The sequence below is a fragment of the Primulina tabacum genome, chromosome 2 (genome assembly GCF_025594145.1).
Source record: "Primulina tabacum isolate GXHZ01 chromosome 2, ASM2559414v2, whole genome shotgun sequence".
Classification (NCBI taxonomy): Eukaryota; Viridiplantae; Streptophyta; class Magnoliopsida; order Lamiales; family Gesneriaceae; genus Primulina; species Primulina tabacum.
This window is the reverse complement of record NC_134551.1, coordinates 2764168-2815771: the sequence shown is the minus strand read 5'-3', so window position 1 is coordinate 2815771 and position 51604 is coordinate 2764168. Positions and strand designations below refer to the sequence as shown.

Sequence of the window (51604 nt, the reverse complement as noted above, 5' to 3'; positions counted from 1 at the left end):
CGTTTACGTTTTCATTACACTTTACCATCCATCGTTCAAGTTAAGTACATAAATATTCTCAGTATTGAAGTATTCAAAAAAATGTAATTCAATGTATACAAAGAATTTATCACTTATTAGTTAATAAAATGGATATCCTCTATTTTAGTAAATTACACGAAGTAAATCCTTGCTTAAAGTGGAATGGACGTTAAGAAAGCAAGTTTCTTAATTTATTTTATAATGCAATTTGATCCCTAAAGTTCGCAAAATCATTATTTTGGGTTAATTTTTCATTGTCTTTCACGGGCTTATGTGAAAATAACAAAATACCTTTTTCTAATAGCAAGTAAAATTTGTAAAAGAGGTTATCCATGAGAGAATAAATAGCAGAAATCTGATGTTTATCGAAACTGCACAGTATACATTGCATAAATTTCCGAGTTTTTGAAGAAAAATATCCAATCTGATCCTCGTCAAAATGTACCATCGAATAAATCTAAGTCGAAAATCGTGGACATGGTTCTTCATTTAAAAAGGAAGCACCAGCATCAGAGCGACTCCGAGCCATCATAGGATGTCTCCTTCTAGGGGCTCAGCTTCCCACTTCCACCGCACTTGCTACAGGATCGACGCGAGGAGCACTTCGTGCAATAGCTCCACTTTTTTGGAAGCCTGCCAACACACTAGGACATATTACCAAAACATTGACGATAGCTTAATGAAGGGTGTGAGTAACCTGTGTTTGCCAACATGGCACAGTTTAATGCTATGCAATTCGATAAATTTGAGTTGCACCATTATCATCAGTCTATAATCTTTCTCATACAACAGCAACTCATTCCTACAGAAACCTCAGAAATCTGAACAAAAGAACTTGTACCCTGCTGTGTATCTACTTCCCATATTATTTGCCATAAACCTTGCTTTCTCAGCACTCTCATCAGACATTTTCTTAAGCATGAATCCTTCACCATTGCATTCTGAGCAAATTCGCGAACCTTCACAGTCCTCGCATGTTTTTGTGGGAGCCTGTTGGTTTAAAGATTTTACGTCTAAGGAACATTTCAGGGACAAAAAGAAAAAAGAAACAACGGGCAAGAAAATTTGTGTTCACGTACCTCCACTACATCCGAAGTTTAGTTTTTTGCCCAAGAAATGTAGCAGCAGCAAAGACAATTGTGGCAGCAACTGTAACAGAGTCTGCTGTTTCTGGCAGTGCACGCAATGTGCTTACTGATGCTCTTCCTCGTGTTTTTGCATTAGTACCATGTCGAGAACCAGCATTTAGCTGGATTTGAACGCAGGATTTCCTGCTGATAAACAGAGATGATCTGGATTTTCAATGAAGGGTGCGAGCAAACAAATTATATTATTAAATAAATCTTAAGAATTAATGTAAATAAAATTTTAAAAAAATATTGCGAGAATATTCGTTTTAGAGTAAGATTTGAAGCAGATCGAATGAAGATTAAGTTATATTTGGAGTAGATGGATTGGAGATTAAATTGTATTTGGTGCAAAATCTGGCTAACTTAGTGCAGAACTTGTGCTTAAATAGAGTTATGGGTCGGAATGGTCTAAGAATATTCATCTACCATTTTCAAAATCCATCCCCATACATGCACGGATAAGCAGTTCAATTGGTCTAGATCTTTTTTCGAGATAATAAGAAACAAAATTGTATGAGAATTTCTCAAGGTCCAGCAGATAGAAAATATTAGCATTTTTTTTTGCCACAACTACGCAAATGATACAAATGTTACTCAAACCGAAATTGCTGCATATAAATTTAATCTAATGGGTATGGGAAAAAATATCGTGACACAGAAGTTGATATATACTCGCATGCCAACCATACATGTCCTTTATCCAATTCTATATTCTTCCCTTATGGCCTTATCAATGACAATGAAATATAAATAGATAGAAGAACTTTTACTTCATGGTGAAATAACTTTCAAGGCCCTTCACGAAATATAGAAGAGTTGGCACATGTTTATGAAGGCGTGGATTTTCAAATTTGTCTAAATGCTTATAATATAGTTGGATCAAGCCCTCTTCTAATCAGTAACTAATTCTTTTGCAAATGATTTCAATGAAAATCCATCAAATTAGTACACCAAAAACTAAATCATAATGAATGCTTATAATATAGTTGGATCAAGCCCTCTTCTAATCAGTAACTAATTCTTTTGCAAATGATTTCAATGAAAATCCATCAAATTAGTACACCAAAAACTAAATCATAATGTTCTCACACAGCCAACAAATCCTGTCATTCATTTTTAACTGGTCTTTACTCCTCTAGCTCTGTCCATTATAATAAGATCATAGAGCTAAATCCTTGCAACAAAATTCTAATAATTAAATATATTTGACCCGTAACCATCCAAATTTCTCCTTACAATATCCTCCTTATTGATGTTATAGCCACCGAATACCCAAAGTCTCCATCCTCCAATTCACATTAAAACTTCATCCCCCATGTCTGGATCTCTTGCTTAATGCACTTATTTAACAATCATAAATCCATGTCTCAACTTCACACCAGTAAACCTATAAAAGTAGATGAAACTCATTCCTAATAAATTTGCATCACTTTGCCAACTCACATATATGAATTGTATAAATAGCAAACATGTATCAAATCAAGAACTTAATGCATAATACCAACCCCATAAATTGTTCTTCACAACCAATTCGGTGCTCCCTTAATTCACCATTAACCTCCAATTTAAGACACTGTCCCACAATAAACAAAATGAGATGTTTGAGCTAACTAAACGATTACAAATATTTGTGCTGAGTAAATTAACTCGTTTGAACCAAACCATAAAACAAAGTTCAGTGCACACTTATGATTCAACCTAAAAAAGAAAAAAACGAAATACCCATCAAGAAACCATAGCCGTGTGCACTTGAATGTACATAAATGATGCACAACAGTCGTAAATATTACCTTTCCTCTCATTAACTGCAATCCGGTCGAAATTTTTACTGAACAAACAAAGGGTTCCTCTTATCATTGAACACAGGTGTAAAAAGATTTAATCTTTGAGAAATTTTGCAACCACTAAACCCACCTCCATCATTCACCAGCTTTATGGATAACAGTACGCTTCGCAGATGTCAGAAGCCAAAGGGCCCCTTGAGAATTAATTATGAATTTAAAAAAAATTTGTGATTCTCAAACTTACTGTAATGGAAGGAGACGACGGGTAGAGGAAGAGTCTGCATTGCAACCTCAGGTCCATTAGAGTTAAAAGTAAAGAAACGGCAAACAACTCAATTAACTGATCTTTGGGTAAATGATACAAAAATTTAACAAAATATCAATAAACGTTCGCTAACCCAAATATTTTATCATCCATTCAAATTGGTATACTGTTGTATTTCAACTCTTCATCTTAAAATGCATTATTTGTTGCAAGATTCACTAACTCGAATCCCAAATTAGATCGTTTTTCATGTTGTGTGATATATCTTCTATTAGATTCGAACTATGAAAAATATCATTTTTTATGTTAAAACTATTACTTTTTATTATAGATATGAACTGAATCGATATGCTAATAAATAATAATTCATGAGAATGTTTCACGGAAACCTATTCCATGAATAAGTAATTGTAAATGCATTTATGGGATTTCAAAGTTGAAATTTGAAATTATATAATATATAAATGAGTTGACAGAAAACTCACGAGCATCCTCTCCCTCTTGCCAGCAACTCATGCTCACGTAACCATCTTGCAAAATCAACTTCTTGATGAGAATCTCATAATTAAATTAACTAAAATACAAATAAAAATTTTCTATGGATTAAATATTATTTTTCAGATTTTCTTACTACAAAATAAAACATTATACATATAAAATTAAATTGAAGTTACTTGACTCCCTATTTACAAAGGGTTATGCTTGAATTAATTGAGAATGATAGTTATTTTTTTTGGGAATATGGAAGGGTTCTAATCCGATCCATCATGTTATTGATAACTAGTGACTTTGAGATGTGTTGCGTGATCGTATAATTTTTTTTAATTAATATTGTTTATATTTAAATGAAAATCATATCATAATAATGAAAAATATTAAGATATTAAACTGATATTTTTTATATAATAAATTAAAACATAAACATAGAAGTAAAAAAAAAAATCCAATCAATCACAGAACATATACTCTATCCACCAAACTATATATGTCTTACGTTAATTATAAGAACATACAATGACCGAGAAAACTTAATAATAAATATATCTAATTTAAATAATTTTGCACGATAATCAGAGTATTTGAAGCTTAGGGAATTGTTCTCGTAAAAAACAAAAAAGCATTAATATTTATTTAGTTTCTAATGAAACTTTATTTTATAACCTAAATTTGTTGGGATTCATCAAAATTAGGTGTGCTGTTCAAAGCTGCCTCTCACGTGCCTATTTAAGTCTCCTATTCAACTCTTTTTGTTCCCCCCGTCAAATAACCAACCAACACTCACAAATTTTGAAGGCAAAAGATATAATATCATAAATAAAAATGCCTACAAATGTTCTTTACATGACAGTGATTTGTCTCATCTTTCTCCTACAAATCCATGTAGCAATGGCTAGGAACTTCCCAATACTGCCTAGTGCACCATCCAACGCTAGATACTACGTTGTTACGACATTATTTCCGAGGCGGCACAAGGGACGATCGATATTGCCTAGTGCACCCTCGACTGCCACCAAATACATCGCGAGGACACCGTTTTCAAGCCGGGGTCGACGATTTTTCCACCAGAGGGAAGTGAAAGATTGCATGCCTAAAGGGTCAAGGCGTTCGTCTGCGCCTAGTCGGTTCGTGAATTATCAAACACTTGGGTCATTCAGGTGTTTCGTAGGTAGGGGTTCTCCGAAACCTTAGCCAACCATGTTAAGGTAAAAATTTTGGTGATGTTTGTACATTTTGTCGTCGAGGGAGGGGAGGAGATACGAATCGAACGGATAAGAGAGGGATTTGCTAAGTTGGGATTGTTGTTTTGATAGTTGTTTCAATGATATCTTGAATGAAAACTATAGTTTCTTAATTGAAAGACATAATATGTATGTTTTTTTTAAAGATATTTCAACTGGTCTGCTTCGAGTCGAACTTTTTTATCGCAATTTATTTGAGTCGATAGTAACGAGAAGGAGAAGTCATTGATACAAAAACAAAAATAGCAAAAAGTTGATCATGACATTAATTAATAATGTACAGCAAACAGGTTGCCTCTTAAACAGAACAGCAGATCAAAGCAAATGAGAAAATAACGCATAGAATGTTTTAAAATGTAAGGTCGATACGAACCTCAGAAAAGATGTACGTTGTTTTCAAAATCAACTCGATGTTTTCCTAATTATGACAGGAGTTAAACCTTAATTTATATCGAGGCACGCTGGTAGTCGCTTTGCCTCTGCACGAATGCGGTACACCCTCTACGCCCTTTAATTTTCAGTTCATTTAATTTTCATCCATTTGAAAAGTAAATATGTTCTCATTAATGTGCACACACATATGAGAAACAGACAATAATAAAAGATTGATACATATATCAATAAAAGATCGAGCTATCCCAACTCTGGAATACATTTTTGAATACCAATAATTGCAGTGTAAAATATTCAAAAAAAAAGTAATAATAATAATAGCATTGTAAAAGACTGTCAATATAGAATCAGAAGCCAGTCACCAAAGGGAAGCCATAAATAAAGACCCTGGTGTTCTAACAAAAAGAAAATAGTTCAAAGAGACAGCGTGGAGTTCACATGTGTAAATGATTCAAGAAACTGTTAGTTTGGGTGGCACCGGTTTCAGATGACTTGCCTGCAAAAACATAATTTCAAATTCAGTCACTGCATGGTACAATCTGAGACCTCAGGAAGTCTAATTATACAAATCATCTTCCTCGGCTCCAGCAGCAGAGGCTGCAAATGGGTCGGATCCAGATGTCGCTCCGCCTCCTGATTCAGCGAACCGGAACTCTGTTCCAAATCCTCGAGACTGCTGCAACGTCTGCGCGAATGCTTGGTACTTACGAATATCAGCATCACTCACGCTTCTACGAGCATATTTCATGGACTCCTCGAAATGTGCAGGCTTGATTTCTGAAACTTCATCGAGAACATCCTCATCCATGGTATCTGGGTTTTCTTTTGCCTTCCTCTCCCTTTCTATGTCCTGAGACAGGCAAAGTTGTCTATGAATTTACATCCATAATATCATAACAATCGTGGATTGCTATTCAAACTGGTAACTAGCTCTGCTAGCATAAATGATGTATCCAATAAAAGCAGAAAAGTACATATTGTTTCGAAATGATCCGAAAGGCAATTAATAGCCTCCAACGAACCTTGTTCCTTTCAAATTGAACCTTAGCACTTCAGATTTCAGTACAAAGAAATGGTGAAACAGGGAAAAGGGAATGTTTGTTCTTCAAAGTAGGCAAAGTTCCCCATAGATCGACAATGCAGATATTGAATACATGATATGAATAGAGTAAATTTCAGAGTTGATAGAAGCGTAAATTATGACCCCAAAAGCCTATTCAGTGCTGTTTCTGATACCCTCTACATATGAATCTAATTTGTAAGAAAACAAAAAGGAAAGTTCTCTCTCACAACCACAACTTGCAAATGCGATGCGTGATTAGTGTCAATATTAGAAAGCATGTGCATATATTTGAAATTTCTGTGTCTAATGGGTAAATTCCTACAAAGTTTGAATAATAGAGGCAGTTTTCTGCAAAACAAAAATATGCACCTCTATGCTACTCCAAAGCTTTCATCATGTTTTTTTTTATTTAATTTTTCAAGTTAACAGCGGATAGTTTGAGATTCCACTGCAATGCTATTGAAGCTAGAAACTAAGGAAGAGAAACTAAGCATAAACGACACCCCACTTCACACAGTGTTTCAATTTCAGTAAAATTAGCACGAGAGTAAAAATAAAACCATCACCCGATATAACCTCAAGAAAGGATCTGAATCCAGTTGGAAGGTGCACGGGAGAGTAGGCCAGTTATATTAACAAACAGTGAGTACTACTGACCACTTAGTTGTTAGGGAAATGGATGTCATCTCATATATCAGGAAAATATAAAAGGAAAAATAAATCAAAAGGGTGGTGGGCATAGGAGCATACTTTCTCAATGTTCTCTCTTATGGCATACTTGCACGCCCGTTGACATATTTCCGTGATATCTGCACCACTAAATCCTTGAGTAAACTTGGAAAGAGATCGTAAATCAATATCTTTGGAAAGTGGTGATTTGCGGAGGCAGGCTTTGAAGATCTGATGGCGTGAATTCTCGTCTGGCAGAGGGATATATATCAACTGATCAAGACGACCAGGACGTAAAAGTGCTGGATCAATTATGTCAGGTCTGTTAGTAGCCCCAATAATAAATACAGTTTTTTTGGCATTCATGCCATCCATCTCTGTTAGAAGTTGGTTGAGGACTCTATCAGCTGCACCTCCAGCATCACCAACACTACTCCCTCGCTGCAACAATACCAGGGCACCATGCCAATGAGACGAAGTTTTTATTTTTTATGCAAAATATAAAATGCAAAGGCATGTAACTAAAGGTAGCAGTTTCTTTTTCTTCTGAGTTCATCTAGATTAAGGCTCGACATGCTTATTGCAGATAAACACTTCCAAACTTTAACTAAATAATTAATCAACAAAAGTTGGGAATAGCCAACAGGGGAAATCTTACTAACTAAATGTACAACTTAAAAGAGCATATAACCTGGGTGGCGATAGAATCAAGCTCATCAAAGAAAAGGACACATGGAGCTGATTGTCTAGCTTTGTCAAATATTTCACGAACATTAGCTTCACTCTCTCCAAACCACATGGTCAGCAATTCAGGCCCTTTTACGCTAATGAAATTGGCTTGACATTCATTTGCAATCGCCTTCGCCAATAAAGTTTTGCCGCATCCAGGAGGCCCATAGAAAAGAACACCCTTAGATGGTGACATGCCAAATTTCTCAAACTTCTCTGGATGTTCAACAGGATATTGAACAGTCTACAAAATAACAAAGGTGTCAGAAGCAAACAACTTCAATTAACATGCCATTAAATATGACACATGAAACATGACTTAGAATTTTATAACCTCCTGAAGCTCCCTCTTGACATTTTCTAGGCCACCGATATCTTCCCAGGACACATTGGGCACCTCAACAACCTTTCATCAATTAAAAACAATTATAATGAGTATATACTATCATCATAAAATTCATTATGGTAACGAAAACCGACAATATAACATCCAAGCCAGAGAGTACTTACTGTTTCTCGTAGAGCAGAAGGATTGCTAGTTCCAAGGGCAGAATGAAAGTGCTCATTTGTTACAGCCATGGAGTTAAGTATTTCAGCATCAATTGAATCATCCTCCAGGTCAATGACATCCATTTTCTCTCTGATGCACTGAAGTGCAGCTTCAGTACAGAGAGCTGCAAGGTCAGCGCCAACATAGCCGTGAGTGTCTTTTGCTATTCTCTCCAGGTCAACCTACAACACAACACCAGCATTTCAAATAGATAAACTATATTTAGAGTACAAATATATATCGGTTCGAGATGTCTAGCTCTTTACATCATCAGAAAGCTTCATGTTCTTGGTATGAATCCTGAGAACTTCAAGTCGACCAACTTCATCTGGAACACCAATGTCTATTTCCCTGTCAAACCTACCAAATCTTCTGAGAGCTGGGTCAATGCTGTTTGGACGATTAGTCGCTCCCATGACAATAACGTGGGACCGGGATTTTAGCCCATCCATAAGAGTCAAGAGCTGAGAAACAATCCTCCTTTCAACTTCACCATTTGTTTTCTCGCGCTTAGGTGCTATTGAATCAAGTTCATCAATGAAAATAATAGATGGAGCATTTTTCTCTGCCTCCTCAAATGCCTTTCTCAGATTGCTTTCACTCTCTCCAGCCAATTTGGACATAATTTCTGGCCCATTAATTAAAAAGAAGAAAGCACCGGTTTCATTGGCAACAGCCCTAGCAATTAATGTCTTTCCAGAACCTGGGGGTCCATAAAGTAAAATTCCCTTGGGTGGTTTCACACCAATAGATTTGAAAAGCTGGGGATGCCTCAGAGGCAACTCTACCAATTCACGAATCTGACCCATCTGCTTCCTAACACCGCCTACATCATCATAACCAACCTCATCCAGCCTATCTTCATCCTCCCGTTTCACAGGCTCTCCTTCGCAGAAGATCTCAGTATCGGGGGCAACAACACAATACTCACCTGGATCAGCCTCAATAACTTTAAATTCCACACTTCTCATCCCCCCTCTCACAAGAAAATGATCACCTTTTCTCAAAGGGCGATAAGCTTCCAGAAAGTAAGCTGCATAGATTATTCTGTCAGTCAACAAGACACTAAGAAAATGCATGCAACGAAAATTTTGTTTCATACACCAAAATGAAACATGCAGGGGATAGAAAAAGTAAATCACGTATAAGATTACGTTTTAGGTATGTTTCAAACAGATCTCCAGTGAGACCCTCTACTGTATCATCCAAGGGTAGTACGTGAACACGCTTTCCATATTTAACATCAGGGCACTGGTGCACAGACACGACATCTCCAAGCCGAACCCTCAAATTTGTTCTACGACCTTGTTCATCCTTATCTTTGGCTCTTCACATGCATCATCAGTAAGGGCAATGCATATTGTATCCTTCCTTTTCTTACCCTGGAAACAATTGGTAAGCTCATATTTAGCACTCTAATAACCAAAATCTATCCAAATGATAAATATAACACACCACATTCATTGATAAACCATAAACTAATGCATATATATATAAGATTCACAGTCATATTTTCCCTTTTTTCTCTATATTATATTCATTATGCATGTTAGATGCTTCCCGCACATAATTTTGGTTAAATCCATCACACCAACACAGAAACATGTTTCAGATACCCTCAGAGGCAACAATGGAACTTCTCGTTTGAACCATATCACAATAATTCAAGCTACTATAGAATCTAACCCAATAAAGCCAAATTCATAACTCGCGAGTAACTCAAAAATCATTTAGCAATCAATATTTCATGCAGATCAATGACACCAACAAATTAACCAAAATACCAGCTCCAACTTCTTCCTCCAGCAATAATAAGATTCGGAATCAAACATCATAAATCTCAATCGAAGGTAAGCCCAACAACGATGCTTACATCAAATCCATAGTGTGTGTGAATTAGTGTTACACATACGAATAATTACTTTAAAAAAAAAACACTCCCTCTAAAAAACATCAATTAAAAGATATTGAAAAGCAGAGCCCTAAGAAAGTAAGAACCTTAATCAAAATAGTATCCCCACGAAAAATCTGGAGCTTTTCCATGGTGGCGGGGTGGAGGGCTACCACTGAGTTGTCGTCGTTGACCGCGTCGTCGACGATCAGCCTATTCACTGCCTTTTTCCTCTCCAAAATCGCCGTTGAGAAGTCCTTCTTCCCACTTTTTCTGTCCAAAAACAGGCGAAAACCAAAATCAACAAAAGAAAAACTCAGATTTCCACCAAAATCCCAACCCAAAAAAAAAACTTGGATTCCTCGAAGTAAAGGAACTGATATGACAAGGAGTCAACGAAAACTCACGAATCAGATGACTCGGGTTGATTACTCATCTTGGAATGTAGAATTGCAGTGTACAAAGAAGTTTATGAATCAGTTGAAATAATATACCAAGAACAAGAAAAACAAAGTATCGAATTCAAAAAAAATTCGTGAAGAGACCTAATTAATTAAGAAATCGTAAAAATGTAGAAGTTGGTCCAACCACCTCGCCTAGGGTATTTATATGAATTTTTGAGTAATTTATTAAATTAGTGTATATCTTCACCTCTCTCTCTAATATTAAAAACAAATCTCATACTTCTGAATTAAGTAAAAATTAATATTTTTCATAAATCGAATATGATAATATATATATATAATTCACAAAATTGAACGACGAAACAGTGTCATATAAATTTTACGGTTTAAAATAATTTAATTGAAATAAATCTTTTTCATGTACTCAAAATTCACTATTTCTCTCATTTTCTCACAATGGGCTCTACCAATATTGACATTTTTTTTCAAAGTGTGACGGTAAAAACAAATACTTAAAATGATAATTTATTTAGACATTATATGATATTCATATATAAAATTATATTTGTTAAAGACAAATGCTCTTAACATGTTCTACGAGTATATATGTATTTTATAGTTTTTAAAATATTTCTAAGAATAATATAAATCATATATTTAAGTTATCTTTGTAAACAATTTCCTTAGTCATTAAAAATGTTTATGGTAAAAACATAGTATTTCCTTAATTGAGGAGCACCTTCTCTTTTACCTATACATTGTGAATTGTTAGCAAATCAGTCTTAGAAATTAGCAAAATTCTAGAATTAGAAGAGATGATGGCGTACAAAAATTCTAACACTCGATTCACAAAAATATTATTTAAGATTTAAATCAAAGAATTCCACATACATTGTCTTCTTCAAGACTGTCTTTCGTACATTCAATCTGTTCATATGAAATAAATTTGATCTAACATCCCATGTGTAATTACGTACGTACATGGGTTATGGATGTTGGCCTTCTGGTAGAGGTAGACCACCGTCGAATTTTCCTTTCATTTATTATTGTCACAATATTAACAATTTCATATGTTAGTAATTAATTTAAGAAACTATGGAATAGCAATGATATTTCATCCCTATTCGATGTACATTGAAGTATTTTTTTTTTCCTTTTAATATTAAGGTAATAAAGATCATTAGGCTTTTCATATCATGAAACTCTTCTTTTTTCAATATATATATATATATATATATATATATATATATATATATATATAATCGATCGGTAATGAAGAAATTTGTACTTTCAAAAGGGACACACAAAAACAAGGATATATCATCATCGCGCCTCCTTAAATCCCACGAACGGTTCATTTTTCAATTCTGGAAGAATCCAAGTTTACGTACAGAAGATGCCTCGCCTTTCCCAATTATTTTTCATTGAATCACGTTAAAAATAAAATAAAATAAAGATAAATTCTAAAATTACTTTATATCTACACAATACAGAAAAGCAAATTATTGATATTTTTAAATATATTCTGCCACATTTTATAAAAATTTACAACAGAGATATTGCTTGAGTTCATCGATCACGAATTTATCAAGAAAATCTCTTATTATCTATATTATATATTTCCAAATTCCTCAACTCAATACCATAAAATTCAATCTCATTTTTATGTTGTATACCATGTATTTATTTCATGTTAATAAATATTTAAATTCGAATTTTGTAATAAAAGTTGTCTAAAAAAATATGATATATATATATATAATTAACATAAAGTAATCTACCGATTAAATAATATATAACAAAACAAAGAAAGTTAATTTGAAATGTTTATCCGGAGTGGCATTTACCTGCATCTGCATCTGCACCTCCTTTGATTCCCCTTTCCTGGCGAATTCTTAAGTGTTCGTGCGTTTGTGTATACATATTGTTGTGCTTTCTTGATAAATTAGCAGAAAAATATGAGTATGTATATATACACACACACACACACACATATACAGAATCTCATGAGAGTAGGGATCAAGGAAAAGACGAGGAATAAGCTTTCTTGAAATAGATACATACACGCACACACACATATATATATATACACACATTTACATGCTTTCAAATATGAAATTAGCAGAAACTTGTGAATATACATATATATATAAATACATACATTTATGTGCAGGATCGAAGTCGTAAGGATTAAGGAAAAGACAGAGAATAAAAAGGTGCAGGTGCAAATGCTGGTAAAGGCGACATCTTGGCATGCATCCATTGATTCAGCGACAAATTTAGGTTAATTATTTGTAATTTTAAGTTGGGTACTTTTCTATTGATATTGTTCCATTATATTCCAATTTCCAAGGATATATATAGAGAGAGAGTTTGTGAGTGTGTGCCCGCAAATCACATTTAAATTAATCAATGCCCAAGTTGATGGAAATCAAGAAACGAGTTTGTGGCTGTGTAGCCTTACTTCACAAAAGTCCAAGATAGTACATACTTTTGGGATAAATTTCGAAATCTTTTTCAGATATTTAGAATATGAAAATTTTAAATTCACGAAGCTAAAGTTAATTTTCTGCTAACAGTTCTTTCTAAACATGGATTTAGAAGCACGAATGATTGATATATCAGATTGGAGTTGAGAGATTTGATTGTTAAAGTTGAATATCGAATTCGAGGTTTCATTTTAAATAAAAGAGAAATGATCTATAAGTCATCGACTAATATACATATTTTTCTAAAGAAGTGATTTTCATGAGAACCCAAGTTTTATAATTTTCAAGCCACTGAAGCGCTCAGCGTCGAATCCCAAGCTCCCATGGAGGAGGTTGAGCAAGAGACCTACAACCCTACTCTCCACATCTTTGGTATAATCGAATAAGTGTTCATTATACTCACCAAGCGATTTGTCGTGAATGACACTTATTTATCGGTATTTCTACCGATGACTTATCTTTGATACAACTCTGTCATGTCTTGAACTCAAGTCCGCACAAATACGGCTGCATGACGGATTCATATAACAATTATTTTTTATTTGTCCTCACTTATTTAATTCAAATTGTCTACATATTATTAACCAATTCAAATATTTATTTCCAACTACATACGTGGAATAGAGACATCACATTTGTATTGGCCGATAATAATATTTAATGTTGTCTACTAATTTAAAATTTCAATTTAGAATAATTTGACAAGGTTTCTTCCAAAGATTTAGTAATATAAGAATCGATGGACCTACATACTTCCAAAAAATCTACGCCGATACAAAACTAAATTTTCGTCTTTCGCTTTGACTAAAAAATAAAAATATCTTTCATCAAATAAAATAAAAATATATAACTTTATTTTTTTTTTGTTTCATGATTAATAACTCTCCGACACATAGATATTTGAACCTAACATTTATAATGGATACGAATATGATGTGAGATCCATTCTCCACACATCCACTATCAAAGGACTTTTAATTTTTTTATATTAATATTAGTAAATTAAAATATAAACATTACTACTAAGTTTTTTTATATTAATTTTCGATATATTTTAACATTTTAAATAATTATAGATGACTAAAAAATGTAATAAAAAAATTATCACTAAAAAATATATATAAATTTTTAAAGGACATTGATCCAACCATCTTCAGAATTTTGTTCATATTATATATGGGTAATGTCCTATATATTATGTTCTGAGTGAATAAATTATGATCTCTCGTTCAATCACGACGTATATATAAATAATTATAATTAACTACTCAGCACATATATCATGTACACGAAAACACGGATAAAGTAAATAATATCTACGAGCCCATCTCCACACTCTGTTGATAGAGAGAGAATGTACAAGTGGCCATAAACTGAAGTACGTGTGGATGGTCCCATCTGGAGTACACGACAAGTCCACGTGAAGCACAACGCCCAATCACATGGGAGTTAACCAAAGAAACCAATCATAAGATGCCACATAGTTCACTGTACTGACCAATGCTTTTTTTCTTTTCCTGTGGTTGCGATTAATGAGATCGATGTGGGCACTACCTTTGCTTCATTTCAAAGGGTAAGATCTTGTCATACATATAATTTCAAAAAAAAAAGTGGGTCCTATATATGCATGGACAAATTTTGGTCATGTATCCTATCATGGGAACAATGCCCACGTGGATAGGATGAAATAAACCGTAGTGGCGCTCCCCTCTCACAGCTGACGTAATTGATCTGCATAGTTAACACGTATCCAAATACTATTTATTTGACTTTGCCGTAATCCAAAATGTTCATCCAACGGTTATGAATGGGTAACATGTATTTTATCGTATTGTTCTACGCATTATATCACATGATATGATTATCTAACTGTAGTCAAACTCTTGAGTTAGCCTTAATTACTATTTTTGGAATGTGGTTAAATTTTAATTTTGTTGATCATAGACTCGCTCACATCATCCAATGATGCCGGAGATATAGTAGAATTATTTCAAGTATAGCATATAACTAACTGACTATCCTCGCGTACAATACTGGATGTATCCATGTTTCCAAACATTTTAAGTAATATCGATATCACTGGAGTCGAATCAATTAATATGTTAATTATCTAGAATTCATATTAAAATTTAGAGTTTTCGGGCTGATTTTTTTATAAGATTGTTTATGATTTGGTTGAACGGCTTTTGAGTAAGATTAGATTAGAGGGTATCTCTTTTTTCTAGAATACTATGACTTGTGATAATTGTTGTAGTGGGGATTTTATGCAGAGTAGATCTTTTGTAAGATGATCTCACGATTTTTTATCTGTGAGACGGGTCGACCCTACTGATATTCAAAAAATAATAATATTTTTTCATGGATGATCCAGATAAGAGATATGCCTCACAAAATACGATATGTGAGATCGTTTCACAAAATTTTTGTCTTTTATATAATAGTTGGAATGATTTGAGCATTCAATGTAAGTTCCTTAAGAGCACTAGAAGCTACTAGTTTATGAAGACGAGAACCATCATTGGTCATACTTGCCTTGGCAGTTTTAGATATTATTCCTCTCAACCATATTCTAGTAGTTTGTGTTTGATATTATGCAAAAATTTGTATGAGACGGTCTCACAGGTCGTATTTTATGAGACATATATCTTATTTGGGTCATCCATAAAAAAATATTATTTTTTATGCTAAGAGTATTACTTTTTAATGTGAATATCAATACGGATAAAGATTCGTGAGACCGTCTCGTAAGAGACATACTCGCGATATAATGATTTGATGAATTCGTATATTTTGTTCAATATTAAAATGAAAATTTTAAAATCTTTTATGTTAGTCGAGTACATATTTGTTCTTCGATTTCAAATACATTTCTCAAACTAGTTATTTCAAGTTGATGGATTTGAAATCTTCTTGTAAAAATAAATAGATTTTAACTAAATTTAGAATTAAGAGGAAAACTGATTTTTACTAGATTATGATCAATTTAGTCAAAACTTTTAAAAAAATTAATAACATAATAAAAATTTGATTAATATGTTAATTTGAGTTTTAGTAAATTATTTTAGCAAAACTTCATGTAAAAAAACCTTTATTTAAAAAAAATTAGTGAAATCATGCGATTATGATAAAACTTAATTACGAGTTAATAATTTTATTATTGGGTGAATTATTTTACCACGCTTTCAGTCAGTTATCTGCAAGCTTCCTCTTCAGCTCCGGTTTGTATTCTTGGCAAGAAATGTCGAATCAATCGATGAATTCTGATGAACCCACTATCCATCAATCGATGAAAAGGCCGATGGTGAAAAATGATGGGCCAACAGCGATAATGTGTACCGTGGTGGCGATTGACCACGCCAATTTGTGTTACCGAGTGTGCTCGGCGTGTGAAAAAACTCTTCCTGATAGCTCCGCTGCCTGCAGATACTGCAATTTTAGCAACAGTTTCAATCCATGTTCATCTGGATCCAAACGCCTCTTCCGTGTTCTTGTTAGTATTTGCAATGAACTGGGAATGCGAAAGTCCTTAATGTTGCCTACAAACTTGCGTCTTTTATAGGATTTCAAGGGTTCTTGAAATTATATACTGAGACACGATTTTTGGGAATAGTTTTGGATTTTTGTTTTGACTGTTTCGAAAATGTTTGCAGATGTCTATTGCTACGGATACAAGGGTTTTTGTGGTGATAATGTTTGACAGAGCTGCAAGAGTGTTGTTTGGTTGCTCAGCAGACGAATTCTTTGACTTCGCTAAGACTCATCCTTATGCTGGTACATTTGTGAATTCAACGCCAATTCTTGTTTAAATATCATTATTGAATTGTCAATTCCTTTTTTTTTTTGTATGCTAGTTAATTGTTCTATGAATTATGTGAGATATAGGGAAGGTGTAACCCACAGCTTGTGAAAGTGAGAGACGTGCGAATTAAACTGGAAAAGTTAATTTTTTCTGACTTAGTGATCTGTGATATTGTTTGTGTCCGCAAATCAATGTTTGGTGATTCACTTGGACAAATTTTTGCTGTAAATTGTTGGTATATCATACCTCAGTTTCATATGGTACGACGACAATTGAAGACAGGCAAGTAATGGTTTTATATTTTAATTTGGTTGGAAAATTTAGAGGTTGTGTCGAATTCATGGAAATGGTCTGAAACTTAAAATTTATAACAGCAAAAAGAGGTTCTTAGAAAAGTTTCTCACCATGAAAACTGAAATAAAACACAAAGCCTGCTGTTATTGATTACTTTTGTGCTGGGGTATAATTCTCGGAGAAGGGTCCATCTCAAACGGGCAATCTATTAGATGTGAGAGTTTGTCAAGTTTGTTTACTACACACAATTGATTCGGAAATGTGGAGGAACTATAATATATTGTATAGTTTTTATTTGGATTCACTGAAATCTTACTGTATATGTAGATTGACAACCAAAGTATTTGATTATTCATTCTTGGTTTCACGAATATGTTTGTTTTTGGACGCTTGCATTTCATGTTTGAGACATAAGTATTATGTTTTTTCATCTGAATGAACATATTGTACCGCCTTTTCAGTTTTCCGACTCGTAATATTGACTCATCTTGCTTTTCTCAGCAATGACAGCCGGCCGGGTTTTAGAGGGAGAGATGCTAACTGTAACATTATCTAACCCGAACAATGGAAATGCCCAGCATCAGCGAGTGGTATCAGTTGTGCCCTTAAGGACTGGTTTTCAACCAGCTATTGAGACTTTGAGGGAATTGTACCTTGTAAGACGTGTTTATTGACAAGTTTTATAGCATTGAATTGTAAAAATGTATTCAGTTGGGTAACATGTTGGATGATCCTCTCACTCTAATCATAGTATTATACATGGCTCACTGCTAGCCTATACAATTCAACGAGAAACTGGTAATCCTATTGTCGATTTAACCTTTATTGGTATATTTGATACTTTATTTTTGTTTTCATGGCACAACTGATGGAATTTATTCTTGTAGCATCACCATTCCCTCCGAGTATAAACTTTGTTCTGTTTGACGAGGCCTGTAGCATGATCTAGTAACAACTGATCACCTCTGCTTGCCTTTTAAATTTTTGCAGTGAATTTTGCTATTAAAGAAATGGAAGCTGGGTGTTTTTCTCTTGGATTTTTTCCGTAGATTACCTTGAACATTTTTGTATCAATAGAAGATGATGAAAATGAATGGAAGTGTAGAGTGTACATAAGGAACAACTGTTCTTTCAGTGACTACATTGTCATGATAATATGTTCATATTGATTTCAGGAAACAAGTTAAGCTCTCTGATAATGTTTGCTGCTCGAGTCTTGGACACTCTATGGTAGATGATGTGGAAAAGGTTGCAATTGTTTCTGCAAGTATGAAGGAAAACTAACAGGTAGAGATTAAGCCTGGAGACGAAGAGATTACATTCTTGTAAATTTTTCTAGAGAGGAGACCGCGTTCATCTGTGGATTTGATTGTAGTGTTAATTCTCTATCAACTCAAGGTTGTATAAACATTAAGCTCATATGTATGTACAATACATGTCTCAGATATTGTACTGTATTTTTGCTAAAGTTTTTATCCATGTATAAATTATCCATCGGAACCAAATGACCGGCATCATGCACTTTCAAAAAAGTAAGGGGTCCACATCCTTTCTTCATTCCAGCCTCTACACCATCTACAGAAAATGGAATCATGGATGCTCCTAAGTATTTCTTCTGTCCCGACCAGGTCACGGCATCAAGCCATTTCGAATTCCCTGTCCAAATCACAAGGATTCAGTTGAAACATACCAATTCCATGTAATAATCCAACAAAGTTCAGAAGCTAGATGCAAGAATCTTACCAAGCCAATTGCATATCAGATCATATTCCCCAACATATACAAGTAACTTGATCTCATCCTCAAGAAGTGTAGGTATTCCTACTTCAAGATTTCTCATCCAGTTTTGGAGCATAGCCTCGTACACCTTGGAGCTGCATGACACGAACTCTATGTCACTAACACCAATAGCGGTTTTGACGAATTTCAGAGCAGAAAATGCACCCTGTTAGAGAAGTCGTAGCACGTGTGACCCTCACACTCTTTCTTGTATCATAGATTTGCATATGTGACACGAGGTAAAATGCTTCTTCTAGTTAAATAATATTTCTTATTCTCCATGATACACGATAAGGACATGCAAAAGAACAATATATCTTACACTTGTACACATATTAATTGCCACGATGTCGCTGAAGAGGTTATTGCAATCTCCATATGCTTCCTCACATTTAATTCCACCGTCCGGGCCTAAGGAAACCCAATACCAGAAACACATTGAAGACTCCAATGTAAGGCACTACCACGAAGTTTAGCTTCCTGTACGCATTGCGAAACTGCTGCTTTCAACTTCTCGTACTCATCTTGCATAAGTAGTTTCATGTTTAAAGCATAATCAGTGTATGTTTGGTATTGGATTTCGCAGTGAGTTAATCCATTTCCTATGGCCATTCCCTGTGAAATAAGAGTTTGATTCCATAAAACAATATTCAGATTAGATGATATTCCATGGCAACAACGAATAACAATATAGTAAGATGTACGTAAAAACCTTTAGCTTAATATGAATGTCTTATTTGTTTTTTTCCTCTATTAAGTTGAGAAGCCAATGCAGGAATATAGTGCGCTGCATAAGATTTTCCGGTTATGTAGAAATTATTCCCTGCAAACTGAGGATGCCCCTTGAAAAACTCCTAACAGTAGGCAAAATGAGACTCTTTAGATATATAGATTTATGAATAATTACTCTTAATTTTTCTTGAAATGATGAATCTTGGAATAGAAAAAGACCTCCAAGAAGTCATATAAGATCATTGGCAACACCCTCCTCGTTGTGTCTAGTGTCAGAATTATCATAACTGTAGTTAAAACTGGTCCTGGTTGGTTGGTCGACATATATAAGATTTGATACCTACATTTCATGGAAGGATATGGGGGGGATCTTTTATGTTTCTATAGAAGTGAAAAGGTAGCTTTAGAAGAGGTTTAATAGTTACCTTATCCCACCCAAAATCATTCCATGTCAAGGAGAGGTTGCTTGTTATGTGAAAAGGGTCACTTTCATAAAATAAAGCTAGTTCGCTACCGCACCCTGGTTCTCCAGTTAGCCATATAACTACAGGATCCTTGCTGCTGCTACTTGATTCAAAAAATAAGTAGAACATCCTGCCAATATTGTATCGAGAAATTAAGTCAAAGTTTTTTTGTTCATTATGGGGGTTTGGCTTAGTAATTAGGAAATTGATCCAGGAATGTAATGGAGAGGATTAGAAGTAGCGGGCAGGACGACGTAATTGTGTTATTGATATGCAAAATATGTATCTTAGAAAAAACAATACATACAAATATTTTGATAATGTTTCATTCAAGTACGATGCTAAGTTGGCTTCAATGGGTTTGCCAATATCCATACTGGTGTCCAACAACCTATCAGACAAAATAATCTTCAAATATTTAGTGTAATTTTCAAGAAATTAAAGTTCCTCCCTACCCTTTGAACTTGTTATAATTCATTGGCAACCATAACCTGCGGCACAGGTAGCCTAAAGTTAAATGTTTCATGTGTATTTAATTTCTTCGCTTTCCAAGTCATAATCTCGGCTCCGAGGCTGAGTGGAAACCCATTTTTCATGCTGTAAAAGTGTGAAGAAACAATTCATACCTTGCATCTTTGGAATGCTGTATCCTATAATAACTAGCATGATTACCCAAGTCAGGTACAGGTTCCCTTGTTTCCAATACAAAGGAAACTTAATCTTCTTTTCGACAATTCTTGATTCGTTATCGAATTTATACTCGGAAACTTCTCCAACATGATAATTCATGTCATGCTTTGGGAACAAGTTAAATGATCTGATGAGCCTTTCTGCCTGCTTTTTCGAAGGTTTCGAATTGTAGGAACTACCATCATCGAAGGTACTTGCCAATGAAAAGGTTGCGGAAATCAGTAAAACGAAGACAAATGCAACAAAATAATAGCAAAAAAGTGTGGAAGCCATTAGTGATATTTGTTTATGATTTCTGATATGCGATGCAAAGGCCAGCTTTATAGCATTTTTCTGTACCAGAGAGAAGAATTAAGGTAATCTTTCTTTAAAAATCTTTATTATGTAATTTCCTTAATAATTCAAACTTTTAAGATTTAGTTTGTCATGTATTAATTTTTACAATTACGTAAGTTTTCTATTTTGTCAAAATTTTGGCTTACTTGAATTATCTGTTAGATACAGAGAGAGACATTAATTATTTTGTAAGAAAGATCTTATATGTTATAATAAAATAATACATAAAATCAAATCGCTCCCCGTCATGTAATACTATTAAACTCCCTCCGTCCCATATTTGTTTAAAATAACTAATATATACTTTATATAATTGAAGTCCTTAGTGATCTGACTTTGTGACACCAATTAGTTTTTACGAAAATATTCTATCCAAATTAATATTTTTCGTATAATTTACTCATAACTACAATATTTAATTCACTATAAAAATTTAAAAATTTATTTCTAACAATTACATAATCAATATATTGTATTACTGTTATACAAATAATAACTACAAACTATAACAAAATTTTATGAATTAACTGATCTATTAATGATCATGTTCACGGTTCATTTACGTAATCGTAATTATTTTACACATGCATTACGTGTGCGTTGTTTGCTAGTGTATTTGATGAATAAGGTAGACTGGTGGTAAAAGAATAGTATAATACTACTAAGAATAGATACTCCACTATATATTTGAGGGATGAAAAAGAAAACATGACTTTTATATAGTGGACCGAGGAAGTAATTGTAATATCTATCACAACTGGCTGAAGTCAAAGTGTTGGATTACACCTCATACGCTGTATAATTTTTTATACAAAGATATTCATGTTTCAAGTAGATTATCATAGCATTTTTAATTTCTAGAAACACTGTGGGACAAGTTTATGGAAGAATGATGGGAAAAAGATTAACATTTTCGAGTTTATCCTAACTTCATTAAAATTATATTTGTTCAGTACTTTTACTAAAATTTAGATCACATGATAACAATTTTATTTTGATCGAACGTTAAAATTTGATATTGTTTGTATTACCCACCCTGTTGCATTCGAAGTCCCATGTTTTACCACATCATCAGTCCATACGGCAAAACATAGGTCATGGATGTTGGCCCTCCTGCCTCAGATTCTCTAGGTGCCACTACACTAGGAGACAGAGCAACAATATTTTTATGTTATAACTTGCTGGGGAAATTTAGAGCTTGCCGTTGAACTCATGAAATTGTTTGGAATTAACATGAATTTCATGACGAGGTTCTTAGAAAAGTTTCTCGTCACGAAAACGAAAAGAAAACGTTATTTTTGCTTGTGTTATTGATCACTTTGTGTTGCTGTATGATGATGCCTAGAGGAGAATACATCTCACTAATCTGTGTCAGCTGAAAGTTTGTCAACTTTATTTCCTATACAAGGATTGATTAGGAAATCATCGAGGGAGCATAATATACTGGATAATTTCTATTTGGATTTGCCCAAATCATACTGTATCTGAAGATTAGCGACAATCGGAATACTGGTTTAGTATTTGGTTTATTCTTGTTTTTCACAAATTTGGATGCTTAAATTTTGATGCTGAGGCCATATTCTGTTTTCCCGTCTGAATTATCATATGGGACTGCCTTTTTCTGGCTCATTTAATTGGCTTATCTCGCTTTTTCTAGCAATGACACAATGCAGGTAATCAGATATGCTTTATTCATATAGTTAAGTTATATAAATACATCAGCAGGTTATCTGTGGGGGTGCTATTTATCAAAATAGAATGCGGTTCATTTTGTTTATCTCAGTGAATGGGGGCGAATCACAAAGAACCTGCCTGACTCAGGGGGCTTTTGCCTTGCATCCACCTTCTTAGCATTTCCAAAGAATGTTTAGGTTGATCCATCGGAACCATATGACCAGCATTATGCACTCTCAGAAAAGTAAGTGGTCCGTATCCTTTCTGCAATCCGGCCTCTGCACCGTCTACTGAAAATGGAACCGTGGATGCTGCTAAGTATTTCTCCTGTCCCGACCATTGCATGGCATCAAGCCATTTCGAGTTCCCTGTCCAAATCACAAGAGTACATTTCAAAACGTTCCATTTCCATGTGTAGTAAGTTCAGAAGCCAGATGCAAGAGTCTTTCTTACCAAGCCAGTTGCATATCAGATCATATTCTCCAGCATATACAAGTAACTTGATCCCATCCTCCAGAAGTGCAGGTATTCCTACTTCAAGATTTCTCATTATGTCTTGGTACAAAGCATCATACACATCGGAGCTGCATGAGACGAACTCTACGTCACCAACACCAAGAGCGATTCTGACGGGTTCCAGATTCAGAAACCGCTCCACGTTAGAGAAGTCGTAGCACAGGTAGCCCTCGCACTTCTTTCTTATGTCATAGTACTGCACATGCGGCACGAGGTAAAATGCTTCTTGTGTTTAAACAATGTATCTTGTTCTCTAGCTAGAGACATGAAAAGCACATGTATGTAAAAGAATAACAGGTATTACGTTTATTCCCTCGTTAACTGCCAATATGTTGTTGAAGAGCTCGTTGCAATCTCCAAGAGCTTTCAAACAATTAATTCCGCCATCCGGGCCTAAAGAAGAACAGCGAAAGAAGCAGATCTATTTTATTGTCACTGACAAAGAAAACACATGGAAGCTGGCTGCAATTTAAGGTACTACCACAAAGTTTAGCTTCCTTTGCGCATTGTGAAACTGCTGGTTTCATCCCATCGTACTGATCTTGGGTGAGTAGTTTCATTTTTAAAGCAAAATCAGTGTACATTTGATATTGGATTGCTGGGTTAGTTAATCCATTTCCTATGGCCATTCCCTGCGAAACAAGAATTCGGATCCGTAAAAACGATATTCAGATTTTAGATGATATTCGAGGCAACAACGTACAAAAAATACAGTAAGATGAGCATGAAAACCTTTAGGTTAATATGGATGCCTTCCTTGTTTTTGTTCCCTTGATTAATCCGAGAAGCCAACGCAGGAATATAGTGCCCGGCATAAGATTCTCCAGTTATGTAAAAATCATTCCCTGCAAACTGAGGATGCCCCTTGAAAAACTCCTGACAGTAGACATCACAAGACTCTTTAGATATTAAGAACTAAGAACAATCTCTCGTTTTCGTGAAATGGCGGATCTCGGTATAGAAAAAGACCTGCAAGAAGTCATATAGATCATTGCTAAGACCCTCCTCATTGTGTCTAAGGTCAGCATCAGTGGAGCTGTGGCTAAAACCGGTCCCGGTTGGTTGGTCGACGTATATAATATTAGATACCTTATCCCAACCAAACTTGTTCCATGTTAAGGAGAGGTTGTTTGTTATGTGAAAGGGACCGTTTTCATAAAATAAAGCTAGTTCACTAGCGCACCCCGGGCCTCCTGTTAGCCACATGACTACAGGATCCTTGCTGCTCTTTCTTGATCCAAATAAAAAGTAGAACATCCTGCCAATATTTTATCAAAAAATTAAGTTAAAAAAAATATGTCCTTTTAAATCTATATCGTATCTATTCACTCTTACTAAACATATAATCTCTCTCCTAGATTTTTCGCTCCCTAAGTCATAATTTCGGCTCCGAAACTGAGTGGACACCATCTAAATTTCCACGTTATAGAAGTGTCAAGCAACAATATATACCTTGCATCTTTGGAATGCTGTATCCTATAATAGCCAGCATGATGACCCAAGTCAGAGATAGACTCCCCTTTTTCCACAACAAAAGGAAACTTGATCTTCTTTTCGACGATTCTCGATTCGTTATTGAATTTGTACTCGGAAACTTCCCCAACATGAATGTTGATGCCATGCTTTGGGAACAAGTTGAATGATCTGATGAGCCTTTCTGCCTCTCGTTTTGGAGATTTCGGATTGAAAAAACTTGTATCATTAAAGGTTCTTGCTAAAGAAAAGGTTGCAGAGATTAAGAAAACAGACACAAATGTGACATAATAATAATGGTAAAGAAGTGTTGAAGCCATTAGAGTTCCTTTGTATATGAGTGCGAGTTCTGATCAGCCATGCAAATGCCAGTTTTATAGAACTTTTAGTGTGTGAGAGAGAGAAGATTGAGGTAATATTTTCTTTAAAAAAATATTATCATGCAATTTCTAAAATTTCCAAAATTGTAAGATTTAGTATATCATGTATCGATTTATACAAGTATCTAGGTTGGCTATTTTTTCGAAATTACTGCAACGAAAATTTCTTCCCTTATTAAATATTATATTTTCGTCCCATATTTTGGAGGGAAATTCTTATACGGGGTGTTTACTTGTTATATAAAGAGGGTATATTTCGCATGAATTGTATAAATTCTTAACTTTAGTAGTCTCTATATTTTTCAAAATAATATGGGGTATTAAAATCATTTTTTATAACAATTTTAGTATTTCATTCTGATTAAGGATATTTATTTTATAACAAAAACTTGTGTGAGACGATCTCACAGGTCGTATTTTGTAAGAAGGATATCTTATTTGGGTCATCCATTAAAAAGTATTACTTTTTATGCTAAGAGTATTATTTATTATTGTGAATATCGGTAGGGTTGACTCGTCTCACAGATAAAGATTCGTGAGACCGTCCCACAAGATACATATTCTTATTTTATTTAAGTGGCAACTGATAATAATAGCCAAAAAATTCTAGTAATATGTGGTCAGGGTATCTTCTTTTCCATAACATAAATTCTATTTATGGATTTTAATTTATGATACGTACGTAAGGTGAAAAAGGAATTACTGAAGTATATAATACAGCGATTTTGTATTAACTATTTTGGCCATGATTTATTTTGATAGGTTTTCTCGGAATTTCATTATTATAGTGAAATCAGATTACATAATACTATATATAAGAAAAAATCTTATAAATTCTTAACATGCAATTATTTTACATTTTCATGTTTCAAGTAATTAATAGTAGTATATTTAATTTGACAAATCTTCAACCCGGTCCAACCGATAAAAAATTGTTACATTATGTCTAAAAACATTACTTTGATTATATGTATGAATTGGGATAAATAAAAATCAATGATATCATCTCATACGAAATCTATTTACAAGAAATTTCAAATTCACGGTAACTTTAACTAAAATATGTTTGTTTACTTTGTCACAATATTTAGATCACATGATAATTTTATAAAGATGACATTAAAATTTCACCAACCTATCCATTTGTGCAATAGGTAACAAAAATGATTGAACACAAAACATTTTTTTAACAAAAGAAATTAATACAAGGCAAGTAACTAGCTAGTCTAAGGATTACCAAGAGGCGTGAAGTTAATCCTATCCATTGCCAAGAATTGAATCTCTAGAGAGATCATCCCAATTAAACCACTAGCATATATAATTGCCCTATAATAGGTGAGGATATTCACTAGCCTTCTTTTTTTTTTTTTCTTCCCTTTCTTTTTCCCCGGTTCGTAAAGCTACATTGGCCTAAATCAATCGTAAACCGAACCGAATCGACCTAGTACCAATTATAGAAGAAACTGTGTTAGGGCATCTCCGACTGCCCTCTATCATGGAGGATTTCTCCAAAATAGATGATAGATTTTGCTCCAATCCATCTTCATATCTGATCTCCATTTTGTTGATCGATACAGTAATTTTTTATAGGGTGTTAATGTAGCAATGGAGTAAGTGTTTGGAGGATGATATAAATTATGAAATTGTCGTCCTCCAAACTTGTATAACGTTTTTTTTTTTTATTTTTTATTTATGTTTTAGTCTATTTCATTTTATTTATTTTTAATCCCATGAATTAATTTCAGTGCTAATTTTCTATTTAAAATTTATTTCAAATGTTTTTTTCCCCATTATAAACACTTATCGAATTATGTGGGTCCTTAACTCCTAATTATTATTACAATGCAATTTAATTAGGGTTAATTAATTACAGCGAAAAACGAGTTAAAAATTTTTTTACAATGAGCCCAAAATGTGATAACCATAATTATGATACTAAAAATAGTATATAATAAAATCTCGTCAAACATATCACATTAGAAAATAAGCTCATACACAATCAAAACCAACTACATACAACTCAAATCATCGAGACATGTTCCGGTATATAGATACATATATACACTGGGATAGACCACTAAACCTCAACTCAGATGTGACTCCCTCCAGAAGTACCCTCTCTGGTCTCCTGATATAATTTCAAGTTTATAATAAAATTTTAATTTTAAATAAATGGAAAATTTGGTAATGTATACACGATGTAGGGTGGAGAAGATTTTTGAAAATAGATATTATTTGATCTCTATTTTGGAAGATAAATAATGAAAAATGGAAGATTTGTGTCGTAGATGGCCTTAATTCATTTATTTTCCATCCTATATTTTTACCTTATGATATGGTAACCATCAATTTTTATTTAACCTCTTGACGAAGAAGCTTCAGAGATAATTACATCTTAAATAAGATTCAACGTAATAATATATTTTATTTTATTTTTTTGCATATTTACTCTTTTTTTGTCATGCTGATATTATGTCGGATAATATCCGGTCATGTTAGCGAAAAATGAACAAAGTATAAAAGAGCCGTTTTGAAAAATTCTTGCGGCAGCAACCGGGGGAAGAAATAGTGAGAAACACAGTAATTGCAATTATAGAACAACTTTTCAGTTGGCTTATCGTAGGTGCTTAGCAGCAAAGGAACTGAACCAGCTGCGTGGTTTGCGGACAGGAGTACTGGTTCAAAAAGGGCGTTTTTGCTCTGCCCTGGTTGCATGTAACTCTCGTCCAGATCCTTGAAGCTTTTGTACAGACTGAACATACAACCCACCATGTCTTGGCCTCGAAGAAGATGAATGACGGTGCCTACGGGTAGAGAAAGAACGTGGAAGAGGAAGTCCAACAATCTTTTGCGGCCTCCGCGAACAAAACCCTTTTGCTCTTAGTATCGATTAGAAGCTTCATGCTTGCTTCGGCACCCGTCATTCTCGATTGTTCGGGGCCGTTTGTACAATATAAATGCCTGGGAGGAGATTCATGTTTATATATGAGATAATGATGTTGAATAAACTAATTTGCCATCTTGATGGCAAAGATCAAGGAGTTGCATTGGAACGTGAAGTCATGAGTTTGGAGTCTTGAAAATGTTTGGATAATCTTAATCAGTTTCATGTCATTATTAGTTTTTTAAAGCATGCATTCTAAACAACCCTTCAAATTCTGCTCTTTTGAGCTTCAATGGATAAGTTAAGATCTGGTTGGGCTAAAATTATGAAGGCAAAAATTCATGTGAGACGAATCTTTTATTTGGGTTATTCATAAAAAAAAGTGTTATTTTTCATCAAATTTATTATATTTTTATGTCTTCTAGATTCATATTGTTTTTTTAAATACAAAATCACGACGATAGTTTGTTTTTTCGTCATTTTTCTTTGTCTTTTAGCATTCATATCAATTTAGAAGATCATAACTAACATCAAATTTGATATTCACAATTAACAAAGTGTTTAAAAATTAGATTTTTACACTAATAGTCAAGTCGATGCATTTACTGGTGACACGCCTATATTTCACACACACACACACACACACACATATATATATATTTAATTGTTTTAATTAATAATAAATAAATAAATTCTTTTTAATGTTTTTAATTTTAATATACCTCAAGTTTCTTACAAAAAAATTCTCATCATGAAAAAAGTAACAAATTATTAAATCGAAATTTATAGTTTGAGTTGGTTTGGTCATTAAATTTTTTTTATGATTTGGTTTGATTTAAAATTTTATAAAACCCATAAAATATAATTTAATTCGAATTCTTATATTTTTTTTAAAAAAACAAGAACAGAACGACCTGGCTTTGGCAATATCTCCAATCCCATATATCATCAAGAATACAACGCTTCACACTGTGTTGTTTGTGAATTGGTCAAATCTTGGGTCAGTTAAAAAAGCAGGAATGAAATGGAAAATATTTAAAAAATAAGAATTCTGACTTTTTTTTTAAGAAACAAAGAGTTGACTTTTGATTATTACATTAATTGCAATTAAACTTTTTAACTTAATTAATTCTCCCCTTCTTTTTCTTCTCTGTCGACACACATCTTCCCTCAATTAAAATTTACGAGTCTTTTTCCCCAAATCGAGATACGTCGACCCAAAATCAATTTAATCGACCATGATCGATTGGGACTGTCATTGAGTCGACAACGTGGATGACCTACGCTGTTTTTTGGTTGACCCAAACGTCAAGCTTGGATAGACCAAACAATCAACAATGGTCGACCAAAACCAATTGTTTGTTTGGTCGACCAAAGCACTAAACAATTGGTCAAAACAATTGGTCTTTTGACCAATTGTAAGACCAATTGTTTGGTCGATCTAAGCACTTTGGTCGACCAACAATTGGTCTTTGACCAAAGCAATGTCGATCATTAGTCGACCAAACAATGGTTGACCATTGTTTGGTTTTTGGTCGACCATTGATAGATGATCGATCTAAGCTTGGTCGACTAATGCTTGGGTCGACTAAAACGTGGTCGAAATTTTCTTTTTCAATCAGTCGATCGACCAACGAAAATAAACAATAAATCGAAATAAATGTTAATATTATCAGATTATTATTAGCCATTGCGTCGATTTGTGTTGAGAATTGTAGTCGGAAAGAAAATGAAAAGGGGGTCGACGGAGAAAATTTAGATTGAGTCGACTGATGAGAATGAATTATGTATTTAAAATAAATGTATATATGTAATCAAATTTAATAATGTATTTACATTTAAAATACAAATCATTTAAGTAAATTGATTTATGAATTTTTTTTAAATACATCAGAATCTGAATGCACTCCTTTTCCCTAAATTTCCGGTCAAATCTCCTCAGGAATCATCAACAAATTCCCAGATTGCAACTCACTGACCCTAAATCGAGAGGGAAATGAGTGGGGCGGGGAAGAAGATAGCTGACGTCGCATTCAAAGCAGGCAAGAACATTGATTGGGAAGGCATGGCCAAGCTTATGGTCTCCGACGAAGCTCGCAAGGAGTTCGCAACCCTGCGACGCGCCTTCGAAGAGGTCAACAGCCAGCTCCAGACAAAGTTCAGCCAGGTCGATTTTTTTATTCTCGATTCCTTCCTTCTATGCGGAGATTGATTTGAGCGGGTTACGATTACTGGGTTCGCGTTGTCCTATTGTGTATTGTCTGATAGGTAAATTAATTTAAATTAGGTGATACCCTTTTGGTGGATTGTGAAAATGAAATGAAAGAAGATGCTTATCTGTAACTGTTTTTGCATCTTAATTTTTAGTGGATTTTTAGCTATTAGCTTTGAATGATATGAATGTTGTGAGGCCGTTGAAATTTTGTCGATTCCTCGAATTTTATTCTGCTTCTGAAGTCAAATAGTAGATATACTGTTGGTCAGGGTTTTATGATGGGATGGGGCATTGGCTCCTCAGTTCTGGACAACCTATATCTTGAGATATGTGTGAGTTAACATCAATTTTGAACTGGAATATGAGGCTGCTGGTAAAGTCGTATTTGTTAAGACAAGCGTGATTAGAATTGTCTTTGTTCTCTTGCCAGGAAAAGCCAGATAACTATTTATCCAGTTTCTCATAAGCCATTCTATGCTAGCCATTTTGTCTAGTCAGTTCAACGCATTAGTATCAACTCCGATGTAAGACCCAATTTTGTTTGAGTATCATCATTTGAATGGAGGACCTTGCTCTGGAATCATTTTCAGACAAAGAAATCAACGCCTTTGACCCACTGTTTTGCCCGACCAACCATGCTAGTCCTCTGCAATTCAGCACATCTTTTGACTATCCTTTTTACCAGTTTCCCCTGCCATTCAAATTATTTGTTGCCTTTTTTTCCTTTTGAAGGCATGTAGGGTACATACTTTGTGAAATCACACCTTATTTTTTATTGTTTTCTTAAATATGTAGGAACCAGAACCCATAGACTGGGAGTACTACAGGAAAGGCATCGGCTCACGCTTGGTTGATATGTATAAACAAGCTTATGATGGTATGTGGTTCCTGTTGCTTTTGGTTTTCATTTCATATCGTTACTGGTCTTGTGGTTTTTTTGGCCAATTGTTTTGAGTTCTTGCTAGCATCTGCTGTAGGCAATGTTGCCAACCCTTCTTTGGGGTGTGGCCAGAAATCTAAAAAGCAGTACTAGCTAGTTCTGTAGAATTCGAGGATATTTTGAATTGGTTTGTGTTTCCAGGAAATAAGAAGAACCTCAGGTTTTGAAACATCTTCCTCATGTTTACATTCTTTCATCAAAGAAGAGAAAAGATAACTTTCCTAAATGAGATGTTCTATAAATCAATGCTTGTGTTTTGCTTGAAATTGATCTGTGCATCAATACCAGAAATGTTTCCGTACATAGTATAAGGCCATAAGCATATCCCTTCTGAATGGAAGACTGAAGAGGAAGGAAAGGTTTTTTTATTCGATGACCAGAGTGGAATTACTACTCTTGCATTTGTGGAATGCTGCTTTCAGTTTTTCTCTTTCTCACTTGTTCATTCCCCTAAAAACCAATAATTTCCTTTTGCTCTCTCCACCATCCTTGATCATAACTTAGTTAGAAGATGATGCTAAAAATTTTGATTGCATCTAAGATGATCTTAAAGTATTCAGGAACGCATACATAGTTCTTGATTTAGTACTATCACGATAATAAGTTGTTGGGGGCTTACAGATTCTTGGGTTTGCTGAAATTTGATTTTCTCGAGTATCAGCGACCCTGAGAAATTTCTGATATTAATCATGAAGATGCAATTCCTTATAAGCCTTCAGAGCTGTTCATAAAAGTTTCCCTGCAATTTTTGGGGATTTAAATGAACTAATTTTTGTTATTCTTTGTTCAATGTTTAAAATATCTGATTTTCATTTTCCTTCTGCAGAAATCAAAATTCCACAGTACGTTGACAATGTCACTCCTCAGTACAAACCTAAATTTGATGCTCTGGTGAGAATAATCACAAATCTTATCCTTCTGTTCTCGTTGATTTTAGAAATTTGTATTCATTCTCTACTATTATTTCCTTGTGAACAGAAGAGATTTATATAATGCAACAGTTTTGGCTTATTTTCAAATCCGTGATTTTGAAAATGGGAAAATAATTTATTCTTCTGCTGATCTGTATGTGTGCATGGAAGAATCTTATGATGATGTTCTCTTGGGCTGCAGTTAGTAGAATTGAAAGATGCTGAGCAGAAGTCGCTGAAAGAATCTGAAAGACTAGAAAAAGAAATTGCAGATGTCCAAGAGTTGAAGGTGATGAACATGTGTTTTTGGAATTTTTGGATAATATGTTTTCTTCTCACACATAAATCACAATTATATGGGTATTTCTCAAACCTTTGTTTTTGGTGTAACAGAATAAGCTTAGTACCATGACGGCCGATGAATACTTCGAGAAGCATCCCGAGCTCAAAAAGAAATTTGATGACGAAATTCGAAATGATTATTGGGGTTATTAATTTCGACTTGGCATGAAAGTTCTTAATCTTGAAGTAATACAAGCATCATTTTTTTAGGTATTCAAAATGTGTGAAATGTTTTTATGTGAGACCAGATTTAAGACCAAAACTCTTGAGTATCGGATAAAATATATTTTTACTTTCGAACTTGTTTTATTGCGGGAAACTGAAGGGGGTGTTCTGGGCATTACATGAAAGTAGTTGGCTGTGTCCATTTGGATAGTCGGTTAATGCACAAGGACAATAAATAGTTAACGGTTGTAAAACTCAAAATCCATGTTCTTCCTTTGAATATTCTGTGATTTCAGTGCTATCGTACAGATGAACATGGCTTGTACACGCATGCATCACACCATGAGTGGAATCGAATGGGTAGAAATTAAGCACAACGCATGCATTACACCATGAGTGTCCCGGCTTGCCGTAGCCACTGGTTCATTTCTTTAGTGCATTTGAATTCACTAAATCACAAATCTCAGGCCACTTCATACATATTCGACATTATTTCCTTGGCATTTTATAAGAACTCAAGTAAATCAAGTTATTGATACTTAATCGGGATTAAATGAATTTACCTTAATATAAAACTGTAATGTTTTGTGGGTGTGAATATATAATTTCTAACTCTTTTAATAGTTATAATCAGTCAGTTGAATTATCACTGCATTAACTAATTTATCATTACCTGTTTTTCCCCATGCTTTGCTCGATGATAAATACCCCATATTTGGAAGAAAACAATTGCAGCACACATGGATAGAGGATGGAATTCTTCACCGAGTACCAGATAGTGCCCTTCTATCTATTGAAATTTTGAGATTCAAATTATTTAAAACATTATTTAATTTGGATAAGATAATTAAATTTCCAATTTCCAAATCAATAAATGGATTACCATAATTATTAATTAGCATGCTAGGGCGGACTAACACATTTCAGAATAACCCTTCCTTCAAATGCTAACAGAAGGGTGTTTTATCTAACCTAACTCTATATATTCGTGCTTAAAAAAACAATATATATTCGTAAATTTCAACTCCAAAATGTTCAAGAATGCACAACACAACAGCGCGAGATAACAAACTTCGAATGGCACCAAACAGTAGCCTTAAATATTCAATCAACCTGCGTTGGAATCAGGATAAGGAGCTCCATGATCGAATCCAATCGGTTAAAGTTGACAAGTTTCTATCTATATCATCAACAGAGTCGCTTCTAAGTGGCACCACAATACCTTCAGAATAACTCTCTTTGGCCTCCTCTAACAATATTTGAAAGATCTCGCATTCAATATTGTTTGAGAGCTTTTGACCTGTATATCCCCTGCCAGAGTAGTTCAAGCAAGATTAAGAGCATAGAAACAATAATGAGACAGATTCAACAAACAGCAAGAGAAATGAACCACATATATAGAGAAGCGTTACACACCTTTTAGTCAGCCGATCATACAATACAGAGTTTTCAGTTTGAAGCACCACTACGCGATCGAACCAACGCTCTGGAAAGAAGTCACAGCCGTGGTGATCTACAATGTTTCCACCTTCTTCCATCAAATCCTCAAGCTCATCGCATACCTGTTAACAACAAGAATGATATAATGTGCGTATAAAAGTTAGCTTATGCCCTCCTTTGCAATGTCTGTATCAGAAATTTAAGACCTTCACAATCGAAAAATTGCAGCAAGCACCAACCAGTTACAAATTCAATCCGTTTGCTACAAATTTTAGTACATTGCACATCAAATATCTAGTGCCTTAATGCCAAGAAAGGCTTTTTTACATGCTTCCCCAGAAGCCCATCACGACTTCATAAATGTTCTGTAATTTCATGGATCTGATTTCTCATCTAAAAATCGAAAAAGTTTCTATAAGTCACAAATTCACTCTTCAACTCAGAATATTTGCTCAAATTTGAACATCACTGGCTAAGAATACAACAAAATCAGCAAAAAATCAACCTTTACAGAAACAACAAAAGCATCAAAACGAAAATCTTACGAGGTCCTCATTGATGATATAGCAGTCGAACTGATCGTCCCAGCCATCGTGTAGGTTCTTCTCCTTGACCAAATCCCCGATGTTGATGTGTCTGAACTTGATCGCCTCCGCCAGAGCCGCAGACGTCGTAGTTTTCCCGGTCCCCGGTGTTCCCGTAATCAATATGTTGGGCCTCTCCCTCTTCTTTCTTCCGCCGTCGTTCTGAGCCATCTACTAGGGCTTTGGGGATTCTTACACGTAGCCGTGCGTCTTAATAAATTAACTAGCTAGTTTTTTATAATTATGAATGATTAAAGAAATTTGATAAAATATGGGAGGAGTAAAGTGAAATTTAAATGGTTGTAATTAAAAAAAATAAAAACAAAAGTGTTTGTTGAAATTAAAAATAAAAATAAAAATTAAAATGAAATATTAGTATAATATAAGGATAAAATTGAAAAAGAAGGAAAAAATTTTTATCTCTATTATAGAGATTCTTTATTACTAAGATATAATATAAAATGACAAATTACTCCAAGCAAAAACTTGTGTGAGACGGTCTCACATGTCGTATTTTGTGAGACGAATCTCTTATGTAGGTCATCCATGAAAAAATATTACTTTTTATGATAAGAATATTATTTTTTATTGTGAATATCGGTAGGATTGACCCGTCTCACAGATAAAAATTTGTAAGAACATCTCACAAGAGACCTACTCATTACTCCGTAACAAATACTCATCCTAAAGTTATTACTTATTATCCAAAATCCCAAATGAATATTTGTCAAAAAAAACAAAAAATTATCCTGCCAATCCTTCTAACTTGCCTAAGTCAACCGGATAGGGTCCTAACTTCTATCCCCGCAATCACCTTCCCCGTGATAGATATTCATTGGGCTGTGGTTGACCTCACCAATTTTGCATCTGGGCCCATGACAAGCTCTATCCATCTCGATATCGTTGGAGCTTCACAACGATTGTTGCTTTCGATATAACATAGATTTTGTGAGTTCTGTCTTGTGAATAATCCACCAACTAATTAATAAGTTTAACCTGTTAAAAGAATTTACTAGATAGTCTCAGTTGTCAATTTCGTGAGACGGTCTCACAAAAATAAATACGTGAGACTGTATCATAAATGACATACTCAACTTTCAAAAAAATCTTATTAGACGGTCACACAGGTTAATTTCGTTAGACAGATATCGTATCCAACTCGATCAATAAAAGATATTAATTTTTATGTGACCAGTATTACTTTCACTCTAAATATAGACCGGGTTGACTCGTGTCACGTAAATAAATTTGTGAAACTGTTTCACAAGATACTTACTCTTGAACTTTTATTGTGTTGATTTCATGTGCATATATTTCCAAAAAAAATAAAAAAATATATTTAATTGAATATTTCAACTAATTTTAGTATGATTGAATATGTCATTAAGGTTTTAAAGTTTATATAATTTGTATTTTTTGCTGGATTTTTTTAAAAAAATGTTTGCTTTTTTTTTTTTTACAATTTGTTCTACTTACTCTTATTGTGTGTGTGTTTTTTTTTTTTTTTTTTTTTTTGTGGTGGCATGGTTTGGTTCGGATATTTTTTCGTAAAAAATAAAAACTTGATAGTTTTCTCTAATTGAGTTATCATTTGATTTATTTAGTATTAAATATCTCGTATCGACTGAATTAAATTTTTACGACATTTTTAAAAGCTCATCACTACACTTTGCTTGATTATATATGTGGTGCCTTTTGACTCCATTAATTTAATATCCAGGAACTCCGCTAGCAATATAAATGGCATCATGACCCTTTGCCCAATTTCAAGTTTCAACCAAGTAATTTGCTCGCTCGAAAAGTGTGACAGCCTGTGATTTATAATTTATTGCCACCATTGACTACATTTGTTCTTTTATATTTTATTACTCCTTACATTTAAAAAATATTTAAAATATTATAGTTGATTATATAGCACACTCGTGGGATGTGAATAATAAAATTATTATTATTATTATTATTATTATTATTATTATCATATTTGATAATACAAAAAAGGCATAGTTTATTCTTGGAACCAAAGGATGATGTGCTAAATCATTGTATGATCAAGAGATGACCATATGCCCTTTGATAATCTGAACAATTTTAAAAATTATCCCACTTTATTAGTTATCAACATATGTTACAGATTCCTTTAAAAAAAAATCATATGTTACAGATATATATAGAGTAAAAGATAAATTTTTATTTAAATTAGTGAAATTAGAAAGTCAAATAATTAAATGATTTAGGTAATGGAGCATTCGAAAGATTTTCATTGGCTTCCCTTTGCAAAATTATCACATTCCAATATTCAAACAAACATTGGTTTTCAAACTAGCGTGGGTGCATGGGATCGATCATATGCCATTATGTATAAAGATGTCAAAATGGAATAGTGCGGGGGGCTACCCACAACTCGCAGTTAGACGGGGCCGACTGACTCTCGTTCTTAAAAAAATTATCAATTCAACTCACATATTTTAAGTAACGTGACTTGTTTTTCGATTGACACATTCGATTTTAGGTAAAGCTATAGCGAGTTTGGATTTAAATAACAGTATTTTATGATCAATTTAAGTTTTTTAACGACCAATCAACATTTTTGAAGTAATATTTTTTTTCGTTTTCTAGTGCTGATTTTGATCCAAACTTGAGATATTCAATACCAACCATATTTATTGAACGCAAAGGTGGTGGCATTATAGGACAGCACATTTATTCTTACAACCCATGAAATATCAGTGGGCAATGGGCATAAAACTATGGGAAGAGGGATTCGATAATTAAATAAAACTATGTTAATCATTAAATACTCTTTATTTCTTAGTTGGTTTGACTTAAAATTTAGAAAGAGGAGAGAGTTATGGAAATTAGAAAGGATAAATTTCAATAACACATTTAAATATTTAATATATAAGTTTTTAACTTTGATATTATATAAATTAGTTATATTTATATATTATTTCAAAATGGAATAATTTTTTCTTTATCGTTAGTTTAAGGTATAGTAATATTTTAACAGATGGATACATAAAAAGATGCATTTTTGTGATTTTATTAATTATTATTGAACAAATCTTATAAAAAAGACAAAGTAGTCAAGCTTACTTACTTTACTGCTCAACAAATTGATTTCATTTCCTTTTTAAAAGAAAATCTCAGATCAAATATTTTTTTCTTGAAAATTTAAGTTAAACTAAATGAGTCATGATAACTTAAATATGCTAATCAAATTGCAGCAATTCAATTTTTTTTTCCTAAATGACTGTGGTAAAAAATGTTTGTCTTATTAATTAAAGAATATATTGTTGAAAATATGAGTTGAAATTATTGAATGTTGAAAATAAGAGTTGAAAATATTGAAAATTAGTATGTGATGATATATGTAATGATGTGTTTATTTTTCGATTATTTTCAAAGAAATTATATAAATAGGTCTCTCAATTTGTGTTGAAAAACACAATTGAGTTGAGAAAATTTTATACAGTGTGTATAGTAGTTTAATATATTTTGTGAGTTTGAGAACTTTTAACACACATATATATATATATATATTAATGACAAGGAAGCTTGCAGCTGATGCTTCTTATTTGCCCGAAAAATTGTTGGTAGGAATAATCGAATTCCTGATCATTAAACAAATCTTCTTCAACTCCACTAATTCTGAGCAAAAGTACATACATTCTATTTTATGAACGGGTGAATTTTATGTACAAAATAAATTGAATACAGCATAACCTAGATTGTAAATTATGCTCAATATTTTTAAATGTTTGTATAAAAAAAATTTTAAAAAATAATTTTCTTTTTGTCCATCTTCAACACGATAATGTGTTGATGTACCTTCAGAAATAGTAATATATATACAAAAAATTAACTATGAAAGTGTTTTATAAGTCAATATTGTAAGACGAATACTCAATCCTATCTAATTCATGAAAATTATTATTTTTTATGTCAAAACTATTATTTTTCATGATATACGAATCAAGTTAACTCGTCTAATGAATATAAACCCGTGAGACCGTATCACAAAAAAATTAACTCAAATATATATTAGGTTAGAAAGAAATATGTTGGATTTAACTCTCAAACTTGAGATATCTCGCAAATTTCACATTGATAACAATAGATTACAAATTTTTTTGACAAGATATTTTAATTTTATATGTTAAAAGAAGGGTTTAAAGTGAAGTCAAAAGCCCCAGCAGCCACCCACAAGGTAAATTAAATTTCCTCAAATCCCAACAATATCATTTTATATAAATAGTATATCCCAACACACTTTCCACTTTTGACCTTCCCCACCTTGTCTCGTTTCTTGCAAATATATTACACACAAATTTTGGTGATTTTGTCAAACGTAAAGCCATTGGTTGCCGTGTTCAAACACTTAGAAACAGAACCCACAAACCGAAGAAAACAAAACACAAAGAATCTTTCTCAGCTCCCCATTGAGATCCGTTCTCTGAAGAAAATGTTGCCCACATCAATACCTCCCTTATCTATCAGCACATGCATCCGGATTTTCACCTGAATCGGAGAAAAAAATTTTGTGTGTGTAGTTCTCTAAGTCGTGAAAATGGTGGGCAGCAAATGGACGAAAGTGAAAATGGCTCTGGGTTTGAAGATGAATTCTTGTCTCTACTTTTCGAGGATGGCGGAGGATTTTCCGGCGTTGGCGTCGCCGCCTCCCTCCGGGAGGTTCTCCGACGCCTCGTCTTTGTCGCCGACCTGTAATTCGGGTCATCGTGTGCGAATGCCCACCACGCCGACGCCTTCTTCCTCCGGCCTCCGCTTGCCTAAGCACTCCAGCACCAAGTCTAGCAAGGTTAAAAGTGGAAATTCATTTATTGTTATTTATGAGTTTTATTATTTTTCTTTAGTAGGTTCCTTGCATTTTCATGAAATTAAGTTTTTGTAGCATTTGTAGAAAAAGGGAATAATATTTTTGTAATTTTTCTAAAAAAAAAAATTTCAAAGAGAAGGTGAAAAGAAAAATGGTTTTCTACTTTTCTTGATAACGAATTCCACTCATTTATTAACTTTCCTGATCCCAAAAAAATGCTTCAATGAATCTGAATACCATAAATTAATCCTATTTCTTTTTCATTTTTTCCGGTCATTGTTTTATTTTCCAGTACAAACTAAAAATAGGTTAACGAGATCCTATCTATGTGGTCACTATCCTCAATTCATTTCAATGAGTAAGATCTTGCTACACATACAATTTCAAAAAAAAAAAAGTGGGTCCTTATATATGCATGGGCAAATCTTAGTCATCCATCCTATCATCGGACAATGTCTAAAAAAAATGGATCCTATATATGCATGGTATCGTCGGACAACGTAGGATCAAATAAACCGTAAAAATATAGTATTTGGTTGTTTTCCAATGAGGTGGTCGAAATGTAAAACCATAGGGTGTCATCATGTGGGGTCTAAGCTCTGCCATGGGGCTGTGGACAATAATGGACACAGTGTTATTAATGTTTCAGAATTTTGATCATATATATATATTTTTACAGTAAAAAATATATTGTTTCTTGATAATATAACATTACTGTCCGTATTATGGATGAGATTTGAGCCTGGACTCGAGATTAAAGAGACTCAAACATGAGATCAACAATATTATATCATCAACCTTAAACATTGAGTCAAAGTCTCGTGTCATATCTGTTAAACCATAGCTTTACTTACTATTTTTTTAATATAAAAGTATATTTTTTTAATAATAAGGTTTGGCTACATATATGTTTGTGTAGCAAATCTGTATAGTAGGAAATATAACACGAAATCGAGCAGATGATCCCATTCGCCATAGGACATATTGTAATGCTTTCAATTTTTACAGGGTGTCTTTTGGAAAAATTGATGGGTCTGTGTTGTTATGTAGTTTTCAGTAAGCATTTTCTTGTATCGAGTGAGCAGTACAGCTTCTAAAGTTTTGGCCACATGAGAGACCAAAACCCAAAATAATTTAGGGGTATGAAATTAGATTTTATTTGAAATCTTGTATATTTTAACTGACAATAGTTGCTAAAAAGGGTGTGCGACACTCTGATCTTTCCTTTGTCAGTGGCCCTTCTCATGTAGAAGGGAAAAAGAAAGTGCTTTTCTTGGTCAGCAACTCAAACTGTTTCACACACATGACAACACACACTTTGCCCATTTCCTCACACCCCTTTTTATGTTCAACTTAACCTTGGTTTAGCCTTTAGAATCAAGAAATATAGAGATTATAATCCTATACTTTTTTTATATATAATAATACATAAAATTATATAAGATTACGAGCGGATGGAGCCACGGTTACGACCTTGCACGCATCCGTCTAGGTCCGGTCCATCACGACGTGTTGCGAGATTTCATTCGTTTTAGTCAAAGTAAAGGCCGAAGGTGTCGTAAAGGGGATGTGCAACTTGTAGTTACTACTGATCTCCACTTCTTTTCATACATACGCTTTAAATCTCTTTGTTTTTCAACCAAATTTTTAATGCCTCAAAAGTATCATTATTAGTTATGAGATCCTACCTATTTACCTTTGCATTTTCAAAGGGCTTTCTTTCTAGAGTCTTACTTTGTTAGGTTTTTGATGCATTGCTTTGTTTCTTACTACTCATAATTGGGAGACCATTTTCTTTGTGCGTTTCGTTTTTTTCTTAATTTATATGATTGTTTTCTATGATATATACATAAAACCCTTAAAGTTAAAATACGCAACGTTCTGACTAGAAATTTTAAATTCTAACTTTACTCAAAGCAAAAAATATGCATACAAACTTTTTAAACTAAATTCAAATAAATAATGCAATTTCTTGGGGCCATTTTTAAACTAAAGCTAATATGAAGAATTGGCCTTAAGTGGAATATGCATTTCTTGCGTCAATCATTCGGATGTTTCAATATGTATTTGTTGCACCCTCACCCATTATATTGAAAGTTTATGACATTGTTAAAATGTAAATAGTCATCAGTGGCTAGAAATTATGAAAAATTATCTGCTTGTAAAAATTTAGATATATGACCTTCTGTGCATATTTTTTTTGCGTTTTAAAAATTATCTGAAGGATTTTGAAAATTTCACGCATTTTGTGGAGTCTCGATTGTATGAATTGTTTTCGTTTATATGGTAAAGTAATTTATGTCAAATGTTATTCTTCTTGGACCTCATATTTTTTGAATTCTTGATTAAATTTGCCTTGGAACCATGAAAAAAGATTGGCAAATCTTGGTTTGCTTGTACATTTGCTAAAATTGTCTATAACAAATCATATGGTATGTTTTTTCTCTGGCAGAAGATCTGTGCGATATGCTTAGCAACCTTGAAACCTGGCCATGGCCACGCCATTTTTACTGCAGAATGCTCCCACATGTTTCATTTTCATTGTATCGCATCTAACTCGAAGCATGGACATCAAAGTTGCCCCGTCTGCCGAGCGAAATGGAAAGAAATCCCCTTCCAGTGTCCCGTCTCCGATAAAGCTCATGGAAGATCGAGGACAAGTAATGTGCCTTGGCTCCAAGATGATTCCTGGAGGACTGTTATTAGACCATCTCCACGAGTGGACAGTAATCGGAATATTGCTCCTTTTCATTCTGCTGAACCCCATCTATTCGATGATGATGATGAACTTACCATTCAACGACCCAGTGCCAATCAGAATACCGCAACCGTTGATAACTTTGATGATGATGGCCATCTGAATGAAGCAGTTGAAGTGAAAACATACACCGAACTTTCTGCTGTTTCAAAATTTACATCCCATAACGACTTTTCGGTCCTAATTCACCTCAAAGCTCCCGCCAAGACTCTATCACCACAAAATTCGACAATGGATGGAGAGGGACTATCATTGATGCACCAAACTCGAGCTCCAGTCGACCTTGTTGCAGTTCTTGATGTCAGTGGCAGCATGGCGGGCACCAAGCTCGCTTTGCTTAAACGGGCAATGGGATTCGTGATCCAAAACGTAGGCCCACATGACAGGCTGTCTGTTATCTCTTTTTCCTCCATAGCACAGCGAATCTTTTCTCTTCGAAGAATGACAGAAACTGGAAGGAATGAGTCCATACAAGCGGTCAATTCCTTGACTTCAAATGGTGGAACTAATATTGCAGAGGGCCTAAGGAAGGCTGCCAAAGTGATGACTGACCGGAAGTGGAAAAATCCTGTAAGCAGCATGATACTATTGTCCGATGGACAAGATACATATTCTAATACTAGCCCAAGTGGTGCCAGCTCCTGCTCGGATTACCATTCTTTGCTTCCGGTTTCCATCCATCCAGATAGTGCTTCAAGTATCCGTATCCCTGTACACACCTTTGGATTTGGTGCGGATCATGATGCTGTCTTAATGCATTTGATCTCGGAAACATCTGGCGGGACGTTTTCTTTTATAGAGGCAGAGAATGTGATTCAAGATGCCTTTGCACAGTGCATCGGGGGGCTTTTGAGCATCATTGTCCAAGACTTGAAAGTGGAAGTTGAGTGTATTGATCCTTTGATTCGATTCAACAGGTTACAATCCGGAAGCTACAAAAACATTTTGGATTCTGATAAAAGAAAAGGCAGCATCGACGTGGGAGACTTATATGCCGAAGAAGAACGAGATTTTCTCCTAACACTTGATATCCCCATTGACGAATTTCACGATGTGACCTCACTTTTACAGGTGAGATGTGAATACAGACATCCTGTTACGAATAAAATCGTAATTTTATATGCTGCAAGTGAAGTCAACATTCCAAGGCCGCTAGAAACGGGACCTTTACTGGTTTCCATGGAAGTGGATAAGCAAAGAAACAGGCTCCGATCAGCAGAAGCAATGGCTGAAGCCAAAGCTGCTGCAGACCAAGGTGATTTAACAACCGCGGTATCTATACTCGAGAAATGCCGAAAAAAACTTTCAGAAACCGTTTCATCACGAGCTGGAGACCGATTATGTCTCGTGTTGGATGCTGAATTACGAGAAATGCAAGAACGTATGGCAAACCGGAAAGTTTATGAAACGTCAGGAAGAGCATATGTTTTGTCAGGATTAAGCTCACACTCTTGGCAGAGGGCGACTGCAAGGGGAGACTCGACTGATAGTACGAGCCTTGTCCAAGCTTATCAGACACCTTCTATGGTTGACATGGTAAACTTGTCACAGACAATGATCTTTCGTAGTTCATCTACTCGACCAGCTCTTCGGGCAGCTCTTTCTTTTCCTGCACGAGCACAGCCAAGGTGAATGGTTAGCTAGTTTGCCTTAAAGACCTCCAAGATTCTACGTCAGTGCCAAAATATTTGGTTTTTCAAAACGGTAATTCGAAATTTTGGGGAGTGGATAAAATGGAAAATAAGGGGTATATTAATTTTAAATGTAAATCGGTGAAATGGGAAATTGGAATTCTATATATTGATATTGTGGTTTGTGTATATAAAGAGAAGATGCAATTCTCTTTAAGAATGATGGGGTATATTATTTTTTGTTATTCTGGGATTTGTTTAATTCCTTTAATGTGGATCTGATATTGTATTGCCCATTTCACGTTTCTTGAAATTATTCTGATTTTTTTTTGGGATGAGTAATCTTTGATCCTACATATATATTCATTTAATAAATATATTTCTTACATCAAATGGGGTTCATGTAACAAATGATACTTGTCTTTCTTAATGTGACATTCGCGGGCTCTGTTTTACGAGTTCTTATTTGGATACAGTGTCCAATTTTTCATTCTGCAGTAGTCGGATTTCGCGGTGTTGCTTATTGATTCGGTACATTTTTTTGGGATTCAAGAAAGCTATGAGATGAAGAAATCAAATGAGTAGTATTCTTCTGTCGTTGAATTTAATAAAAAATTAATCTGTATCGAATTAAACTTAATAATCTAAATAATTACGCAATATCTCAAATTCAAGTTTTTTTGAGTTAAAACTTTTTAATAATATAAATTTGTACAATTATTAAAAAATAAAAACTAATGATTGATAAACAAAATAATAAATAATAATCTCAATGTTGTTTATTTTATGGTCTTTATTTATTGGAAGTGACGGAAGTTTGCAGGTCATGAATGGTGCACACACTCTGATGATAGCAATGAGACGCCGATTTTCGACCACCTCCGCAGCACAATGCGAGTCGCTGCTATACCGTTGTGGCACTGCCACCAAATCCTTGCCTGCCACCCAGAAACTGCACGCGAACTGCATCGCCTCCGGCCTCCTCTCATCTCACAATGCGGGGCACTTCATGTCGTTACTCATATCTGCATATGGTCTCTGTGGGCACGTGTCGTACGCATGCACACTGTTCGATAAATTGCCAGAAAGGACGTTCGTTTCTTACAAAGCAATGATTAGAATGTACACAGAAAATGGCTGCCCTCGAAGTGCACTAGAGTTGTTCGTGGAAATGCATCAGTCAGGCTGTTTATTTGACGAGTATGTTTTCCCATTCGTGGTCCGAGCTTGTGGAGATCTTGTGTTGCTTGAATTTGGCGTTATGATTCAGGGGTTGATTGTTAGAAGCGGGCTGCTTTTTAGCACTTTCGTGGGGAATTCTTTGCTTGCAATGTATATGAATTGCGGCGACGTGGAGGGGGCAAGTAGAGTATTTAATGCAATGGCGGAGAAAACAGTTGTGTCTTGGAATACAATGATTAGTGGGAACTTTCGGAATGACAACGCCACTGAGGCTTTGATTGTTTTTAGTAGAATGGTGGAAAGCGTGGTGGTGGTTGATTCTGCCACGGTTCTCTCGGTTTTACCAGCTTGTGGGTATCTGAAGGATTTGAAGGTGGGAAGAGAGGTTCATTCTTTGATCAAAGACAAGGTTTTCGCTAAAAGAATTCCTGTTCAGAATGCTTTGGTTGATATGTATGCAAAATGTGGAAGAATGGATGAAGCTCGTGGGGTTTTTGATAAGTTGGCGGAGAAGGATGTAGTGAGTTGGACTACTATGATTCATGGATACATTTTGAATGGTGAAGTTAAAGGTGCCTTGGATATGTTTAGATTGATGCAGTTTGAAGGTGCAAAGCCTAATGAAATGACATTGGCTTCACTTCTTGCAATGTGTACAGGTTTTCTTGATATGAAGCTAGGAAAATGTTTGCATGGATGGGCGATTAGGCAACACAGTGAATGCGATGTTAATGTTGAAACGGCTTTGATTGATCTCTATGCCAAATGCGGTTCGGTTAAACATAGCTTTCGAGTGTTTTCCAGGACTTCTAGGAAGAGAACCGTGCCTTGGAATGCAATACTTTCTGGATGCATCCATAACGAGCTGGCAAGAGATGCCATAGAACTTTTCAAGAAGATGTTACTAGAAGCGGTGAAACTGAATGATGCAACTTGGAAGAGCCTCCTTCCTGCATATGCCATTGAAGCAGATTTACAGCAAGCATTGAATATACACGGTTACCTGTTTACATCGGGGTTTATCAAGAAACCTGATATTGTAACTGGCTTGGTTGATATATACTCAAAATGTGGAAACCTACAATATGCCCACAAGGTTTTTGATAGTGTATCTACAAGAAATCGGGACATTGTTTTGTGGAGTGTGATAATTGCTGGTTATGGAAAGCATGGGCACGGTGAGGTTGCTGTTTCTTTATTCAACCAGATGGTCCGATTTGGTATTAAGCCTAACGAGGTCACGTTTACTTCAGTATTGCATGCTTGTGGGCACGCGGGAATGGTGGATGATGGCTTAAATTTGTTCAAATTCATGCAAAAGAATCACCAAGAAAGTTTACGGAGTGATCACTATACTTGCATGGTTGATCTTTTGGGTCGCGCCAATCGACTTTTGGAGGCTTATGAATTGATCATGACGATGCCATTTAGACCGAATCATGCCATTTGGGGTGCCTTGCTTGGTGCTTGTGTGATACATGAAAATGTTGAACTGGGAGAGGTGGCTGCAAACTGGTTGTTTGAGTTGGAGCCAAAGAACACCGGAAACTATGTGTTAATGGGGAATATTTACTCTGCTGTTGGGAGGTTCGATGATGCTGAGAAAGTGAGATCTAGGATGGATAATATAGGGTTAATCAAAGCTCCTGCTCAGAGTGTGATTGAAGTTAGGAACTTGTGATTCCATTCGATATGTCAAGGCATTGTTTGGTTTGCAGGATAAGGATACAATAGTCTTCAAATCCATTATCATCCATCATTTGTCTAACTTTTGGAGAGATCTTAATTAACAATGAGCGTGTTATAGTTTATTGTTCTGATGCTCCATCTCATCCACTAGATGGCCTTCGGTAATTGTATGACATTACTTATTTATCCTTGTCACTGCATTGAAGAAAGCCCTAATACATAAGACAAGATCTAACCCTGAAGAAAGGTCTAAATGAGAAAGACTTGAGAAATTAGTGACTTACAGCCTTTTTCAGTCTTGCTCTTTCCTGTATGCTTTCTTTATGAAGCATGCATTTCTTCTATTATAAAAATATTACTTTCATTCTTACTTTGATGTATAAAATTGGCTGATTCATCAGTGAAATTTTAGGTTTTCAAGTTTTATTTTTGTCACTCATATTGTTTAGGAGTCTATTTGAGCCCTAAGCTTCTTTGTAGGACTGATGCTTCTGGGATAAAAATATTTTGCTACTCTTTGATATTTTAATTGTATTGATTTGATTAAATTTCACAGTATATCAAAATAACTAGTTTTACTTGTTATCCTTGTTTGATGCTGATACTGAAATGTTGTCACTGTTTTTATGAAGAGGGTGGTCAAGAACTTTGTTATCCTGAATCAAGTGAACTCTAAAGAAGTCCCTGAAAGTCTGAAGCTCCCGGACTCTTTCAGTCAGCTTGTTTCTGAAATCAAAATCAAGAAGCACAGTTGAAAGGATTATGCTTTGATTTTGGAAGAGGTGGCAGGTGTTCTTTGATCAAGGTTGACTGATGAGTATTTTCCAATGCTCATGCACGCAAATAGCTACCTCCTCCAAGTTGCTTCTTTGCTTTCTGGCAGCTCCTACCAATACCATCACTTCGCGCTGTCTGCTGGAAAAATTCTTACTGTTTCAGTTGTCGTCACATCTGCAGTACAGTCATCACTAAATCCCGAAAGAATTGTTTCTCATGACATAACTGAAAAACATATGGAGGCACAAGTTCATGGTTTGCTCTAAATCCTCTGCCTCCCGCTGTAGTTTGAGGTAAAAGGTTTATATCAATTTGATTGCTTAACATGAGAGAATGTCCCAGGTTTTGAAAGTTTATGAACTTTATACATATATTATAAATTTTCCTCCTTAAATGATATCTTATTAATATATATAGGGAAAAGTTGCAGATTAGGACGCATATTGCATAGCAACAAATGGGCGCTTATATCAAGACTTTTACCAGGTAGATCACTGATAATCCTCTAAAGGATCATTATAATCCTCTAAAGGATCATTGGCATATAATCATGGCAAGTAAGCAATAATCCTGAAAACATTACCCAGGCATGAACATGATAGATGTCCCAATTTAAGATATGATTGATCCTCAGCATTCATCTGCCAAAAATAGACAATGCTTTAAAATTTATTTGCATTTAACCATTTTATGTACCGCAGTCTTTCTACAACAGATGCGAATTATATTTGTAGTCACATACATTCATAAATATTAAAGTTTCAAAATTTTCCTCTTTTACGTTATGGGTTTTACTTGTTTGGATAATCTTCTATTTCATATACATGAAATTCCCGTTTTTCATTTTTTGCTTATTTATGAATCAGCGCTACAGATTTCAATTTATTATCACTGAACGAAGCAATTCGAAGTTCCTTCCTTAGATCATTTTCTTGTATCCAAATAATTCCATGAACTGTTATTTTAGTTTTCTATTTATGGATATTAAGAGTCATTTAAATATGTCCAAAAAAAATAGTGATAAATATAGATATTGTTTTTAATTGATGAGACATTCCCACATTCGATAAATAACAAAATGTTGGAAGGAAAAGCCAGGCTGGTGTTGACAACACTTTTTCATAATATAAAAAGTGGTATCGATGGTAACCCTCACATGTTTAAGTTCAGGTTCACACTGATCATTAATGCTCTCCTATAACGGTTGATTTCATCCTACATATAATGGCATTACGATAGAATCAAGAGCTCAAATTTAGACACACATACATGAGGTCCACTAATTTTTTTAAAATCACATATGTATGTGAATTTTGTCCATCCAAACCATGTGGGGATGGTGCCCCACATGTGGCATCGAAGCTACCCTCCTTTTTTCCCCGAATTGTCTATTCTGTCACGTTAAGACACGTACTAATTTTTTTAATGAATTGGTATAATTAGTAATATATATTTTTTATGAGAGTGATCATCAATCCCATTACATAGTTCCCAATTAATATTTAGACTGATTAATTATTTCAAATTTATTTATTTGGAGGATTTAGTTTAGGTGGATTTTATACTTTTTTTCGAAGCCTGAATTTTATATTGGGAATTGTTTCAGAGTAGGCGTTTTGTGATATCCGTGAGATGAGATGAGTCGTATCCAATCGGATACGAGATTTGTTTCACAAATTTGAACCATGAGAGAATTTCGTAAAATTTTACATAAAAGTTTATGTGATAGATTTCAATTATATTCGAGAGGATATAATTTGAGACTCATGTTTGAATCCAAGTGTAATCTAAATGTAAATTGGAACTTCATTCCATATCCACTATCCGATTCTCCACCTTAAATAACTACTTGGTTCACAAATACTGTGGAAGCAAACTCTTAAAATAGATTCAAAGTACCGACTCGAATTCGATCCGACATGAGTTGAGAATTTTTGACATGCATTCGAGACGTTTGGCTAGGCTGTCGTCCGGGATGTAGCGTAGCACAAATGTTCTCGGTTATGTCCGGGTTCTTGACTAGAGTGTCCATGCACGATGCTCCGTTGGCTATTTCAAAACTTTGGCAAACTGAGTTTTTAGTTAATTTTCTAGGTGACTTGAACTTGGTGTTACACGTGTAACATTTGGATTGACTGAGATTTCCAATCTATAATAATTATTTGATAGATTTTAAATTTCCCATATTAAAAAAAAATTAAAATATAGTTTTAAAATCCAAGTTTAGCAAGTCAAAGAGAACTCAGATAAAAAGTTGTTCGGCCTCACTACCTTTTCATGATTTTTGGGGCTGATTTTAAGATAGTACAAAATCTCTAGGCCATGGCCATGTTGCAATCAATTCCCCTAACGTGAAGTGTCATTCCACTCTCGTTATTACCAAAATAAAATAATGATAGCAAGACAAAATAAGAGAAGTTTCCAGGTCGATTGCCTAAGATCTGCTTGCTTCGGAATATGCATATTATATTTTGTGTATTTTGAAATCATTTAACATATCTATTTCGAATATTTCGTGGACTGATTTAATATTTCGTGGGTTGATTTTTTTTTTTTAATGAGATCTTTCTTGTATGCTATATTACATGTTTTTATCGTATTAATATTAATAATCAATTATTCCTATATATTATTTTGCATTTTGTCTTAAAAATTAGAGATTCGGTCTAGATTTATGGATCTTGGCTTTCAATAATTTGCATACAAGACTATTCCTCCCAAAATAAATTTAAAATATTTTTTGTATAGGTTATGTACATTGTCCTGTCACGTTGTGGCCACCTCATTAAACTAGAAAAGGAAGAAAAATTATTTTTTATAATTCCTATATTTCATTTAAATTCACTTTTACTATATGTGTTGGTATACAAATAAAATTTTTAAAAAACGGTGGGAAATTTTTAAAAAAAACGGGGGGAAAAAGGATAACTTGTCTCCACAAAAATTAGAAGAAGACAAAGAGAAAGTTATTCGGCTTAATTATTGTATTGGAAATACTACTCTACCACACAAATTAAATTTTTAGTAGAAAATAATGTTTTAGCCCACAAAAATGTGTGATATGTTTTTTAATCGATGATTTAAATAAAATTATTAAGAAAATTATTTTAACAACCTTTTGCTTTATATTTTTATTTGTACATGTAACATGTGTGTTATCTTTACTTGTTTTTCCTCGATTACAAGCTTTACTGACCAAATAGGAAACTCTCCACAAATCCACACGAAAGGTGAGGGAGATGAAATAGCAAAAGAGGCTAACGAGTGCGCAACACCATTTACACACACTGGCTATAATTTTTAATAGCACTGTATCATACGATATTGATATCATGAGATCATTTTCATGAGTAATAAGTTTATGTAATTATCAAAAAGTGTTGAAAACAAGAATATTTCGTAGAGGGTGATCGAAACTTATCGTTTGAGATAACACAATTTATATGATTTGTGATATAATGCTACTGCTAACTATTTAAAAAAAAAAAAAAAAGATTAAAGAGGCAAGTGTGCAGTTCAACAAACATTATATTATAGTTTATAAAAAGTTTAATATAAGTTAGAAATTTTAATAATTTATGTTTCTACCAAAGGAATTGATTAACCATTTGCATATGAGCTCACCTACTAGCTAGGACCACACCCAATGAGGACTGTTTTCCTTATAATATTAAAATTTAAATTAAATTAATTTTTTAAAAAAAAAAAAAGTTTTGTATACATCATTGGAGAACTTTCTTGATTTAAAAATTTCGACTGAATATGGGTCCCAAATATGTGAGCTAGCTGATTCTATATCGTTCAAATGTTTTTCAAGTTATATTAGCGATTTTTGTCATCGATTTCGAATTGTTCGAAATTTAAAATCACCTTTCACATGCACTTTACAAATTACCTAGTTTTGTATTACATAAAAATGATATATGTTAAATTTGGTAGATCAATTTTTCATAATTTATTTTGTTGTTGATAACGAACAAAGTTACTA

General features: G+C 34.2%; 6 protein-coding genes, 1 long non-coding RNA gene and 2 pseudogenes across 20 annotated transcripts; 4 read left to right on the top strand and 5 right to left on the bottom strand.

The window, feature by feature from the left end:
- Positions 1–347: 347 nt before the first annotated feature.
- Positions 348–3360, bottom strand: LOC142525007 (uncharacterized). 8 transcript variants are annotated; one of them, XR_012815007.1, is made up of 4 exons: positions 3066–3360; positions 2942–2979; positions 1101–2724; positions 348–1011 (listed from the first exon to the last, which is right to left on the bottom strand). It is a non-coding gene; the product is annotated as an uncharacterized LOC142525007 (long non-coding RNA). The 8 variants fall into 8 exon arrangements; XR_012815002.1 differs by having other exon boundaries at positions 1101–2538; positions 2657–3360; XR_012815004.1 differs by having other exon boundaries at positions 2942–3360.
- A 2213-nt stretch (positions 3361–5573) lies between these two features.
- LOC142525001 (cell division cycle protein 48 homolog) lies at positions 5574–10810 on the bottom strand (annotated as a pseudogene).
- A 5487-nt stretch (positions 10811–16297) lies between these two features.
- Positions 16298–18677, top strand: LOC142524980 (uncharacterized). Of its 4 annotated transcripts, none has more exons than XR_012814999.1 (4): positions 16298–16617; positions 16778–16898; positions 17722–18018; positions 18211–18677. XR_012814999.1 is itself a non-coding variant. In XM_075629159.1 (4 exons), exons 1-4 carry the CDS (start codon positions 16366–16368, stop codon positions 18405–18407), a joined length of 540 nt encoding a protein of 179 aa, XP_075485274.1. In that variant the 5' UTR covers positions 16298–16365; the 3' UTR covers positions 18408–18677. The 4 variants fall into 4 exon arrangements, 2 of the variants coding, with proteins under 2 accessions (XP_075485274.1, XP_075485264.1); XR_012814998.1 differs by having other exon boundaries at positions 18108–18677; XM_075629159.1 differs by having other exon boundaries at positions 17722–17876; positions 18396–18677.
- A 38-nt stretch (positions 18678–18715) lies between these two features.
- On the bottom strand, positions 18716–21166 carry LOC142524971 (serine carboxypeptidase-like 48; annotated as a pseudogene).
- A 1723-nt stretch (positions 21167–22889) lies between these two features.
- On the bottom strand, positions 22890–25243 carry LOC142537268 (serine carboxypeptidase-like). Its single transcript, XM_075642817.1, has 7 exons — positions 24864–25243; positions 24381–24669; positions 24144–24287; positions 23893–24043; positions 23716–23804; positions 23349–23607; positions 22890–23263 (listed from the first exon to the last, which is right to left on the bottom strand). The coding sequence occupies exons 1-7, from the start codon at positions 25202–25204 to the stop codon at positions 23019–23021; spliced, it is 1518 nt and encodes a 505-aa protein (XP_075498932.1). The 5' UTR covers positions 25205–25243; the 3' UTR covers positions 22890–23018.
- Positions 25244–29049: 3806 nt separating this feature from the next.
- Positions 29050–32865, top strand: LOC142524959 (ATP synthase subunit d, mitochondrial-like). 2 transcript variants are annotated; one of them, XM_075629126.1, is made up of 6 exons: positions 29050–29145; positions 30085–30315; positions 31159–31240; positions 32130–32194; positions 32417–32503; positions 32608–32865. In XM_075629126.1, the coding sequence occupies exons 2-6, from the start codon at positions 30145–30147 to the stop codon at positions 32707–32709; spliced, it is 507 nt and encodes a 168-aa protein (XP_075485241.1). In that variant the 5' UTR covers positions 29050–29145; positions 30085–30144; the 3' UTR covers positions 32710–32865. The 2 variants fall into 2 exon arrangements, with proteins under 2 accessions (XP_075485241.1, XP_075485246.1); XM_075629131.1 differs by having other exon boundaries at positions 29079–29152; positions 30091–30315.
- Positions 32866–33580: 715 nt separating this feature from the next.
- Positions 33581–34948, bottom strand: LOC142537267 (adenylate kinase isoenzyme 6 homolog). The gene is made up of 3 exons (XM_075642816.1): positions 34707–34948; positions 34138–34283; positions 33581–34032 (listed from the first exon to the last, which is right to left on the bottom strand). The coding sequence occupies exons 1-3, from the start codon at positions 34914–34916 to the stop codon at positions 33846–33848; spliced, it is 543 nt and encodes a 180-aa protein (XP_075498931.1). The 5' UTR covers positions 34917–34948; the 3' UTR covers positions 33581–33845.
- Positions 34949–39060: 4112 nt separating this feature from the next.
- LOC142524950 (E3 ubiquitin-protein ligase WAV3-like) lies at positions 39061–44252 on the top strand. 2 transcript variants are annotated; one of them, XM_075629116.1, is made up of 2 exons: positions 39061–39561; positions 42035–44252. In XM_075629116.1, the coding sequence occupies exons 1-2, from the start codon at positions 39313–39315 to the stop codon at positions 43967–43969; spliced, it is 2184 nt and encodes a 727-aa protein (XP_075485231.1). In that variant the 5' UTR covers positions 39061–39312; the 3' UTR covers positions 43970–44252. The 2 variants fall into 2 exon arrangements, with proteins under 2 accessions (XP_075485231.1, XP_075485228.1); XM_075629113.1 differs by having other exon boundaries at positions 39062–39561; positions 42032–44252.
- Positions 44253–44756: 504 nt separating this feature from the next.
- On the top strand, positions 44757–48399 carry LOC142524939 (pentatricopeptide repeat-containing protein At5g39350). 2 transcript variants are annotated; one of them, XM_075629104.1, is made up of 3 exons: positions 44757–47000; positions 47472–47909; positions 48034–48397. In XM_075629104.1, exon 1 carries the CDS (start codon positions 44795–44797, stop codon positions 46829–46831), a length of 2037 nt encoding a protein of 678 aa, XP_075485219.1. In that variant the 5' UTR covers positions 44757–44794; the 3' UTR covers positions 46832–47000; positions 47472–47909; positions 48034–48397. The 2 variants fall into 2 exon arrangements, with proteins under 2 accessions (XP_075485219.1, XP_075485214.1); XM_075629099.1 differs by having other exon boundaries at positions 44757–47909; positions 48034–48399.
- The last annotated feature ends 3205 nt before the right edge of the window (positions 48400–51604 follow it).

Excerpts from the sequence above, each read along its gene's own strand:
- LOC142524980 (XM_075629149.1), top strand. The coding sequence starts at position 16,366 with ATGTCGAATCAATCGATGAATTCTGATGAACCCACTATCCATCAATCG. Across the intron at positions 16,618-16,777 it reads AACGCCTCTTCCGTGTTCTT|ATGTCTATTGCTACGGATAC; the intron begins GTTAGTATTTGC and ends AAATGTTTGCAG. Across the intron at positions 16,899-17,721 it reads TAAGACTCATCCTTATGCTG|CAATGACAGCCGGCCGGGTT; the intron begins GTACATTTGTGA and ends TGCTTTTCTCAG.
- LOC142537268 (XM_075642817.1), bottom strand. The coding sequence starts at position 25,204 with ATGGCTTCAACACTTCTTTACCATTATTATTATGTCACATTTGTGTCT. Across the intron at positions 24,288-24,380 it reads ATCTATATGACTTCTTGCAG|GAGTTTTTCAAGGGGCATCC; the intron begins GTCTTTTTCTAT and ends GTCTACTGTCAG. Across the intron at positions 24,044-24,143 it reads GCATCCATATTAACCTAAAG|GGAATGGCCATAGGAAATGG; the intron begins GTTTTCATGCTC and ends CTTGTTTCGCAG.
- LOC142524959 (XM_075629126.1), top strand. The coding sequence starts at position 30,145 with ATGAGTGGGGCGGGGAAGAAGATAGCTGACGTCGCATTCAAAGCAGGC. Across the intron at positions 31,241-32,129 it reads GTATAAACAAGCTTATGATG|AAATCAAAATTCCACAGTAC; the intron begins GTATGTGGTTCC and ends TTCCTTCTGCAG. Across the intron at positions 32,195-32,416 it reads AACCTAAATTTGATGCTCTG|TTAGTAGAATTGAAAGATGC; the intron begins GTGAGAATAATC and ends CTTGGGCTGCAG.
- LOC142537267 (XM_075642816.1), bottom strand. The coding sequence starts at position 34,916 with ATGGCTCAGAACGACGGCGGAAGAAAGAAGAGGGAGAGGCCCAACATA. Across the intron at positions 34,284-34,706 it reads ATATCATCAATGAGGACCTC|GTATGCGATGAGCTTGAGGA; the intron begins GTAAGATTTTCG and ends TGTTGTTAACAG. Across the intron at positions 34,033-34,137 it reads TATGATCGGCTGACTAAAAG|GGGATATACAGGTCAAAAGC; the intron begins GTGTGTAACGCT and ends CTACTCTGGCAG.
- LOC142524950 (XM_075629113.1), top strand. The coding sequence starts at position 39,313 with ATGGTGGGCAGCAAATGGACGAAAGTGAAAATGGCTCTGGGTTTGAAG. Across the intron at positions 39,562-42,031 it reads CCAGCACCAAGTCTAGCAAG|AAGATCTGTGCGATATGCTT; the intron begins GTTAAAAGTGGA and ends TTTCTCTGGCAG.
- LOC142524939 (XM_075629099.1), top strand. The coding sequence starts at position 44,795 with ATGAATGGTGCACACACTCTGATGATAGCAATGAGACGCCGATTTTCG.